At 42.6% G+C, this 60,948-nt stretch overlaps 3 protein-coding genes and 1 long non-coding RNA gene across 7 annotated transcripts in view; 3 read left to right on the forward strand and 1 right to left on the reverse strand.

Moving 5' to 3' along the window:
• The window catches only part of LOC110537343 (myelin protein zero-like protein 2), a 16,682-nt gene extending 5,002 nt beyond the window's left edge, over window positions 1-11,680 (forward strand). Inside the window, exons 2-4 of the mRNA XM_021623297.2 lie at window positions 9,059-9,228; window positions 9,421-9,631; window positions 9,735-11,680. Of these exons, the coding sequence (XP_021478972.1) occupies window positions 9,059-9,228; window positions 9,421-9,631; window positions 9,735-10,042 (689 nt within the window). The 3' untranslated portion in view covers window positions 10,043-11,680. The remainder of the gene's footprint in view (window positions 1-9,058; window positions 9,229-9,420; window positions 9,632-9,734) is intronic.
• A 9,833-nt stretch (window positions 11,681-21,513) lies between these two features.
• Window positions 21,514-48,038, forward strand: LOC110537344 (sodium channel subunit beta-4). 3 transcript variants are annotated; one of them, XR_005034937.1, is made up of 8 exons: window positions 21,514-21,779; window positions 22,149-22,480; window positions 34,859-35,022; window positions 35,288-35,510; window positions 35,711-35,840; window positions 36,029-36,137; window positions 40,387-40,502; window positions 47,448-48,038. XR_005034937.1 is itself a non-coding variant. In XM_036937320.1 (6 exons), exons 2-6 carry the CDS (start codon window positions 22,378-22,380, stop codon window positions 36,123-36,125), a joined length of 717 nt encoding a protein of 238 aa, XP_036793215.1. In that variant the 5' UTR covers window positions 21,514-21,779; window positions 22,149-22,377; the 3' UTR covers window positions 36,126-40,195. The 3 variants fall into 3 exon arrangements, 2 of the variants coding, with proteins under 2 accessions (XP_036793215.1, XP_036793216.1); XM_036937320.1 differs by lacking the exons at window positions 40,387-40,502; window positions 47,448-48,038 and having other exon boundaries at window positions 36,029-40,195; XM_036937321.1 differs by lacking the exons at window positions 40,387-40,502; window positions 47,448-48,038 and having other exon boundaries at window positions 21,549-21,779; window positions 22,137-22,480; window positions 36,029-40,195.
• On the reverse strand, window positions 40,547-41,788 carry LOC118937653. The gene is made up of 3 exons (XR_005034938.1): window positions 41,690-41,788; window positions 40,831-41,462; window positions 40,547-40,683 (listed from the first exon to the last, which is right to left on the reverse strand). It is a non-coding gene; the product is annotated as an uncharacterized LOC118937653 (long non-coding RNA).
• A 232-nt stretch (window positions 48,039-48,270) lies between the features above and the next one.
• On the forward strand, window positions 48,271-56,666 carry LOC110537345 (transmembrane protease serine 13). Of its 2 annotated transcripts, none has more exons than XM_021623299.2 (13): window positions 48,271-48,422; window positions 51,493-51,661; window positions 51,806-51,916; window positions 52,196-52,345; window positions 53,241-53,367; window positions 53,638-53,733; window positions 54,104-54,150; window positions 54,323-54,482; window positions 54,775-54,953; window positions 55,066-55,161; window positions 55,340-55,482; window positions 55,672-55,827; window positions 56,099-56,666. In XM_021623299.2, the coding sequence occupies exons 1-13, from the start codon at window positions 48,408-48,410 to the stop codon at window positions 56,111-56,113; spliced, it is 1,464 nt and encodes a 487-aa protein (XP_021478974.1). In that variant the 5' UTR covers window positions 48,271-48,407; the 3' UTR covers window positions 56,114-56,666. The 2 variants fall into 2 exon arrangements, with proteins under 2 accessions (XP_021478974.1, XP_021478975.1); XM_021623300.2 differs by having other exon boundaries at window positions 54,107-54,150.
• Window positions 56,667-60,948: the final 4,282 nt, after the last annotated feature.

Raw genomic sequence — 60,948 nt, forward strand, 5'->3', positions numbered from 1 at the left:
ATTCGTGGTGTGATTGGTGCCCAGCGTCTGACCCGCTGGGTGAATGGAGAAAAATAAGAAAGTCATTCGGTCCTGTTGTTTTTTAATAAAGAGCAAATACCTGTGTGATTGCCAATTAAATTATAGGTAGAGAGTATTGCCATAATAAATACATATGCAGCTCAAAACAATGTTGGTGATCAAGAATATTAACGGTTTACTTTGCAAGCTCATCAGCAGTGGGGCAACAAATACTAGCATAGGCCTACTGGTATTTTGGTATGTAACAATTGCTTGAAATTGATGATTTACTTATGAAGCTTTCATTTGGAATTTGTTTAAAATGAGTTATTACTGTGGAAAAGACTCAGCATAGGCGCCGCTCTCCAAACACCAGCCAATGGAGTTTTTTTTTCTCTTGTTGAAATGTTTGCTATTGCTTTCACATGTTTAAATTCATTGGCCCTGTGTGGTAAATCTATATCTAATACTAAAATAATTGCTAGTGTTTCATTCCATCCCGGTACCGTTTATTACAACATGTAGACATTTCATGTTTGATAGGCCTACAATACATTTTTATTTAGCCAACCATTTCGTTCCCTCTGAGTGGACGCAATGTTTATTGTGCACATGACCGTTGACAAGATTCATGGGGTAGAAGTTCTGTTTATTTAATTCAATATATGGTTTCCTTTTGTTCATATTTCCTGGGTTAGAGTCCCGTGCCTCTGTTATCCTCGTTGTGCGTAATAGGAGCACGCGCGCCTATGTGCGCATAGAAATAGGCTACATGGCCTGCACCCTTCGCTTTGGAGTCAGAACATGGAATAGGAGAATGTATTGTTCCATGTATGCATTGTGTTGAAACATCATTAATAATCATTAAGTTTGGTTAAGATTAATGTACCAATGTAACAATGGATGTGTAAATTGCCTTTTTGTATGAAATGGCTCTTTCACCATTGGATCACAAAGACCTATACATAAATCTTGCATGTATCGATTTTATTTTTACTTGACTTGAGTCTCGATTTGACTTGCTCATAGAATGCACGCTTGGACTTGACTCGAGTCTTGACCCGTTCTACTTGGGACTCAACTTGAGAACTCTGACCTTGTGACTCGAATAATAGTGACTTGGTTCCGCCACTGTCAGGCTCAGATGGCTACCGGTCAGGTGACCAGAACCCCAATCTAATTTCCACAATCTTGATAATAAGTAGTCTACTCTTGATTTATACTTTGTCATTATAGCTTGGACATGCAGTATATATTGACATTTCTGACATGTTTCGCAGATTGATCAGGCCAAAGCTCATAGTGATCATAAGTTATTGTCCTCCTGGATAATTGTTAGATGGATATGGAAGGCCAGGTATTGATGTATGAATATGAAAGTCTATACTGTGTACCTATCCGATGTGTATAATACGCCCTATAGCTCTGTCTGATATCAGGAAGCAGGGGAGTGTCTTCAGTGCTGCAGATTGTATTTATTCTTTGGATCTGATTCTGACAAGCTCTGCCTTGAGGCAACTCAGCCAAGAGTTAGTGGATCACACCCAGTGTTTTATATGAAAGCATCCGGTCTGTAAATGTCTCTGTTTTGTTTGTGTGGGTTATACTTTCAAGGCCATGGGAGGACTATCTCTCCTCCCTGTACTCAAAGTACTAATGTGCTGCTGCTCTAGTCTGAATAATACAACACATCGGTCATCACATGAATTCCATCCAATCAGGGAGCGCAGAGAGGGGCCTTTCTGAAGTCTGTCTGGGAAGTGAAGCTCAGCCATCGGGTTGATTGATTTTTAGTGCTGTCATGTCTACTCTAGGGTAGTGAATGTCGTTTGTTACAATACAGTGATTCGCCAGGATGGTTCCCTCAGCTCAGATACTTTCTACAGTGTTTTTTACTGATCTTTTGCTTGTCTGCCCATGGACATGACAGGGTGGATAGGATTTAGAGTGACTGGCTGTTTTAATCCATAACACAGGACTTTCAGGGCAATGAGGCAGAGCACGAAGGAAAAAGGAATGCACATGGCTGGTATTAATCCCTTTTTGTCTCGAGCCCCTACCCTGCCGAACTCCTGAAGGAGATAAATCTAATCGACATGGGTACAGATGGAAGATTTCATGTTTGCCAGAACACTTGATGTTTTTTAAATATTTTTTTTACCTTTATCAGAATCCTTTTATACTTCCTGGCTGGTTCAGGCTCTCATACGTGGACCTCTGGACTGAAGACCTACAATCATTAACCATCCACCTGCCGGTATCATTAACCAGACAGTGACACACACACACACAGACTGCCAAATATAAACACAATGGAATGCTAAGTAGAGGTCTTCACGGGTCCAAAAGTTGGACCTGTCCGTGGGTTTCCCACCTGACCCTATTTCTATAAAAAACAAATTAAACGGAGGTTTGTTGCGAGTGGACCCGAGGACAGTCAGACCCGTTCCGAAAAGGCACGTGGGGAAAAAAAGACCCAAACAGACCAGTGCTGGTTTGGGACTGAATGAGTAGAGAGAGAGAGAAAGACACCTCTGACTGGGTGCTGTCAGTGCCATAAATAAATGAGCGATAGGCCTATTGGCCAAATGATCCACAGTTACGTGCCCTTAAAATCTGCCTGAAACCAATTACACAAATAGTATTGGTTGTGTTTTGATGTGTAGCATATTAAAAAAGGCACCGTTCAGCTGTCGGCGATCAGGCCTTTATGGTAGAGTGGCCAGATGGAATCCACTCCTCAGTAAAAGCCACATGACAGCCAGTTTTCAAAAAGGCACCTTAAGACTCTCGGCCCATGAGAAACAAGATTCTCTGAAACCAAGATTGAACTCTTTGACCTGAATGCCAAGCGTCACATCTGGAGGAAACCTGGCATTATCCCTACGGTGAAGCATGGTGGTGGCAGCATCGTGCTGTAGGGATGTTTTTAAGTGGCAGGGACTGGGAGAATCTAGCAAAGTACAGTGAGATCCTTGATGAAAACCTGGTCCAGAGCGCTTAGGACCTTAGACTGGGGTGAAGGTTCACCTTTCAATAGGACAATGACCCAAAGCACACAGCCAAGACAACGCAGGAGTGGCTTCGGGACAAGTCTCTGAATGTCCTTGAGAGACCTGAGAATAGTTGTGCATCGACGCTCTCCATCCAACCTGACAGAGCTTGAGAGGATCTGCAGAGAAGAATGGGAGAAACTCCCCAAATACAGCTGTGCCAAGCGTGTAGTGTCATACCCAAGAAGACTGTTTTAATTAGTTCTCCGCATCCAGTGCAGGCGGGAGGGATTGATAATTGCGCTACCGAACTGCCCCTAATCAAAACGGCCCAAACCCAGCCGTCAGAAAACACCGAAAATGTAACTTTTTTTCAATGTGTCAATCACTCTCGAGTCATCTGGGACCCACGAGCTAAGCCCAAGGGACTACTAGGGGGGCACTTGAACATTCGTAGTGTCATTCCAAAAAGTGATCAAATTCAACATCTACTCACAGATTCCAACCTTGACTTCCTCTGCCTCTCAGAGACACGGCTCCATTAAAAACTCTCCATATGCTGCTTTGATTGTGATTGGCTACAATGTCTTCAGGAGAGACAGGATTGAAGGAAGAGGAGGGGGTGAGATGATTTACATTAAAGAACATGTCTGATGTAAACAAATTGAGTGGTCATGTGATAATGAACTAGAATGTATTGGCCTGAATGTTACACTGTCTCCCCAAATGTCTTTTACCCTTATTGGAATGTATAGGCCACCATCCACCAAAAGTGTGTTTTTTGATCAGTTTAATAACATGCTTAGGGAATGTGACTTTGAAAGAGGTCATCTTAATGGGAGATTTTAATATGAATTATGAAGACAAGTTTTGTAGGAAAACCCTCAAATGGGTCACTAATACCTTTGACCTTACACAGCTAGTTAAAGGACCAACCAGGGTGACTTGTTGCTCTAAAACTCAGATTGATTTGGTGTTCAATAATAAACCAGAGAGAGTGACTAAATCATTCAATATGGTTACTGGGCTATCTGAACATAATCTGACACTTATAGCCAGAAAGCTATCTATAAGAGCAGGTTTAACCTCTCTACTGTTAGAAAGCCGGATCAACTAAGAATACCTAAGAGTGAATTAAGCTATTTTGAAAACACAATTCAGGGAATTAACTGGAATGATATCTTGTCCTATACAGATGTGGAAGCTGATAGTCAGGTTTTTCTATCCACAATCCAGACTACAATAAATGGTTTCCTAAAGAAAATCAAATCCAAACCTGGCCAAAAGAGCACTCTTCCTTGGCTAAATGGAGAAATCTGGAAATTGTTGAAAGAACGAGATTATTCTCTAAAAAGATCAAAATTAGAGCATGACAGACGTAGGTTTACCAGAACCCCTCCTCTGGTTTCTTGGGCTCAGTGCTAGTAAATGATGCTCAACCTGTCTTCACTAAAGAACTCTAAAGCCAAAGATGTGTTTGGGCTGGACTCTACCTTTTCTTAAAAACTACAGAGTCACTCATTGGCCCCATTACTAAGGTCACCAACACATCTATTGGTCTCTGGGTGTTTCCAATGGTATGGAAGTCGGCCATAATAATGGCCGTCTTTAAATCAGGCGACCCTGCTAACGTGAGTAACTACAGGCCCATTAGTATACCACCTGTGGTGTCAAAGGTTGTTGAAAAGTGTGTAGCAGGACAACTGATTGCCCACCTCAACAACAGACCCTTCACATTACACTCCATGCAGTTTGGCTTCAGAGTGAAACACTCCACAGAAACGGCCAACTGCTTTCTTCTGGAAAATGTGAAGTCCAAGATGGACAAAGGGGGCGTTGTTGGGGCTGTGTTTCTGGACCTAAGGAAGGCTTTTGATACTGTTAACCATGAGATTCTCATCACAAAATTGTCCAAGTTCAACTTTTCCCCTGATGCCTTGAGATGGATGAAATCATACCTTGAAGGCAGAAGTCAGTGTGTCAGAGTGAGCAATGAGCTGTCGCCCACTCTTAGCTATGATGTGGGCGTGTAATTTTTTTGCATCTCACTCCCTCTTTGGTTTTACATTTTTATGGTTTGAGTGCTAGTAGCCCTATATTGCGCCAAACACAACATTACAGTTGGAACTTAATTTGGCCAAAGAAAATGGCTCAAAACAAAGTAAAAGTGCAATATGTGCCATGTAAAAAAGCTAACCTTTAAGTTCCTTGCTCAGAACATGAGAACATATGAAAGCTGGTGATTCCTTTTAACACGAGTCTTCAATATTCCCAGTTTAGAAATGTTAGGTTGTAGTTATTATAGAAATGTATAGGACTATTTCTCTCTATACCATTTGTATTTCATATACCTTTGACTATTGGATGTTCTTATAGGCACTATAGTATTGCCAGCCTAATCTCGGGAGTTGATAGGCTTGAAGTCATAAACAGCGCTGTGCTTCAAGCATTGCGAAGAGCTGCTGGCAAACACAGGAAAGTGCTGTTTGAGTGAATGATTACGAGCCTGCTGCTGCCTACCACCGCTCAGTCAGACTGCTCTTTTCAAATATCAAATCATAGACTTAATTATAATCTAATAAACACACAGAAATACTAGCCTTGGGTCATTAATATGGTCAAATCCGGAAACTATCATTTTGAAAACAAAACGTTTATTCTTTCAGTGAAATACGGAACCGTTCCATATTTTATCGAACGGGTGGCATCCACAAGTCTCTAAATATTGGTGTTACATTGCGCAACCTTCAATGTTATGTCATAATTCTGTAAAATTCTGGCAAATGAATTACGGTTTTGGAAGAAATGGTCTTCACACAGTTCGCAACGAGTCAGGCTGCCCAAACTGCTGCATATACCCTGACTCTGCTTCACAGAAGGCAAGAGAAGTGACACAATTTCTCTAGTTAATATTGCCTGCTAACATTAATTTCTTTTAACTAAATATGCAGGTTTAAAAATATATACTTGTGTATTGATTTTAAGAAAGGCATTGATGTTCATGGTTAGGTACACCATCACCCGTTTGGCGAAGTAGGCTGTGATTCAATGGTAAATTAACAGGCACCACCAATGTTTTTATAACATTTTTACAATGTCAATTGCCTTTTAATCCGCCTGTATGCATTTCAAGACCTGGCATATGAGGGTGAAGTGAGATACCCGATGGGTTGGACAATACTTAACTCGTCAATCATCTTAAAAACAACATATATACTTAACTGGAAATCAACCAATCCTCCATCATTCACACAATGGAAAAGTCAAATGCTTTATCTAAAAATTGAAAGTGTGTGGGCTACGGAGAGAAACAACAAAATGGTACAGTTTGAGACCAGTGATGCGGAAGCTGGAGATGGGGGGTGCTAGTGGGTCTGGGCAGGTGTGATGTAGTTGATATTTGTATGATGTCATGTGTACAGTCGTGGCCAAAGGTTTTGAGAATGACACAAATATTAATTTTCACAAAGTCTGCTGCCTCAGTATGTATGATGGCAATTTGCATATACTCCAGAATGTTATGAAGAGTGATCAGATGAATTGCAATTAATTGCAAAGTCCCTCTTTGCCATGCAAATGAACTGAATCCCCCAAAAACATTTCCACTGCATTTCAGCCCTGCCGCAAAAGGACCAGCTGTCAGTGATTCCATCATGTCAGTGATTCTCTTGTTAACACAGGTGTGAGTGTTGACGAGGACAAGCCTGGAGATCACTCTGTCATGGTGATTGAGTTTGAATAACAGACTGGAAGCTTCAAAAGGAGGGTGGTGCTTGGAATCATTGTTCTTCCTCTGTCATCCATGGTTACCTGCAAGGAAACAGGTGTCGTCATCATTGCTTTGCAAAAAAGGGCTTCACAGGCAAGGATATTGCTGCCAGTAAGAATGCACCCAAATCAACAATTTATCGGATCATTAAGAACTTCATGGAGAGTAGTTCAATTGTTGTGAAGAAGGCTTCAGGATGCCCAAGAAAGTCCAGCAAGCGCCAGGACCGTCTCCTAAGGTTGATTCAGCTGCGGGATCTGGGCACCAACAGTACAGAGCTTGCTCAGGAATGGCAGCAGGCAGGTGTGAGTGCATCTGCATGCACAGTGAGGTGAAGACTTTTGGAGGATGGCCTGGTGTCAAGAAGGGCAGCAAAGAAGCCAGTTCTCTCCAGAAAAAACATCAGGGACAGACTGATATTCTGCAAAAGGTACAGGGATTGGACTGCTGAGGACTGGGGTAAAGTCATTTTCTCTGATAAATCCCCTTTCTGATTGTTTGGGGCATCCGGAAAAAAGCTTGTCCGGAGAAGACAAGGTGAACGCTACCATCAGTCCTGTGTCATGCCAACAGTAAAGCATCCTGAGACCATTCATGTGTGGGGTTGCTTCTCAGCCAAGGGAGTGGGCTCACTCACAATTTTGCCTAAGAACACAGCCATGAATAAAGAATGGTACCAACACGTCCTCCGAGAGTCACTTCTCTCAACCATCCAGGAACAGTTTGGTGACGAACAATGCCTTTTCCAGCATGATGGAGCACCTTGCCATAAGGCAAAAGTGATAACTAAGTGGCTCTGGGAACAAAGCATCGATATTTTGGGTCCATGGCCAGGAAACTCCCCAGACCTTAATCCGATTGAGAACTTGTGGTCAATCCTCAAGAGGCGGGTTTCACAAACAAAACCCCACAAATTCGGACAAATTCCAAGCATTGATTATGCAAGAATGGGCTGCCATCAATCAGGATGTGGCCCAGAAGTTAGTTGACAGCATGCCAGGGTGTATTGCAGAGGTCTTGAAAAAGAAGGGTCAACACTGCAAATATTGACTCTTTGCATCAAATTCATGTAATTGTCAGTAAAACCTTTGACACTTATGAAATGCTTGTAAATATACTTCAGTATTCCATAGTAACATCTGACAAAAATATCTAAAGACACTGAAGCAGCAAGCCTTGTGAAAATTAATATTTGTGTCATTCTCAAAAGTTTTGGCCACGACTGTATGTTTTGTATTGTTTATAAAATATCAAATTAAGTATAACATTTTTAAAAAACCAATACAAATAAAACTTGTCTCTGGGTTTTCTTTTCACTATACTCTTTCTCCTCTTACTTTTGTTTTAATTAAATGAAAAATGCTGCCATATTCTCAATCAACAGTAGCCAAGGCTCCTTTCACTCGCTCTCTCTCCCTCCTCGGCAGCAGGCACATGTGAGGTGAGCAGCCGGAACCAGTTTCAGCTGGACATAAGCTATACGTTTTATTGAGTTGCAAATGGCTGACACGGATAACAAGCTTGCGCAGTTCTCATCACCTCACACACATTCCATTAACTGAGGATGAGTCCAATCGGGTCCAGTAGGCAATTTTAATTGCAAATTAAGACCCATGGAAATTATATTTGACCCGACCCAGATCAGAGACAGAAGTCTGAAATTAGGACCCGGACCCAACCCGGGCCGAATCTCAGAATTTCGGGTCTGTGAAGACCCATGCTGAATCAATGGAGGGCCAAACCACCTGCTTTCTAATTTGATATTTTTTTTTATAGTTTATATGTTCATTCAGATTGTGTTTGACTCGGGTGTGATTTATAACTCTAGCTCAGCTCATTATGGTGATTGTGCGGTCCAGTGTGAACCAAAGTACTGTAGGCGAGATAACACGCTTGAAGGGTTTGACTGAGTACAGGTTGAAGCGTTTGAGGGAGGGTACACATATTACTGAGCTACGCTACAGCTCCAGGGATTTGAAAAGTGTAGTCAACGAACAACTTCACTTTTTGGAAGTCGAGGCTGTGTTAACTGAAGAGAGCGGACCAAGTTTAGAATGAAGATGTGTAAACAGACATGGTTGTTGCGGAAACCACTATCAACCTTCTCATGGTCATCATGTGTACACATGAGTCTGCAAAATTAATTTTTCTGTGTTTAATAGTGTGCTCTCAAAGTTCTGTGAGGACTTTGATAAGGTGCTTGCTCATGCTACTCTCAGGGTTATTGTGTATATCATGTAGTGTTAACACAGTAAGCTGTGCTTACGTGTCTCATTGGGTCCACTCTGTGTGTCAGGTGTGCTGCGAGTCGTTGGGATGGAGATTTTCACATCCAAGGAGGTGGAGGCGTTGAACGGGACAGAAGTGAGATTGAAGTGCACCTTTAAGTCCAAACACCCAGTGTCCCACTCCTCTGTGGCTGTCTCCTGGAACTTCCGTCCCCTGAACCAGGGAGCTGAGGAGTCGGTAGGTGTCCTTTCCACACTGGAAGCAGAAATAACAGTTGTCAAACAAGGAAGCTGTCTGAATTAGGAGGGAGACTGGATTAGCCTCGTAAACCAGCTTGACTACTGGATAGACATGGAGGTTTTTTTTTAGCAGAGGATTACCTAAAACATCAACATTTTAGAGCAGTGCATAATTGTGTGTGTGTGTCAGGTGTTTTACTACCAGGAGACGGCATACCCCCCTACAGAGGGGCGGTTTAAGGGCCATGCAGTGTGGTCAGGGGACATCCTGAGACAGGATGCCTCCATCAGTCTGCATGAAGTCCCCTTCACCTTCAACGGCACCTACACCTGCCAGGTCCGCAACCTGCCCGACGTCCACGGCATCAATGGAGAGGTCACCCTCAGGGTTGTCCACAAAGGTCAGTCAGTCAGTCAGTCACTCACACTGGTGTGTTGCATAGAAACCTTAGCATGGACTAATGTATTGTTGTGTGTGTGTGCTGGCTGTGCTGCTCCTTCCAGTCTCCATCTCTGATATAGGCATCCTGGCTGCAGCCATCGGGGGAACCATCGCCATAGTCCTGGTGCTGCTGGGTCTCTTCATGGTGTTCAAGTACCGCAACCGCCATGCCAACACAGACATGGAGCTGCAGGGGAGGAAACTGCAGGAAACCAGAGAGTTGCAGGAGAGAGAGTTGCAGGCCAACATCCTACAGGAGAGAGAGCTACAGGCCAGGGTTCTACAGGAGAGAGAGTTGCAGGCCAACATCCTACAGGAGAAAAAGCTGAAGGCCAGTGAGAAGGAGCGTAAGGACCCTACAGTGTGGTGATGGGTCAGGGGTCAGGGGCGTGTCTCCCTCTCTACCTCTGCTGACTGGTGTGGGGAGGCGTTCTGTCAGGACGGACTGGTCTCTGACTGGAGGGGCAGGCCAGTCCAGGACCACTATTTGGGAGGGACTGATGCATTTTTTTGGTCGGTGTCCTTCTTTCTTCTACCCTCCACTCATCTCTCCCTCAATATGAGTATTAGGGATCTCTGTACATTCCACTAGTTTTAATGTCAGGGACTGTTTTATGAACTTAATGTTTTTTACAGACAACTATGTGATTGGGTTGACTGTGCCATCCCAGGATATACAGTATTTTTTTTTCAAATGTAACCCCCCCCCAAAAAAACATCACTTATCAGAATGCTAACAAAATGCAAAAAGTACTAAGGAATCCCCATAGCGGATGCTAGGTAAATGCTAACGAACGCTTGGGAACATTTTACTATTAACAACCCAGCTCCTAAAGTTATGCAAGTATCTCGAAATGCAGCATGCACAAAATATATATTAGACAGCAGGGATCTTATTTCAGGACGGGATCGTGTCTGCTGCTGTTACCAAGAAGCTTGATCTTGCAAGCTAAGTGTAGCCACTTAGCTGGCATTAGTAAAGTAGCAGGACCCAGCTGGAAATAATTTATTTGGTACATCTTAGATAGTTAAATTAGTAGTTATAAGATGCATAGCTGGCAAACAGCTGTAACTTGATCACTTCACTTAAGTTGTGCTGTAGGGGTGACTCACCTCATGAAGCTCCCATTTTGCTCATCGTCTATCGTTGTAAACAAACAAACTTGACTTGCTCAAACAGCTGTTTTGGGAACTAGTACTGGTAAGCTTCATAATGGTTAACACGTTCTGCTTTATCTATTACCTAGTGCACAAGTTGAATGCACGTATTTATTTAAAAAGTACTAATATTAAAATGTATAAAAACAAAAAACATTATTGACAGTATTGTAAAATCATACTGATGTTGTTTCGAAATACCCCGGGATACGGTATATACGGCGTACCGCCAAATCCTACTATGTGATTGTATTTTGACTATGTAGTATGGTGACTACTCTTATTAGATATGGCTGAATTGACACCAGCGGCAGTCTCTTGATGTGGTGGCATCTGTTTCATTACATTTGGTTTGGTAGCCATTTGTTCTAAATTCATTTACAGAATTATTTTAACACTTGATTAATCTTGATTAAATTTGGGAATAATGTATTTGGCAGCAGATTTGTGAGTGTGTTCTATGGTTATGATTAAGGTCCCGTTGTGAATTTAGTCAGTGAAACCATTTTTTTTATTTTTTAAAACCTGTTCTATCTGGGGTAGGCTACAGTAAGGGCTAGTGCTGGTGGAAGCCCTGTATCTAGGGGTGGCTAAGGGCTAAGCTCAAGGTAAATAGGGCTGGTGGAAGCTTTCCTGGGCCAGGAGCTTTCAGTGACTAACACACTCCTGCTTCCTGCAACAATGACAGCATAAATTACTGCCTATTACTGCTGGACATAAAACGTAACTGTCAATCACCTTTGAATGCAGAAGAAGAACCCCACAATTCCAAGAAGCCTGTTTTCCATGTGTTATGTAGTTTTTGTGATCTGATGTGCCCAACGTGTCCATTGAAGGAAGCCTTTCCATCTGTCTCTTTCTGGGTCCATGCTGAGGATCATGGGTGTTGTGGTCTCAAAGGTTTCCCCCCCTTTCTTACTCTGCCTATGGAAATCTGGTACATCAATGCAGGGCCCTCGCTGCTGTCCAAATCCATACATGATCGTGTGTGTGTGTGTGTGTGTGTGTGTGTGTGTGTGTGTAGAGGATGACTAAGCCAGGTACAGATAGGGCTGGAAAAGCCTCGAGCAAAGAGGGTAGAATGTTAGCAGTAAAGCTTTTATTGGCCACAATTAGACCAAATATCAATATTGGCAGGATCAATGAGTGTATAGTACTCAATCCTTTTATTTTCATCATAATGACGTAGCTATTGATTTTGGTGGTTAAATTGATAATGCGTCTTCACCTACTGATGAGACTGGAAGAGCTATGTGATTCTGAATGTCACTGGAGGTCAAGGCTGTATTATGTTTGAATCTTCCTCATCTGATGCACATAGACATGGATTGTGACTGTGATGGCCATGTTGTATCCCACTGTGCTGAGAGAGAGAGAACGAACACTCCTAACAGTGTTTGAGAGATGGTCATATGGTCCTACCCGGTGGATCCTGCCGCTCATTCCTACAGTACACAAGTATGGCTTTCAGTTTAGGAGAAACATGAAGATGTCACTGGCCCAAACATGAAGACATCATCAGTCCATTCTAGCTGGAGACGAGGTGCTGGTTCAGGTCTCCTGCCTTTTGGCTCTACAGTTATCTGATGTCTGTCCTATCTGATCAAATCCTGCCTCCAGCCAGCCCCATAACACCCTATGGTGTTGACTGGAAACTGCGTTCTCCTGATCAAATCACATGTTATTTTTCACATGTTTAGTAAACAACAGGTGTAGACTAACAGTGAAATGCTTACTTATGGGTCCTTCCCAACAATGCAGAGAGAAAAATAATAGAAAGATAACACGAAGGATAAATACACAATTAGTGATGATAACTATATAGACGGGGTACTAGTACAGAGTCGATGTTCAGGGGTTCGAGGTAGATGCTGTATGTACATATGGATAGGGGTAAAGTAACGACTGCGTTGGTGTGTGTGTGGACCATGTTAATTCTTAGTGATCTGGACATCGAGAAACTTCAAGCTCTTGACCCGCTCCACTACAGCCCCATCGATGTGGATAGAGGCGTGCTCGTGCTTCGTTTCCTCTAGTCCACGATCAGCTCCTTTGTCTTGCTGATGTTGAGGGAAAGGTTGTTGTCCTGGCACCACACTGCTAGGTCACTCCTTATAGGCTGTCTAATCATCATTGGTGATCAGGCCTATAGACGTATATCATACATGTACTTGTAAACACATTTTATCGCATGTCTTATAAGGTAGAGATTTATTTTATTTACTCATTTTCAATAATGGATGTTTTTAATTTGATTATTTGCACCAAATATAAATGCAACATGCAACAATTTCATAGATTTTACGGAGTTACAGTTCATATGAGGAAATTGGTCAATTGAAATCAATTAATTTGGCCCTAATCTATGGATTTCACATGACTGGGAATACAGATATGCATTTGTTGGTCACAAAAAATGGGCCTCACATTGGGCCTCAGGATCTCATCACGGTATTTTTGTGAATTCTAATTGCCATCGATAAAATGCAATTGGTTCGTTGTCCGTAGCTTATGCCTGCCCATACCAAAACCCCACCGCCACCATGGGGCACTCTGTTCAGAAAACCGCTCGCCCACACGACTCCATACACGCCATCCCTGTTTGTGAGGCCAGTTGGACATACTGCCAAATTCTCTAAAATGACGTTGGAGGCGGCTTATAGTAAGGAAATTAACATTAAATTCTCTGGCAACAGCTCTGGTGGACATTCCTGCAGTCAGCATGCCAATTGCACACTCCCTCAAAACATGAGATATCTGTAGCATTGTGTTGTGTGACAAAACTTCACAATTTTAGAGTGGCCCTTTATTGTCCCCAACACAAGATGCACCTGTGTAATAATCATGCTGTTTAATCAGCTTCTTGATATGCAACACGTGTCAGGTGGATAGATTATCTTGGCAAAGGAGAAATGCTCACAAACAGGAATGTGAACAAATTTACGCACACAATTTGAGAGAAATAAGCCTTTTGTGTGTATTGAAAAGTTTGTGTTTTTTTTATTTCAGCTCATGAAACATAGGACCAACACTTCACATGTGCTTTATATTTTTGTTCAGTGTAAATACACATTGTAAATCAGACTTGCCTGTAAGACTATGAAGTACAATTAAGCACAGGCTTAACTGAATGACAACAGAGACAGAATACCATATGGAATTTTATGGAATAGTTTGGGGTAGGCCTCGTCTCCGAGAAGTGCACCTCAGAGCCAGATGCTGATGACTGGTTGCCTCCCCCACTGGGAGAACGGGAATCTGTTTACGGGCCTTCAGTTGGTGGAGGTGGAAGGTCGTTGGAAGATTGTTGCTCAAAACAAGTGGGAGACTCAAGGTTTGAGTTGACATATACCCCCCTAGATTTATGCCCATTGGTTGAAAGAAAGGAAAGTGTTTATTGCATGAGTGAGCCCATAGGTTAATCAGCAAGAGTGGTGAAGTTGCCTTAGCGTGCCATGCTTATAGGCTGAAGTTAATAGGTGTGTGACAGTCAGCACATTTCCTAATAATAAAGGTGTGATGATATGCGAATGATAACATGACACTATCAATAAATACCTGCTATACTGTTATAAACATTACGATAGATACCTTCAATGCTAAAGGGGTAATACTATAAATGCTACCAAATAACTACCTGCTATGCTAATGAGGTTACATTATGAACACTACCCTATAAATACCGGCTAAGCTGATGAGGTAACTTTAAGGACACTCCCTTATAAATACCTGCTATGCTGATGAGATAGGAAGCAATGTGAATTATTATTCTTACTAGTGACAAGCCATTCAGACCAGCCTTTTTCATTGAACTTTCGTAACCTACATTTGTTTTAACAAGATAGATACAGTATAGAGATTGGGGCATTAAAGACATTAAAGGGAGAGATGACAGTGATACAAAGGGAGTATGATTCATGGTTTATCCTATCACTTCAGAACATTGGCTGCCTATCATTCCCCCACACCTTGTCACCGTCCACCCACAGAATCCTGCCTGACTGTGTGTCACTCATTCACTCAGATCTAACTTTCTAAACCAGAAAACACAAGAATGAATGGCAACAATGACACGCTACACTACTGTTAACCTTGGAGACGGATTGAGCAATGTCACTTCCTGTAGTATGGTGCAGGATTATAAGGCATATAAACATTCAAGGCAGTGGGTGTGTTAATGTAGTGATGGAGACCCATACGTACACTGTCGATAATGATCAGTTTTCTGAAAGAGGGCGCCCCCTTGTGTCATGTTGCGTGCCATTTTAAACACCACCAGAAGTATAATTTGTACTTTTTATTGTACACATCTTTCATGTGTGTAGCTTTCATGTTGTAGAGACAACCGCATCAACAAACTGGGTTCAAGCCAGGCTTGGTTGTGTCAGCAAGCAGGTGTTGTGTAATAGCGAAGAATATGGAGAAAAGCTGATTTAGTGTGTCTTTGACTAGCCCAGTGACGTGAGGACCTGCTACTGGCTCTGTGACTGCAGGGCTTTGTTGAGCTGAAATAAAAGCTGCTGCCAATTGATACTCACTCTGATTCAGTAGACACTTCACACACTGGGGGTGGAATAGAAGACTCTATTCACACAACACCATAAACCAGGGATCATCAACTAGATTTTGTTCTTGGGTTGATGGTCGGGGGGCCGGAACATAATTACATCAGAATTACTAATAGACTGCAAATTGACCGCAAGAACCCTAAACAAATATATTTGTCTAAAATATAATCATTTCAAACCTTGCTTACATTTGCATACGATCACTTGCATCTCTAACATGCGTGGGAATACTTGAGAACAGATTTCCAAAATAATAATCACTTGGAGCTGATTTCCTGGTGTTTTTACAGTCTTATGTCCAACAATGAAAATTCAAAAAAACAAACACTATAAATGCTACCAAATAAATACCTGCTATGCTAATGAGGTTACATTATGAACAGTACCCTATAAATACCGACTAAGCTGTTAAGGTAACTTTAAGAACACTCCCTTATAAGATCGAATCCCCGAGCTAGGTAAAAATCTGTTGTTTTGCCCGTGAGCAAGGCAGATAACCCACTGTTCCTAGGCTGTCATTGAAAATAAAAAATTGTTCTTAACTGACTTGCCTAGTTAAATAAAGGTTTAAATGCTCTTTATGACCAGACATTATCAGATAGAAGGTCTTAACATACAGAGACAGAGGGGCACTGTTTCGCTCACCTGGATGCTTTCTCCAGTCAGAAACAATCAGCCTCTGACAAATGAGGCTGATTGTGACAAATGATTTTATATGTTTTTTGTTCTTCTTGGTACATTTTTTTGAGGGAAACCTGGCTTCCTTTGGCATCCATGAATACATGCCACAAGCAAATAAAACCAACCGCGTGCCAAAATAATCTCGCGGGCTGCCTGTTGGTGAACTCTGCCATAAACTTTGATTTACCTTTTACATACAGTACACAGTCAGAAATACATTTATACATCATTATAAATACATTACACAGGAAGCCATCAAGATACAGTATTTTAATCAGTCTACACTGAATATACTTTTTAAAGATCTTATGTGCTTTATATACTGTGAAATTGAGTTACACTAAGTGTAGGTTCTTGTGTTTTTTTGTTGAGAACTGAATCATTTATAAAGTCGAAGCAAATGAGACACAATTCTTTGAATATTTATTCTAGTCAGTGACCTTGACCTTGAGTAAAAGGCAAAGAGAGGAAGAGGGAGCGAGAGACAGAGAGAGGAAAAGTGTGAGGAAGGAGGGAATCAGTGATCTGTTGCAACACTTTAGGTCATGCATTCATCTTGTGAGTGTCTTGAATCATACTTGTCACAGTCTGTTAATGGCTTACCCTTACTTTAATGTTAACGTTGCAGGTACTTAGCTAGTAATGCTAACGTTGTCGGTACTTATGCTAAAGTCTATGCGTGTGCAGCTGTGCATGTGTGTGTCCTCAAGATGGAATGCCTGGTTTGCAGTTGCATGTCATAAGCCCAAAGTGATATACTTCGTATTTGTAAGTAGGCATCTAGAATGTGCTTATAATAGTGCGTGTGTATACGTGAGGGTGTGTGTGTATGTGAGTGTATACGTGTTTGTGCGTGCTCTTTGGCTGCAGTAAATCGGTGTGTGCTCATCTCCTCCCTCTGGAGCAGACGCCGTGCTGCAGTAACGTCAGAGGACACCTACTCATCCAAGGATGTGTGTGTTTTAGACTGGGGGTGCCTCTTGAGGCTGCATGGTTGTGAATATAAGTATATTGAATGTATACGGTATGAGGGATAAATGTGGTGCATGTGAGTGTGTGCATGCGTGCATATCTGATGACTGTAGACCCAGGCTGATATCTGCAGCACCCTTCTCTTTCTGCAGTAAAATAGTTTGTTTTTTTCCCCCCTCAGGTCTGGAAGCGTTCCCAGCACTGCTGCAGTTATTCTCTGGGGAGGAGACCGGACAGCAGAACACACACACACACACACACACACACACACACACACACACACACACACACACATACATACACACACACACACACACACACACACACACACACACACACACACACACACACACACTTACTTTAATTCCCTCCACTTCCTATTGCATTGATCTGGCTTTTAACTGGGATGAAGTTAATGTTAAAGTACACCTCTCTCTGCTCTATCCACTGCATCTTAGACCACATCTACTTGTCCCAGTCCCAACACACTGATAAGTGTCCCAGTACTTCTTGAAAACTTCCCTATTTCAACAGATTTTCAGAACATACACTTAGCAGAAGTTTTAGACCAAAAGCAGAAAGTACTTAACTGACAGATGAAAGGCAAAAAAAACATATACCTACAGTACCTCGTGTGTCTAATATATTTTATCCGAAATAGAAATGTGTAGATGGTTAATGAAAAGTTCCCCACGCCCCCTCCTAAAGACTTTCCATAAATAGTTCATGACGCAGGAAATAACAGTCCTAATGAATAATAGATCACAATGCAACTAAATTGCAACAGAAGCAGAAATATGCTTTACTGGCCATTACCTGCAGCTGCCTACTTTTGAATGCCCAGTCATTATTTTCAAAGTAAGGTCAGTCAGGTACCCAACCGGTTAGCTAATAATTACAATAATAAAGGTCCAATTGAGCCGAGCAGCTGAAGTAGAAGAGTAGAGACCTGTAGGTCCACTCCTGATTCCTGACATGAGCTGTGAGGTCCAGACTTGTACTGACTCCCCACACTGCAATCCCAAAGTACAGGAACATAATGGGAGAGAGAGAGGGCAGGCAAAGGAATGATAGAAAAAAGACAGAGTACGGATGTGTATACTGATCTTTAGCTGTGCTCTTCTCCTGTAACTGTAGACCGGCTCAGGTGGTTTTAGTTTTTTGCTTCATCATCTAATTTCTCCTCGCTGTTGTAAGAATGCCTCTCTCTCTCTCTCTCTCTCTATCTCTCTACATCTCAATATCAATACCATTCCATAAAGGGCTATTCTCAGGTTTTAATCATTTAGAATAGATTATCTTATTGCTTAATTTTTAGTTTGCCACAAATGAACAAGACCTGACAGTCTAATAGCACATAATGTGGGGTGTCTGAAAGCTGTAATTGTATTCTGTAATATGTTTATGAAAATAATGTAGTGATCCCTCTGCTTTTACAAGTTGCTGACTAATCACTGATAAAAGGAAGGATCAAATCGGAAAATGCAGTGGCAAGCAGTTTTCTAGAGTATAATGACTCCCAAAAATGACTCCCAAGTACTCCCATAATGAATCCCAAGTACATACAGTGGGGCAAAAAAGTATTTAGTCAGCCACCAATTGTGCACGTTCTCCCACTTAAAAAGATGAGAGAGGCCTGCAATTTTCATCATAGGTATACTTCAACTATGACAGAAAAAAAAATACAGAAAATCACATTGTAGGATTTTTAATTAATTTATTTGCAAATTATGGTGGAAAATAAGTATTTGGTCAATAACAAAAGTTTATCTCAATACTTATATACCCTTTGTTGGCAATGACAGAGGTCAAATGTTTTCTGTAAGTCTTCACAAGGTTTTCACACAATGTTGCTGGTATTTTGGCCCATTCCTCCATGCAGATCTCCTCTAGAGCAGTGATGTTTTGGGGCTGTTGCTGGGCAACATGGACTTTCAACTCAATCCAAAGATTTTCTGTGGGGTTGAGATCTGGAGACTGGCTAGGCCACTCCAGGACCTTGAAATAATTCTTACGAAGCCACTCCTTCGTTGCCCGGGCGGTGTATTTGGGATCATTGTCATGCTGAAAGACCCAGCCACGTTTCATCTTCAATGCCCGTGCTGATAGGAGGTTTTCACTCAAAATCTCACGATACATGGCCCCATTCATTCTTTCCTTTACACGGATCAGTCGTCCTGGTCCCTTTGCAGAAAAACAGCCCCAAAGCATGATGTTTCCACCCCCATTCTTCACAGTAGGTATGGTGTTCTTTGGATGCAACTCAGCATTCTTTGTCCTCCAAACACGACGAGTTGAGTTTTTACCAAAAAGTAATATTTTGGTTTCATCTGACCATATGACATTCTCCCAATCTTCTTCTGGATCATCCAAATGCTCTCTAGCAAACTTTAGACGGGCCTGGACATGTACTGGCTTAAGCAGGGGGACACGTCTGGCACTGCAGGATTTGAGTCCCTGGCGGCGTAGTGTGTTATTGATGGTAGGCTTTGTTACTTTGGTCCCAGCTCTCTGCAGGTCATTCACTAGGTCCCCCCGTGTGGTTCTGGGATTTTTGCTCACCGTTCTTGTGATCATTTTGACCCCACGGGGTGAGATCTTGCATGGAGCCCCAGATCGAGGGAGATTATCAGTGGTCTTGTATGTCTTCCATTTCCTAATAATTGCTCCCACAGTTGATTTCTTCAAACCAAGCTGCTTACCTATTGCAGATTCAGTCTTCCCAGCCTGGTGCAGGTCTACAATTTTGTTTCTGGTGTCCTTTGACAGCTCTTTGGTCTTGGCCATAGTGGAGTTTGGAGTGTGACTGTTTGAGGTTGTGGACAGGTGTTTTTATACTGATAACAAGTTCAAACAGGTGCCATTAATACAGGTAAAGAGTGGAGGACAGAGGAGCCTCTTAAAGAAGAAGTTACAGGTCTGAGAGCCAGAAATCTTGCTTGTTTGTAGGTGACCAAATACTTATTTTCCACCACAATTTGCAAATAAATTCATTAAAAATCCTACAATGTGATTTTCTGGATTTTTCTTCTCAATTTGTCTGTCATAGTTGAAGTGTACCTATGATGAAAATTACAGGCCTCTCTCATCTTTTTAAGTGGGAGAACTTGCACAATTGGTGGCTGACTAAATACTTTTTGCCCCACTGTACATCAGCCAGGCTCTAGTGGTCCTCTCTCATTGACATGTGTTGGGTACATCTATCATAGGATGTTAGGGGTGTCAACATGAGAGGATTATTGGGAAGGGGGTGGGGGGGGTCACCATGTTTTTTCATACTGACTCATCTTTGCACTGCCAGCCACATTACGTTAGCATAACGTTCTCATGACTCTGCAGTGACACTATGTTCACTGGTTTGACCTTCTGAGGCACACATCCCATCCCTCACACATACTCCCTGGCTCCTTGATTGCCAGATGGTGTACTCATGGTCATAGATGCTAATTATCCTGATGTACGGGAATATGATACTGTCGTTAGAACTGGTTTGGCCAGGCAGGGCTGGGAACAGCATCTTATCCAGACACCAACACCATATCCATATCATCATGTGAAAACCTGGGAAGGAGAGAGATGGGAGGGAAGAGGAAGGGAGAGAAATGCAGTCAGAGGAAACTCAACTCTGTCATAGTGTAAGGATGAGTACAGACAGAGATTGGGAGGGAGGAGAGAGCGGGAGAGCTCTCAAAGTCACATTCACATTGCAGATAAACACACACCCTCATTTATTCAGGTGTAGACGTCAGATATAACAGGAGTGAAATATGTTCACATTTAACAGCAAACATCCTCACTCTAAATTCTGTGATTTGAAGCTATGCAGTGTAACTCAAGGGAGTGGTTGATGAACGTGTAGTTTTTTTTATTACCAGGACATTGTCACATACCGTAGATCAATGTTAGAACATGTCATATCTATTTCTACATCCAGGATGTTTCTAAATACAAGGTAGTGCGTAGAGGCTGGCGTGTCCCTGGCGCTCTGTTTCAGAACCCCCTCCAACCTGCACTGCAGAACTTTGTCTGATCTCCACAAGCACTATGGCAAAAGTGCCTGCGTCTGCATTCACAGTCAGGAGAGGGGAGGGGGGAGAGAGAGAGGGAGGCAGACGGGGAGGGGGGTAAAGAGGAGGAGAAGGCTACGAAAGAGAGAGAGAGTGTGGGGGAGGGAGAGAGAGAAAGAGAGAGAGAGGGACAGGCAGGCACTGAGCCAAGAGAGAGAGAGTGCAGGGGAAAGTTGAGAGCGAGCCAGAGGGGCAGGCTTGCAGGCAAAGGGAAGAAGAAACTGGGGCTCTGCTATCCAGGAAGAAGAGAAAGGACCGTCCGAACCAGCAGCCACCAGCCACCAGGGTTACTGCAGCAGCACTCCTCCTGTCCATTCTCTACCTTGTTCTCTCTTCGCTCTCTTCTCTCACTCTCTCCCCTCCTCTTTCTCTCTCTCTTTTTCTCTTCTCTCTCGCTCTCTCTCTTCTCCCTCTCCTTTCTCTTCTCTCTCTTCTCCCCCCCCCCCCCCCCCCCCTCTCTCTCTCTGACTGGGACTGCATCGTGCCTTTCTCTGCAGAGGAATCGCTGGCTGGTGGAATCTCCTTGACTGCACCCTGACTGGCTGTGCGCAGTGATTCTCCCCTGGCTCAGCTCCGCTGCTCTGCCGTGTGTTCTGACTCAGCTGTGCTGTGTAGTCAGGCTGCTGGTCCGGCTTCTCAGGGAATACAGCCACAGGAAGAGGTACGGTGCAGTACTGTCTCACGCTGCGCACACATCCCCTTTACTCTCTCTCTTTTTCTTTCTCCTCTCTCTCCTCTCTTCCTCTCTCTCTCTCCCTCTCTCTCTCTCTCTCTCTCTCTCTCTCTCTCTCTCGTGTCTCTCTCGTGTCTCTCTCTCTATCTCGTGTCTCATCTCTATCTCTTAAATCCTCATTATTTCTGCTCGTCTTTCTCTGTTTAGGAGTGCTCTCTTACTGAAAGATTATAGCTGATTGACTTAGTTCGCCTTGAGTTTGTTTTTAAGTCTGTACCCTCTTCCCTTACCCACCCACATGCTTCCTCTTTCTCCCCTCCTGTTCGCCCTCTGTCTAACCTACAGTCTTCATGACAGGAGTGTCGGGGTTGGCAGGCAGACGCACCGCTACCAGGACTGGATAACAACACAGTGGGACGTGGTGCCTCGGTTGTGACCAGATCAGTCGCCCAGGCACAACAAACAACCAGACCAGGGCGATTCAGGTTTACACAGACCTGACCAGTTTCTGAGGGGAGAACTCCAGCCCAACGGACCCTGGGCTGGATCCCACAGCAGGGGTTGTTTTGGACGGGATCGGAGTGCCATGGAGGTTCAGGAGAGTGGGCCTGAGGAGCCCAGGTCCAAGTATCTGTTGTCCTCACACACCACCTGGCCCCGGACCAGCCTGATCATCACTTTGCTGCTCAGTAAGATGTTCTGTCTCAGTCATATATCACTTCTCTTTCATCCAATCCCTCTCTCTCTGCACCTCTCCCAGGTTGTCCTCTCTCTCTTTCTGTTGAGTAAAGTTTTAGTAATTTCCCCAATTCTGCAACCCCAACTGCCCTGTAGTGTGCTATGAAACATTTACTGCATTGGTGAAATTGGTGAAATTGTATCAGTTTCATTTGTGTGGTGGCTAGAAACTGCTGTCAGTTTGCATGCTGAAGTATGTTTGATGGATACCTAAGCATACGTCACCAGATAGAATGGTGATTTTATAATTTCAGTGTACATAAGACCCCTCTGTTTCACAGCCTGAATCAGAGTTCAGAGGTTTGTCACTAAATACGTCATCCAGAATATTATTATTCAGGACCTATCAGTGGCAGTCATTTGGACAAGCATTTTATCAAAGCAATAAGCAATAGTATTCATAAGAATTAAAAGGACTAAAATAATATATAGTGCATTTGTGAAGTGTTCAGACCCCTTGACTTTTTCCACATTTTGTAACGATACAGCCTTATTCTGAAATGGGTTAAATGAAGAAAATGCTTCATCCATCTACACACAATAACCCATAATGACAAAGGGGAAACATGTTTTTTTTGTGTGTGCAAATGTATTACAAATAAACAGAAATACCTTATTTACATAAGTATTCAGACCCTTTGCAATGAGACTCGAAATTGAGCTCCGGTGCATTCTGTTTCATTGATCATCCTTGAGATGTTTCTACAACTTGATTGGAGTCCACCTGTGGTAAATTAAATGGATTGGACATTATTTGGAAAGGCACACACCTGTCTATATAAGGTCCCACAGTTGACAATGCATGTCAGAGCAAAAACCAAGCCATGAGGTCGAAGGAATTGTCCGTAGAGCTCCACGACAGGATTGTGTTCGACACCATCCCTACTGTGAAGCATGGTGGTGGCAGCATCGTGTTGTGAGGATGTTTTTCAGGGACTGGAATCGAGGAACAAAATGAACAGAGCAAAGTACAGAGATCCTTGATGAAAACCTGCTCCAGAGCACTCACGACCTCAGACTGGGGCGAAGGTTCACCTTCCAACAGGACAACGACCCTAAGCACAAAGCCAAGACAACACAGGAGTGGCTTCGGGACAAGTCTCTGAATGTCCTTGAGTGGCCCAACCAGAGCCCGGACTTGAACCTGATCGAACATCTCTGGAGGTACTTGAAAATAGTTGTGCAGCAAAGCTCCCTATCCAACCTGACAGAGCTTGAGAGGATCTGCAAAGAAGAATGGGAGAAACTCCCCAAATACAGGTGTGGCAAGCTTGTAGCTTCATACCCAAGAAGACTCGAGGCTGTAATCGCTGCCAAAGGTGCTTCAACAAAGTACTGAGTAAAGGGTCTGAATACTTATGTAAATGTAATGTCTCAGTTTTTTATTTCTTATACGTTTGTATAACATTCTAAGAAACCGTTTTTGCTTTGTCATTATGGGATATTGGGTGTAGGTAGATGAGGGGGGGAAACAATTTAAATCATTTTAGATTAAGGCCGAAAGGGTAACAAAATGTGGAAAAAGTCAAGGGGTCTGAATACTTTGTGAATGCACTAAGTATTTTATTGATATCAGACATTACCATTTTAACACGTTTTATTTTGCCTTTACAGTAAACACAAAATCAATAGCTTTTGTGTAACATTGAGTTACTGTATTGATTTTTCTTTAGCTTTTAACTCGGAGTCAATTTTATCCCGGGTAACAACATTTCAGTGTGATGAGAAGCTCCTCTGTAGGCCCAGGTTAATAGAGTAATAATGCAGTTGGCTGGTATCAGTGGAAGTGCAGTGGGGTAATGGGGACTGGTCTGAGATGAAGTCAAGACAGCAGCATTTACTATGTGAAATATCATAGTCATATTATTAACAGCTAGACAGACCAGGAGCAGTCAGCCAGGCTCCGTCAGGCTCAGGTTCAGGCTCTGAGGGTCTCACGCTCTGAGGTTCTCACGCTCTGAGTCAACAGGACTGCAAGACAAGTCCACCCTGTCCCTTCCCTCCAGCCAAATTATGCCTCGGTGTCTGCAATTCAACTATTTAATATCCACACGATTGCTGGGTCATTTAGGAAACACTGTAGGCTCATAGTTTAGAGGAGTTTCTTAGTCTATCAACATTTTTGTCTAAAATGTTGATAGTGTTCATGATGTGTGCTCAGTTCTGGTTCTATGGATGGTATAGTTGTACAGGTAGGTCTATGAGGTTTCATGATAGAATTGTTCTTGAAAGAGACACATGTAGGTTAGAAAGTAGAGCATCACTGTTCCAGTTAGAGGCTTAGCACAAGGGAGAGCCTCACAAAGGACAGTTTGGAAACAAAGTCATTACATAAGCAACCCAGTGGAGACGGCTTCTGACAGAATCCATAGGAGGGTCTAGGGTCAGGGTGCCTTTATTTTTCTGGGACAATCACCATGTGAAGTGTCCTGGGGTATGATGTCCTGGTTTGGCTCTGATTGGGATTTGGTATGAGGCTAAGTCTTTGTTGGATTATCTCAACATCACTGGATTTCTCTCTTGCCTTTTATTTTTCCACTAAAGTTAATGGCCATATCCTGTAGGAGCTGCACTATCTTCAGTTACAACTATATATCAATGGTCACCAAACAGCCGAGAAAATATATAGACACAGATGCAGGGTTGTCACTAGTTTCCACAGCCACAAAGTCATAATTATGACTAAACTCCTTCTACAATTTATCTTCTTAAAATCTGATTTTCAACCTTACCATAACCTTATATTAAGACCAAAAAGCACATTTTTGTAGCCGATTTTGACTAAGCTGTGGAATCTGATTTTGTGGCTGTGGTGTCTAGTTGAAAACCAGATGCAAAGTTACAGAGAAAGACAACAAGTGAGGAAAAAGGAGAGCGGACCAAATAACAGTGTAAGAAATGAAAAGTGGAGAGAGAGAGGGAGGTGCATCTGCCCTGTGGGTCGTTCCATTTCATTTCAGCAAGTCATGACACCCACTATCTCTGATTATTCTGAAATCATTTCTGTATTTAGAAACTAATAAGATTAGCATTCCTGCAACATTATTTTAATGAAAAATAATTTGAACTCTGAGAATTTAAGCTAATTGATTGCATCCAAATTGGCCATTTAAATTTATAGGATTCATAAAATATTCAATAAATATAGTACCTAACATTACTCTAACAATGAGTAAAACATGAGGAATCCAAAGATATTGTCAAAAGCCAGCCACGGACACCCCACACCAATCCCACCCTAACAATGAGTATACAGTAATAATTTCTCTGTCTGACAAGTAGTATGCTGCTGCAGCTCTGAGTATTGTTTCTTCATCCTAGGCAATGTGTTCTCAGTGAATTTGTTGCCCCCCCCCCCCTTCAGAGAAATTAGTCATTGAAGTTACAGTAGATTTATGTTCCAACCTGCACTACTGTTGAAAAGTTTGGGGTCACTTAGAAATGTTCTTGTTTTTGAAAGAAAAGCACGTTTTTTTTAAATAACATAACATTTATCAGATACAGTGTAGACATTGTTAATGTTGTAAATGACTATTGTAGCTGGAAACAACAGATTTTTTAATATCTACATAGGCGTACAGAGGCCTATTATCAGCAACCATCACTCCTGTGTTCCAATGGCGCTTTGTGTTAGCTACTCCAAGTTTATAATTTTAAAAGGCTAATTGGTCATTAGAAAACCCTTTTGCAATTATGTTTGCTGAAAACTGCTGATTTTAAAGAAGCAATAAAACTGGCCTTCTTTAGACTAGTTGACTATCTGGAGCATCAGCATTTGTGGGTTCGATTACAGGCTCAATATGGCCAGAAACAAAGATCTTTCTTCTGAAACTCGTCAGTCTATTCTTGTTCTGAGAAAAAAAAAGATTAAGATGGGCATAAGAACACAGACACTGGACAGAGGAACTCTGCCTAGAAGGCCAGCATCCCAGAGTCGCCTCTCCGCTGTTGACGTTGAGACTGGTGTTTTGTTGATACTATTTAATGAAGCTGCCAGCCGTTTCCAGCTACAATAGTAATTTACAAGATTAAAAATGTCTACTGTATTTCTGCTCAATTTTCTGTTATTTTAATAGACAAAAAATGTGCCTTTTCAAAAACAAGGACATTTCTAAGTGACCCCAAGCTTTTGAATGGTAATATCAGGTTCTAACCACTAGATGGTGCTGTTCCCACCCACCCTCAATGTTAAATGGATAGTTCACCCAAATTACACAATTACATATTAGTTTCCTTATCCTGTAAAGGCGTCAGCATGCTTCAGTTATATATTTATATGTTTTATGTACCTGCACTGTTGGAGCCCGGAGCATCTGCGTCCCTGTACATGTCACGACTAAACAAACTCTGTTATTATTATTTTTGTATTTTAACTGCTTTTTCTCCCCAATTGCGATCTTGTCTAATCACTGCAACTCCCCGACGCGCTCGGGAAAGGCAATTGTTGAATCATGCGTCCTCCGAAACATGATCCGCTAAACCTCGCTTCTTAACACCCGCCCCCTTCACCTGGAAGCCAGCCACACAAATGTTTCGGAGGAAACACTGTTAAACTGATGATCGAAGTCAGCCTGCAACTCCTGCCACACAAGGGGTTTCTAGAGTGTGATGAGCCAAGTAAAGCCCACCCGGCCAAATCCCCCCCCTAACCAGGATGAAGCTGGGCCAATTGTGCGCCGCCCTATGGAACTCCCGGTCACGGCCGGTTGACATAACCTGGGATCGAATTTGGGTCTGTAGTGATGCCTCAAGCACTACGATGCAGTGCCTTAGACCGCTGCGCCACTCGGGAGGCAAACAAAATCTAATCTAAACCTAGTAATATCAGGATGTAGTATGGAACGTAAACCTAACAGCTTCAAATACATCAAATTAATTGGGAATAGATTACAGAGGATGAAGAAACAATTCTCAATACTTCAGCGTCATACTACTTGTCAGACATAGAGAACTGATACTATATAATTTTTGTTTGGGTGAGATTGGTGTGGGTTGTGGGAGGTAGCTTTTGGCCATTTCTTTGGATTCCTTATGTCAACAAAACAATGTTGCAAAAATGCAAATCTAACAGAAACAATTTCAGAACAATCTGAGATGTGTGAGAGTTTCTGCTGCATCACTGTGCTGCATTGGGACTGTGTGTGTGTGTGTGTGTGTGTGTGTGTGTGTGAGCGAAAGAGAAAAAGAGGGAAGGAATCTGAGTGAAGGAGTCATTTTGCTCCCTGTGCAGCCCTCCCTGGAGTTTACAGCCATGTATTATCCCAAACTGCTTGTCTAAACCTGACCTTGAGTCGGTTATTGACGATGTGTCACACAGCTGAGGTGTGATGTAAAAACAGAGGGAGAAAAAATATTTAGGAATGGGGGCTGCAGAGGGACAAACAGAGCAAGAGAAAATGGGATAGCCAGGACAGTTAATACTATTGTTTAGTGAATTTGAGGAGAGAACAGACTGGGCAGAGGAGGAAAGTATGTGAGCAGCATTACTGTATTGTCCCAGTGATGGCATGTAACCAGACTAACCATCCATCATCTTTAGGTCCACTTGAGAAGTGTTGGTGTCGGCATTATCTGGATCGTGTTAGAGGTGGTGGGACCTGCGTTATTTGGATTCCCTTAAAGGGGAGATGAGCCCAAACTAATTAGCTAATTACTGAGTTTAATGAGCCTGCATTGAGTTAAATGGCCTCACAACATCCCGAACACTGTAATAAAATACTACACACACAACTGTACATACAGATGTAGGATCTTAATTTGAGCGAGTTTGTTACAGCAGAAAAATAATCCTGCATCAACAGGAAATGTAAATGTGGATAATAATTCATGTTAATGGACATTTTTGTTATTTCAAAGGGGAAATTACACACTTTGTACGTCTTTTTCAAACCTCACAAGTTAAACATTTCCTGCTTGTTATTTTTAGTATTACATTGTTGCGTTTTGCAAGAAAGTCATTTCACTGTAACATTGAAACTTGAGTTCTCCTGCAACAGGGTGATCAAATGAAGATCCTACATCTGTAATATGTAGGAATAGCGCTTTTTTCCCCCTGTCCCATCCTTCTTTCTCCCTCTCACTACCTCTAGACTGGGGGTCTGTGCCATAAGATTACTGCAGACTTAAGTGCGTGTGGTCTGTGAATTGTGTGTGCCAGCGTGCGTGCATGCAAATGAAGGTACGGAAGTGTATATCCTTGTCCTGTCTTATTGCAATATGCACATTCTCTGTACAATAGTTAAGCGTGCAGTTTTTTTCAATTGCTAAGAAGCGTTGGTCAATACTGAAGCTACTTCAAAACTCTACAGTCTGCATTACCAACATGAATCTTGGCCAAACAGTTAATCTCACCTCCAAAACTCAAAACACTTCAATACTGTACATGTCTCAAAATAAGCTTGTTCGACCATAGCTGCCATCAATTCTCACTCAGAACACACTGACCTTAAAAACACTAACAGGGAGCATTACATAAATTAACTTCTCTCTTTGAATGATTTCACAAAAATCAATATTTCATTATAGAATAAGAATAACACCTTTTCACTTTGGCTGTACTAAAATATACGTAACAAGAATGAATCAGAAATGCCACAATTTGCGTCAATAGCCTTTATTTTTTTTCTATATCTTAGTAATTTACTTAAATAAGTTTAAAAAAACATTCCTGAAATTCCAGGGCTGCAATAATAATAAAAACATGTCTAGTATAATCACTCATTGTACAGTACTGTGAGGGTTCTAGTTCTCATCAACATGTCTAGTATAATCACTCATTGTACAGTACTGTGAGGGTTCTAGGTCTCATCAACATGTCTAGTATAATCACTCATTGTACAGTACTGTGAGGGTTCTAGTTCTCATCAACATGTCTAGTATAATCACTCATTGTACAGTACTGTGAGGGTTCTAGTTCTCATCAACATGTCTAGTATAATCACTCATTGTACAGTACTGTGAGGGTTCTAGTTCTCATCAACATGTCTAGTATAATCACTCATTGTACAGTACTGTGAGGGTTCTAGTTCTCATCAACATGTCTAGTATAATCACTCATTGTACAGTACTGTGAGGGTTCTAGTTCTCATCAACATGTCTAGTATAATCACTCATTGTACAGTACTGTGAGGGTTCTAGTTCTCATCAACATGTCTAGTATAATCACTCATTGTACAGTACTGTGAGGGTTCTAGTTCTCCCTCTCTCCTGCATCACATCTTATATCTTCTCTGGCGATGCATCTTGTAAAGTGTCTTCTGGAATGTCTAATCCAACCCTGGCAGTCTTCAGGAGAAGTGTCTCCACACCCTGGCAGTCTTCAGGAGAAGTGTCTCCACACCCTGGCAGTCTTCAGGAGAAGTGTCTCCACACCCTGGCAGTCTTCAGGAGAAGTGTCTCCACACCCTGGCAGTCTTCAGGAGAAGTGTCTCCACACCCTGGCAGTCTTCAGGAGAAGTGTCTCCACACCCTGGCAGTCTTCAGGAGAAGTGTCTCCACACCCTGGCAGTCTTCAGGAGAAGTGTCTCCACACCCTGGCAGTCTTCAGGAGAAGTGTCTCCACACCCTGGCAGTCTTCAGGAGAAGTGTCTCCACACCCTGGCAGTCTTCAGGAGAAGTGTCTCCACACCCTGGCAGTCTTCCGGAGAAGTGTCTCCACACCCTGGCAGTCTTCAGGAGAAGTGTCTCCACACCCTGGCAGTCTTCAGGAGAAGTGTCTCCACACCCTGGCAGTCTTCAGGAGAAGTGTCTCCACACCCTGGCAGTCTTCAGGAGAAGTGTCTCCACACCCTGGCAGTCTTCAGGAGAAGTGTCTCCACACCCTGGCAGTCTTCAGGAGAAGTGTCTCCACACCCTGGCAGTCTTCCGGAGAAGTGTCTCCACACCCTGGCAGTCTTCAGGAGAAGTGTCTCCACACCCTGGCAGTTTTCAGGAGAAGTGTCTCCACACCCTGGCAGTCTTCAGGACAAGTGTCTCCACACCCCGCATTCATGGCATCCAGTAAGGACATCTAGCCATGTGGATGGTGGTCATAAACCTTCCACCTCCACGCAGAGATACTCCTCTATGGGGTTTAGGAAGGGAGAGTATGGATGCAGGAATAGTGCTGACATCCTGGGATGTGCAGCAAACCAGTCTGTGACTGCAGCAGAAGGTAGGAGTTTCTTGCCCTTCTTTCCTCCGCTGGCACGAGTCGATTATGCAGGTCATCCAGAAAAGCAATGAGCCTCTCTGTATAGTAGGGGTCAATGAGTGGTTTGTGTAACAGCAAACCATCATTAGACAGTGCTGCACACATTGTGATGTTAGCTCCTCTCTGGCCTGGGACATCCATGGTTGATCTGTCCAATCCAATTTCATTCCTCTGCAGCATGTCTTTGCCAGGTTGAATCCAGCTTCATCCACAACGAAGAACGTATGTGAAGTTTGCCTGAATTCCATCTCATTTACTCTAAAATACAGTACAGCCACAGGTTTACAGTACTTTACATTATGCATAGCTGTGTATGTACCCTCTTTGGTTATTGAACATCTTACCTGGACATATTGATACCAGAGTTCTTTCAGACGTTCACCGTTTCTCTCAAAGGGTACAGTGTACAACTGCTTCATCCTTATTTTATGTTTCTCTGGGACTCTTGCAATTGTCGTTGTGCTGACCGTATTCACATTCCCAAAAGTGATATTGTCTGCCAGCACTCTGTCCCAAATTTCCTGCAGTTTTATTGCATCGTTGCCAATTACCATGTCAACAATAGCAATTTCCTGCTCATCTGATAATATTCTGCCTCTCCCTCCTGAGGGAGTCAACCTTTAGATCCTACTGAAAAACACAACAATCAGCATATTTCAAAATGTCAGTATAAGTTAAAAAAATACTGTATTGTACTGTAATATGTAGTTATGTGTAGCAAAGGTACAGGTTGGCAGGCAGGCTCAGAGTCAGGACAGGGAAGGTTCAAAACCAGGAGGGTGTGAAAAAGAGAGACTGGGAAAAACAGGAGGGCAGACTGTGATGGCGCCGACAGAGATGGTCGCCTCACTTTGCATTCTTAGGAAACTATGCAGTATTGTTTTTTTTCATGTATTATTTCTTACATTGTTACCCCATGAAATCTTAAGTCATATTACATACAGCCGAGAGGAACTATTGGATATAAGAGAAACTTCAACTTACCAACATTACGACCAGGAATATGACTTTCCCGAAGCGGATCCTCTGGTTGGACCACCACCAAGGACAATGGATCGGATCCCAGTAGGTGACCCAAAATAATGGCGCAGACTGAGTGGTCTTCTGGTCAGGCTCCGTAGATGTGCACATCGCCCACCGCTCCCGAGTATACTACTCGCCAATGTCCAGTCTCTTGACAACAAGGTAGATGGAATTAGAACAAGGGTTGCCTCCCAGAGAGACATCAGAGATTGTAACATTCTCTGTTTCACGGAAACATGGCTCACTCAGGATACGTTAGTCGGTACAGCCACCTGGTTTCTTCACGCATCGCGCCGACAGAAACAAACATCTCTCTGGTAAGAAGAAGGGCGGAGGTGTATGCCTTATGATTAATGAGTCGGGGTGGGACCATAACAACATACAGGAACTCAAGTCCTTTTGTTCACCTGACCTAGAATTCCTTACAATCAAATGTTGACCGCATTATCTACCAAAAGATTCGGTGAGCGAGTTTAATAGCAAATGCATCGGTGATGTTGTACCCACTTTGACTATTAAAACCTTCCCCAACCAGAAACCGTGGATTGATGGCAGCATTCGCACAAAACTGAAAGCTCGAACCACCGCTTTTAATCATGACTGAATACAAACAGTTTAGCTATTCCCTCCGCAAGGCAATCAAACAAGTTAAGCATCAGTATAGAGACAAAGTAAAATCGCAATTCAACGGCTCAGACAGGAGAAGTATGTGGCAGGGTCTACAGTCAATCACGGATTACAAAAAGAAAATCAGCCCCGTCGCAGACACCGATGTCTTGCTCCCAGACAAACTAAACAACTTCTTTGCTCGCTTTGAGGACAATACAGTGCCACTGACACGGCCCGATACCAAAACCTGCAGGCTCTCCTTCACCACAGCCAACGTGAGTAAAACATTTAAACGTGTTAACCATCGCAAGGCTGCCGGCTCAGATGGCATCCCTAGCCACGTCCTCAGAGCATGTGCAGACCAGTTGGCTGGTGTGTTTACAGACATATTCAATCCATCCCTATCCCAGTCCGCTGTTCCCACATGCTTCAAGAGGGCCACCATTGTTCCTGTTCCCAAGAAAGCTAAGGTAACGTCATCATGAAGTGCTTTGAGAGACTAGTTAAGGATCATATCACCTCCACTCTACCTGACACCCTAGACCCACTCCAATTTGCTTACCACCTCAATAGGTCCACAGACAACGCAATCACACTGCCCTAACCCATCGGGACAAGAGGAATACCTATGTACGAATGCTGTTCATCGATTACAGCTCAGCATTTAACACCATAGTACCCTCCAAACTCGTCAAAATCGTCACTCGTCAGACACTGGGTCTCGACCCTGCCCTGTGCAACTGGGTCTTGGACTTTCTGACGGGCCGCCCCCAGGTGGTGAAGGTAGGAAACATCTCCACCCCGCTGATCCTTAACAGTGGGGCCCCACAAGGGTGCGTTCTCAGCCCTCTCCTGTACTCCCTGTTCACCCATGACTGTGTGGCCATGCACACCTCCAACTCAATCATCAAGTTTACAGACGACACTACAGTGGTAGGCTTGATTACCAACAACGACGAGACGGCCTACAGGGAGGAGGTGAGGGACCTCGGGGAGTGGTGTCAGGAAAATAACCTCGCACTCAACGTCAAAAAATCAAGATGATCGTGGATTTCACATCGACGGGACAGTGGTGGAAAGTTTTAAGTTCCTCGGCGTACACATCACTGACAAACTGAAATGGTCCACCGACACAGACAGCGTGGTGAAGAAAGCGCAACAGCGCCTCTTCAACCTCAGGAGGCTGAAGAAATTTGTCTGCTCCGACCGTAAGGCTCTCCAAAAGGTGATGAGGTCTACACAACGCATCACCGTGGGCAAACTACCTGCCCTCCGGGACACCTACACCACCCGATGTCACAGGAAGGCCAAAAAGATCATCAAGGACAACAACCACCAAGCCACTGCCTGTTCACCCCGCTATCATCCAGAAGACGAGGTCAGTATAGGTGTATCAAAGCTGAGACCGAGAGACTGAAAAACAGCTTCTATCTCAAGGCCATCAGACTGTTAAACAGCCACCACTAACATTGACTGGCTGCTGCCAACATACTGACTCAACTCCAGCCACTTTAATAATAAAAAAATGGATGTAATAAATGTATCATTGGTCACTTTAAACAATGCCACTTTATATAATGTTTACATACTCTACATTACACATCTCATATGTACAGTGGGCAAAAAAGTATTTTGTCAACCACCAATTGTGCAAGTTCTCCCACTTAAAAAGATGAGAGAGGCCTGTAATTTTCATCAGAGGTACACTTCAACTATGACAGACAAAATCACATTGTAGGATTTTTAATGAATTTATTTGCAAATTATGGTGGAAAATAAGTATTTGGTCAATAACAAAAGTTTATCTCAATACTTGTTATATACTATTTGTTGGCAATGACAGAGGTCAAACGTTTTCTGTAAGTCTTCACAAGGTTTTCACACACTGTTGCTGGTATTTTGGCTGGTATTTTGGCCCACCACTCTTCTCTTCTCTTTTTCTCCTTTGTCCTCCACGCATTCTCCCTCTCCCTGCCACTCTTCTTTCCCCACCAACCTGTCTACCTTGATTCATGTTTCCAACCTAAATCATTCCGAAGCCTTCCTCTTTTGTCTGTTTTGGTAACGAGACTAAAAACAGGACACTTGGGTAGACTTTTAGCTGAAATTGCAATCAGCTGTGTTTGGAATGATTAAATATTCTGCTGAGATGTTCTACATGTTTCTGTCTGGTTACTGCAGAAATGCACGACATTTGCCATCATTCTGTTTTGAATGTGTAAATTTACTTTTACATTTCCTTCAGCGATACAGGTTGAATAGAGCCCGTAGTTTTCAAATCCCTGAAAGTTTGCAGGATCAGTTAAGAAGGGATAGGGGTAGAGGGGATTACAATAGACATCAGTCAATAATTATTTGACAGCTCTACAGTATGTCAATGGATGAGCTATAGTAACCTGGGAATGGGCCATTTCTCACTCAGGTGTGTGTTGTTTTTTCCCTTTCTGTATTTCTTAGTAGTATTGTGTACTACCTTTTAAATTTCCCCCTGCCCCCTCCCTCCCAGGTGTGTGGTCTGCTCAGGGCCTGGAGATGTCCACAGGGAAGGTCCCGTTCCTGGAGGCGTTGAACGGCAGTACTGTGATTCTACCCTGCACCTACGCCAGCTGTATCGGCATCAAAAACCTCTACTTCAACTGGCAGTACAACGACAACGGCACTATGCAGAAGGTGGGTCAGAGCTGCCCTGGCCCACTGCAGCAACAGAAGCCGCACAACAACTACTGTCATTTGTCAGCTCAAATCTCACACAGATAGCGGCAGGGATGTTCAAAGTCAGTGTGGGGAGATCATATTTTCAAGTGTTCTAATTTGTGGTGAAGACCCAATGGTTTTCCTGCATCAGTAAGTGATATCGCTATTGTGAGTGTTTTGATTGGAGTTGTGGTCAGATATTGTGAGTGTTAGATGATTGTCGACTGCCTGGTCCTCTCAGGTGTGTGAGTCTGTGATTCCGTTAGATGGGATGGATCCCCATCCAGTGAGTATCTTCCGGGAACGGGTGGATTTTATCGGCACCGGTGATCACAACAACATCTCCATCCTGCTTTGGAACATCACCTTTGAGGACGAGGGCCAGTACACCTGCTTCGGACGCAACCCCAAAGAGAAGGGCAAGAACCACAGCGCTATCTTTACCCTTGTCGTGGTGGACGAGTGTGAGTATTAACTAGCGTTCTCTTTGCTTTATTGCAGGCAGATCATATACTGTAGGTCCTCTGGTGCTGCCAATGGGCAGGGCGAATACTATATGGACCACAAAGTCTAGATCTGTTGTGCTGTAGACGATGCACTGTAGGTAGGTACTGTTTGTCTGATCAGCCTCTACCTTCTCCTCTCCCTGGTTCCTTCTCGGCAGTACGAGTGGTGGACAACACTCTCACCATCATAATTGCTTCTGCAGTGGGCGGAGCCATCGCCCTGCTGATGACTTTCATGCTGGTGAAGAACTTCATCCTCTTCGTTCTCTTCAAAATCGAGGAGAAGAAGTGAGTAAGACAGATGGGGCCACAGAGAGTAGCCAACTGGCCATCCACACAGAGAAACACCTTCAGCTCATCTTGGTGCCTCCAAACTGTAGTAAAGCATCAATAAAGTCGGGCTACAATGTCAAATACGTAGAAAACGCAGGTGTCTCTTCTAACCCTCCTCTCTCCTCTGTTCCTCCCCTCCACAGAAAGATCGAGTGCCTTGTACAATCTTCCTCAGCAGATGAAACAAACAATGTCTCAGGATCCAAAACTTCGAAACCAACGACACCAAAGAAGAAATGAGAGTACTTGCATGTATGTACAACCATATATAAATATACAGTTATATCTATGCATATATTTATATGCACAAACATGTGTATGCACTCGTGACTCCATGGGCAGGTTTCTTGGGCAGGTTTTTTGGACTGAGAAGCACGTCCGATGGAGATTCTTCATTGAAAGTGTTTGTTAGTCCAATAAGCTTAGGCTGTGTCTGGGAAACCACCCCCATATGTTCAAGTTGGTATATTGTTTCAAAAAAAATCTTAAACCTAGGACCGTTTTTCATATGATAATAAAAAACAAAAAAAGAGATTAATTGAATATACGCTTGAGACAGGGAATAACGCAATGTAATAATGTTGTTTAAACTGTGCTGGATCCTCCTCTCTTCACCAACCGTACTACTCTGGGCTTAACTGAAATGGTCTACAAATTAAAATATTGTGTTTTGTAGAAACACGCAGTCTAATTCAATCTCCAGTGACATTTTGCCACGTCAGATTCAGCTTATTCAGTAATGCTCTGATTCACATAGAGTTGACTTTAGTGTTGTTTAGATAGAATACAATGATATTAACTCTGCCTATCCAAAAGTGATTAATTAAGCTTATTTTATAATATTTAGAAACTAAGGTCTTTAAAAGGGTGATGCTGTGGTGAGATGTGAGAAAGGATCCAGTTCAGAACTTAATACACTTTCTTTGCTTGATATAAAGCACTGGTGCCTGTTAGCGCTTCTATCTTCCTCTGCTGATAGGAAGACTAAATACTGCAAAACCATTTACCAAACGCAGAAAAACGCAAGTGAATAATACTGCAAGCTGATGAATGAAATTATAGACAATCCCTTGAAACCAACCCACTAGAAAAAAATGAACCTCTACTAATGCTGCTTTTAAGACAAATAACCTTTTTAATGCATTTATAAGCATGTGAAACCCCAGGGCAGATTTAGAGACACAATGCTTGACAATAGACATGTACTCTCTCTTGTGTTCCTTTCTGGAATCCAAGATTTAACCACATATAATGTGGTAAGTTCTGTCTGCTTTGAACCTGGATCTAAATCTCCTCATATCATGCCAACCCCTGCTACATCCAGTGTGCCAAGGCTATGCACACTATTTGGTAAAGTGGGTCTTCTGGCATGAACATTAACCCCCCCCCCAATAGAAATATCTGCCACATTTCTTATAGTAAGTAATTTACAAATGGATCTCTCTTTGCTGTACAGAGCACATTCACACACATTCATGTTTTTACACACTGCAATAAGTACCCAGCAGAATTTATGATGGTTCATTCATGGCTCATGATTCAACACAAATTCACCATCTGCAAAAAAACATATCGATCAGCTACAGTCATTACGGAAACCTCCACTAACTACACCATAAAGAGATGCATGGAGCAGCATTTAGGTTGCAGGTAGCGTGAAAGACTGGAACCGATCTTTACTGGACAGTGTAGAATAGACACACAACTAATATCTCATATTCAGCCCATTTATTTTGCCAAACTGGGATAACCCTGAGAAACCCACGTCTGATCAGGAATGGACTGGGATAACCCTGAGAAACCCACGTCTGATCAGGAATGGACTGGGATAACCCTGAGAAACCCACGTCTGATCAGGAATGGACAGGGATAACCCTGAGAAACCCACGTCTGATCAGGAATGGACTGGGATAACCCTGAGAAACCCACGTCTGATCAGGAATGGACTGGGATAACCCTGAAAAACCCACGTCTGATCAGGAATGGACTGGGATAACCCTGAGAAACCCACGTCTGATCAGGAATGGACTGGGATAACCCTGAAAAACCCATGTCTGATCAGGAATGGACTGGGATAACCCTGAAAAACCCACGTCTGATCAGGAATGGACTGGGATAACCCTGAGAAACCCACGTCTGATCAGGAATGGACTGGGATAACCCTGAGAAACCCACGTCTGATCAGGAATGGACTGGGATAACCCTGAGAAACCCACGTCTGATCAGGAATGGACTGGGAGAAACCCATATCTGATCAGGAATGGAATGTCATTGACTAGCAATGGAAACCCATTGCTAGTGAACTACAATGTCAAGATACAATAGTTGTTTTGAAGATACTTCCAGTGTGTGACAGAATTGTGGAAAACCCATGTTCAGGGAAGAAGTTCACGTCTATGTCCATTGTCCAGGAACTTGCTGAATCTGTCATTGTATAAACATAACAAATATACCTCCCTCAATCACTTGCTGAACCTGTTTCTAATGTGGACAACCCCTGGTGTTGCTGTTCCCATAGCATAGCCCTTCAAATAAATGCACTGGCTTGTAGCAATAGCAGGAGGATATTTTGGGCACTTTACCGTAGATATGTATATTCTTCGGCTGTGCTAGACATGTGTGTAAACAGAGATGTGTTGTATCGGTGGAGCAGTGAGTGAATTAACCTAAATGTATATTTAACATGAGGGTAAAGTTGAATGAATAATCTTTGCTGTCTTAGATGAGAACAGACCGACACCATGGTTTGGCCATCGACAGTAGTACATGTACTATCTCTGGTTGGACATGGCTTTGAGCTTGTGGCACTGAATCCCTGGCTGATTCATACTCTCCTAAGATAACAGTGATACTATGCAAACACAAACACCACTACGGAGAGGAAGACATCCACGCACTGTAGGACAGGCTGCTGCAGTTCCCTCAATGGGATTTGCTTTCGCAAAGCTGCCCTGACATCACATCAACATAACTATACTGTAGCTACTGCAGGATTCCAATAAACCATTTTGAGTTCCTTTTACTGTGATAATGTAAGCAATAAAAATGACAAGAGCAACAGTAATCAAAGTGGCATATGGGATATGGAGTTGATCCAGGGTAGATGAGGAACATAGGCTTATAGTTCAAGGGTATTCAGTCCTTGAGGTCTGCAGCACTGCTCGTTTTCATTGTTTTTAAACAGAGACTGTCTGGTTCAGACCTGTGAAATCACCTGTATAGAGATTCTGGCCAATCAATTAAGTACAAAGGAGAGGTACATAGTGCAGACCTTGCTGCGCAGATTTGAATACTTATTTAGCCTGTAATGCACTGATGTATAAGCTTTCCCTTCTCACTCTGGGAAGCTAGCCTCTTTTTTCTGTTACTACAGTATGTGGCCCTTTTTGTCAATGTTTGGAAGGCACATAGTTGTGTCTTCTCTCATGTCAAGTTTAGTTCTGTTGTGATGTGTGAAAAGACCTTCAAAGGTTCCTGAATGTTAGAACCTATGGAGCTATGCAATATACAGTGTAATTTCAAGGAGCAACATGTAAGATGTAAGCCATAAATCCAATTGCATCATGTTTTTTTTTTAAAGGCGACTGCTTACAAATGCTTACAAATGACATAGTACAGCTTACCGTATCACAATCCAAAAAAGATTGTTACAAGGACGAAGAAGTTTTGTACTGCTAATGTTCTTGCTATTGTTGTCAACCTCACAAACGAGAACCAATCGTAATGCAGGAAGTTGTACACAACTAATTTGCAGCGTCACGCAGCTTTCTAAAAAGTAGATTTTATTCTTGTGATTTCTATTCCTTTGCTTCTACTGGTATGTAATTGACATTTGGCGCTAGTTGCAGGTGGAAATGTTACATGTATAACCTCTAAACAAAGCCGAACTGTGAAAGTGACTCACGCGTTCTGTTGAAATGCCCTTACACAGTTCTGGATGACCTAGTACCAACTGTCTTCCTTGTTCCCTTTATTTTGACAACTGTACTGAAAACTGGATAGGTGAAGCAAAAGTTCAATCTTTGTGGTTTGGAAATTCTGAGAACACTTTGTTGTGCCAAGTTGTAGTAGCGGAAATAGTGACCTCATCCATTATTGCACTTAAGACAACAGAATGTTTGAATCTATAATGTACCCAGACAATACTGACCCCTTAGTCCCACATTCCTCTTCCAACTAATATGAATGTACAGCCATGTTTCTCCTATTCCCTCAAATGATGCCTCCCATGTAATCTCTCCATCATGCATATCCGCTCATATGATTTATTATAAAAAGCCACAAGAATCCAATAAACTTTTGAATATAATAGTACATTGTCTTTTTTTTGCCTGTCAAAATTGGACAAATCATTAATCAACCATAAAATATTTGTAAAAAATGAAATACATAACTCAAAGTCTCTAAGATAATATAAAATAAGAACACAAATAAACTTTACAGCTCAGTATTGTGAGTCAGTGCAGTGTGTATGTCTTTTGACTGTGTGAATGTTTTCCAGAACCACTCAGCGCTCATCGAGAGAGAATACCAGTCAGTTTACAGTAGTTACCGCTGAGAGAAACTGGATTTTCAGTAGTACTTCTGAAACAAAAAAGGAGAACCAAATCATATCAGGTAAGGAATTTCAACGACACCTGTAAAAGTGGGAATGCAACACAATGAGGTATCTGTTATCCATCACATACTCTTCAGTAGACCCCAGGGTGCCCCGGCAGGCACAGCCCACCCCCCAGCTCACCACCCCCACCAGCTGCCAAAACCAGGATAGGAACACAAGGGGACCCCCACTGTCACCCTGGGAGAGAAAGAGGGAGTGAGAGCGGAAGAAATGGCATTAGAAGACAGATTAATGCAAAGTATGACTACATTACCAGTGTGATCGTCTAGCAAACTTACTAAAGGTAGACATTTTGTAGGCCTGTGTGTAATGGTGGAGCTTTACCTGACACACATCCACTTTGCCCTCCATCAACCACACTGAGCAGAGAAAGAGGATGAGTTAGAGGCAATCGGCAGTTGAAACAATAACAAAGCCAATTCCCCACCCGTTTCAGTAAAAAGCTGAGGGATGGGGCTGACCTCCATGATATCAAAATTGTATTTTGAACCACGTTAAGGCTATATGTTTGTGTAAATTTACTTTATTTAACAAAGAATAAGCTTGTTTTAAGCCAAAGTATATTATGTTCGGATGGGGTACAACAGTTAAACTCAGTTTACGAGGCATTGATAAATTACATTCTTCAAGAATCAATGGAGATATATATATCTTTCTCATTCATTTTTAAGTCCAAAAATGTATGTAGCAACTGCAGATTGCCTCTTTAAGAGAAAGTAGAGGCAGAGAGAGGTATGGTGAGATGAGAGGATGATGATAATAGAGAGAAGATAAAACAGACAGTGGAGTGGGTGCTGTTGGTTTTGCTTGGGAAGGTGGCATTGGCTGTTTGGCTGGATACAGGTGAGCTCAGCCTCTTTACTGGCACAGTCTGCTTTCCGATCACACGCCGTCGCTGTTGATGAACTTCAATGACTGGGAGCAGAAGAATAACTTTCTGTCGACAAGATGCCAGACTGCAGGAGACGAGTGGAAGATATAGAATGGAGAAGGGTAGATTGGATGAAAGGGGAAAAGAGAATCTGAAGGTGCAATTCTACAGGCGACATTACAACAGGAATATGATTGAGAAACTCCATATTTAAAATGTAGTTAAAGTTTTTGGAGACATTAGACGGAGGGGAGAAATACTGAAGTGAGCGCCCACGGCCAATATCCCCAGTGTGAACAGTACACAACATACAGTGATAGGGGTCATCTTCTTAGGCTTCTAGTTTCCTTGGTCCATAATCTGCCTCTTTTGGCATTGAGGCATGATCAGAGCCATCGGTGTGAGAGAGGTGAGGACAGTTAAAGAAGTCAGTTGTAAAAATAAAAAAATAAAAAATAAAAAAGGTTCCTCTCCTATTTGTCACTACTACTACTAAAAATAATAATAATAATCATAATACACAGGTGACAGTATGATGTGGTACTCCAGGCAATATACAGCAATCTGTTTTAACTCACCACGAGACAGATCTAAATGTGTGGGCTTGGTGCTCTTAACAGTAGTGTATGTGAATCTAAAGGGAGGGGGGTACAGGGGCTCAACAGTAGAAACAGTATCTTAACCTCTAACATCTATGAAAATCTATATTTTTCATTATATACACACTTGTAGAGTGAATCACACTATGTTCTGTTCTCATATCTTACTATGTGCCCACCAAGCAGTCCTCACTCAGCCCTCCATCAGCTTATCTCCAGAGGAGTCAGGTGGGGCTTCTGCCAAGCTCTAGAAAATAGCCTTCAAACTGACAGATGCCACAATGCCATTACTCTCACAACCACTTCATGTGATCAATCAGCAGTCAGGGCAGGACCTTAGCTGATCAGCTAATTGGTTTGGTGTAAGGAAGTGAGGTGATTAGTGGAATCAGGATTTTTTTTGTGCCCTGGCCGGGATAATACCAGAGGCAGAAGACGAAGCGAGACGTCACACTCGCTCCTTTTTTTTCTGGTTCATATACAGTCAATTAGCTAAGCAGGCCAGACCCAGCTGCTAATGAGGGGGTTTGATTAATCACACCTGTGTAGGTGTGTTTTGCATCATCTGGAAAATGATTGCATTTGATTTGGAATCGGGCTGCCTCCTGGGCGTGATCCAGGTGCCTGCTCCGTCCGACAGCAAAGTAGTCTCAAAACAAAAGTAATTAAGCAGATGTAGTGAATGTGATACATTTTGTTATAAAAACATTGTCTTAAATTCTCACATTTATTTCATGGAAAAGAGATTCTGGACGATGCAGCATGCTTGTTGACATGACCGACTAGTGCAGATTACTGTTTGATTTGAGAAGGGTACTCCTCCCTCCCCGCTTTCGCCCAATGACGTGAAGAACCTGGATTAAAAAACCAGGCCAGTGTAAAATAACTCCCTCACATTGGTGCCTACGCAAGAGCCAACCGTTAAAGAGAAACTACCCCTAATAAAACAATTTCTCAATTTCTCACAGTACGAGTCAAACATTTATTATTCTGTCAAAATGTCCTACAATGTGTAAATAGGATAATTTTGGTGATAAAGTCAGTCTTTTCCAAAACAGAGTTTTGTGGTAGTGACTGCATCACAACGTAAATGAAGGTTGGGTTTGTTTCAATCCTGCCCACAGCTGGCAGCACACAAATTAAAAACTCTGCATGGTCAATCTGACATCTGCACTGGTGGTGTAGCATTTACTGCTATGGGGCCTCCGCAGAAGTTAGAACAAACATACTTTTTGCGCATCACAAAGCTTTTGTGAAGGAAGTGAGTGTGTTTACACAGAACCTCCCACCCCCACCAAGCAATCATGTCAATGCGGAGCCCTCCACATTATTACAAGATTTGAGAGGCGCACGGCAATGCAAATGCAGTACGGAGCTTGACTTGGCTCTGCAATTGTGTCACTCTGCATACAAAGCCTCCACCACATTTTCAAATCAAACTAAAACTGGCTTTAAATCATCAATTTGGAGTGCAGCTGCACAAGACCCTATTGTAATGCCTGTGATAAATTCAGGTTGACTTTGGATCTCTATGGGGCTAGTTATGGACCATCATTAAATTACATAATGTACATGGGACAACATAAAAATCCCAATAGCTCCAAATTTCAATGACTTAAACCTCAAAGCATCTATAAATTGTAATTTACATTGTGTAAATGGACAGTTACCAACTAACCTTGGAGATGGTTAGACTTTGGATAGTCTAACCAACTCTGCCACAGCTGAAGCAAATTAGCGCAATAATTTAGCTAAAACAAGGCCAAATCAGGAACTGCGGTAGCCCTTTAAGCAGACCAGAACTGTGACCATTCAACAACAACAAAAAATAACAGCCTAAGCGGTGGGCCTCCCGAGTGGCGCAGCGTTTAAGGTACTGCATCACTACAGACCCAGGTTCTCCCAGCCGCAACCGGGAGACCAATGAGGCGGTGCACAATTGGCCCAGCGTCGTCTGGGTTAGGGGAGGGTCTGGCCAGCTGGGATGTCCTTGTCCCATTTTGCGACTCCGGTGGCAGGCCGGGTGCATGCACGCTGACACGGTCGCCAGTTGTACCACCTTCCCTCTGACACATTGGTGCCGCTGTCTTCCGGGTTAAGCGAGCAGTGTGTCAAGAAGCAGTGCGGCTTGGCAGGGTCGTGTTTCGGAGGACGCATGGCTCTCAAGCTTTGTCTCTCCCGAGTTCGTATGGGAGTTGCAGCAATGGGACAAAACTAACTACCAATTTAATCACGAAATTGGGGAGCAGAAAAGAAAAGTGGGATGTCTTCATTGAGAAACCTGAAATCTTTAATTATACTACAGCACTACAGTGTGGTTACATTCCCCAGCAAGAACCAAAAATGTCACTCAAACAGAAGGGGAAACTAACAAGTGTCGTGGAATATTCTAATAATTTAATATTGATTAACTATTGCAATAATGAAGCTGGTCGATCCCACACTCTGAAGTGTGATGCCGAGAGCTCAACGAGCAGAACTGAGCCACAGTATTTTATAGTTAAGACACATCCTCCTGAATATGTGACAAACAGAAGTCTGGAATAGGTCAAAAGGTTACGATTTGTATGTGAGAAAGGAGTATCCCCCAGCCAGATAGCATTTACTGTGAAGAATTGTATAACAAACAGGGTTTGGCCCGTAAGACAAGATTCCTCCCATCAGCCGTCCACACCAGAGACATCTCCTCCCTGGCACCTCAAAGTATACAAACACCAACTCATTCTATGGAATGCAGGCTTGAGGTTATATCACCAAGCCATCATAAAGCAATTGCTAACATCAAGCCCCAGAAGCCCAACTCAGTCCCACAGATGAGAGGGTACTCATCAAACCTAATTTGATGCATAAATAGTATTAAAACAATCTTGTAATTTTTCTACCATACAACCAAAACGCAACAGGAGGGGTTCTGAAAGACACTCATGGGGGTGTCCACTGAAAGTTGACTAGCAACTACTGAAACCTAAAAGGCGCCCACTAAAGAAGAGGCAAGCAAAATAAAAACCTGCATCAAACTTAAAGACAGTTAACAAACCAAAATGGTGGCTCAAAGAGAAAACAAAGCTCAGACAAAGGATTGTTTTTCTCAAAACATAAAATGGGTCTCTCCAACTAAAGGACAGCACAGGTGAAACACCTTCACACTAACGGGATGGCAACCAACACAAGTGTAACACATACTGACTAACGAGGTGCGCCCTACATGCTAACGTCCAACCTCGAAGTATACATTTAAAAAACAAGGCCTGTAACAACTGCTTGTCTATTTTTTTATTTTATTTGATTTCACCTTTATTTAACCAGGTAGGCTAGTTGAGAACAAGTTATCATTTACAACTGCGACCTGGCCAAGATAAAGCATAGCAGTGTGAACAGAGAACAACACAGAGTTACACATGGAGTAAACAATTAACAAGTCAATAACAGTAGAAAAAAAAAAGAAAAAAAATAGTCTATATACATTGTGTGCAAAAGGCATGAGGAGGTAGGCGAATAATTACAAATTAGCAGATTAACACTGGAGTGATAAATGATCAGGTCGTGTGCAGGTAGAGCTACTGGTGTGCAAAAGAGCAGAAAAGTAAATAAATAAAAACAGTATGGGGATGAGGTAGGTGAATTGGGTGGGCTATTTACCGATGGACTATGTACAGCTGCAGCGATTGGTTAGTTGCTCAGATAGCAGATGTTTAAAGTTGGTGAGGGAGATAGTTGTCAAAATACCTTATTGATCTCTACTGTGATGATTCTAGTATCCCATTTGAGTAGACTACTGTACATAAGGCTTATTGACTGATCTATGCGAGTACATCACCTCCCACTGTAAATGATCTGGATTTGGACATATAGACAGTACATGGTGAGGGGATGTGGTGTGCTTACTGTAAATGTACTTACTGTATAATACTGGGATGGCTCAGGTATATACCATCATTAACTACTTGACTTATGCTCTGACAGGGTTGTCAAAAGCACACTTATTTTACATCTAGGGCTGTTATTCACCTGCCAACATAGCTTTATCACACAACAGCCCAAGACAAAAAAAGAGAGAACCTTACATGTGTTCATGTGGGCTCTCGAGTGGTGCATCGGTCTAAGGCACTGCATCTTAGTGCAAGAGGTGGCACTACAGTCCCTGGTTCGAATCCAAACACATCCGGCCGTGATTGAGAGTCCCATAGGGTGGCGCACAATTGGCCCAGCGTCGTCCGGGTTTGGCCAGGGTAGGCCGTCATTGTGAATATGAATTTGTTTTTAACTAACTTGCCTAGTTAAATAAAGGTTCAATTTAAAAATAAAAAAGCATACTGTACAATACAGACTGTGGTTAACACTGTCCTTCCCCATCCCACCCATATATCCCAGTGCAGTCCTCCTGGCCCTAGAAGAGCAGAGTCAATCCCACATGTACAGTAGCCTACTGATCAACATCCTGCCTCTGTTCCACTGTAGCCCCAAACCCTCTGAATGTCTGGGCAGGTAGCAGCTCCTGTAGAAACACAGGAGAGCCTGTATCTGGTCTTACACCTGCTACCCCCAAGGGTCGAATAAAAACTATAGACCCACCTATTCAACTGCCATTTTACACCCCCCTCTCCAATGTGCTGGTCTTCTCTCAGAACAGTATCTACTTGTTAGTCCAATGAAGGCTTCCCTCCATTGCGCGGGACTGACTGAGGTCCACATTCTTATAGTAAAGCCCTGAATGACAGAATGTAGGGTGTAATGTAATTATTTGGTGAATGATGGCACAGAATATTTGTTGTTTATGTATGACATCTCTATTTTAATTCAACATTCATTTTTTATTTTCCTCGTTGGTCATTCCTGGAGTTATGGTTATTTTGTTATGTCATATGTGTAATTCTCAGCTGAAACAGCAGATGAGCCATTGAATGGTCACTGTAGGTCAGGGCTCTCCAACCTTGTTCCCGGAGAGCTACCCTCCTGTAGGTTTTCGCACCAATCCAAACCTGATTATTAGAATCAGGTGTGCTAGATTGGGGTTGGAGCGAAAACCCTGCTGTAGGTGTAGTAAAATGTGGCCACTTGGAGGTGTACAGAGAAGAGAATACTACCATTGTCTTTGTTATATGCTTTTATAATATTCAAATGTACATACAAAAATATATTTGTCTGAGCTATCCAAACACACACACACACACACACACACACACACACACACACACACACACACACACACACACACACACACGTTTGGTTTACTATACCTTTTGGGGACCAAACAATTGATTTCTATTCAAAATCCTATTTTCCCTAACCCTAAACATAAACCCTAACCCATAAACCTAACCCTAATTGTAATCCTAAACCTAAAATAGCCTTTTTCCTCATTGGGGACAGGCAAAATGTCCCTACTTGTCCGGGTTTTCCTTGTTTTACTATCCTTGTGAGGACTTCTGACCCACACTCACACACTCATAGTCATCTCTATTTGTCCACAGAAACAACCTCTGGCCAGGCACCATTGAAACTTAATACTGTCCTGCTGACCCGTTGAGAAGAAATGCCCCTCCTTTGTTGTCATTTGAAAAATAAATTCTACTCAATGTAAAATACAGAGAACAATGTCATCTGGACTCTTTGTAAGCAACTGTAGGCAACAATATACTTTTAGTTTGTTATTCTCTTTCTCTCACCAGGAGAGCTGCATGTACATTAATGGTTTTGGTAGAGCAGTGATAGTAATTGTTCTACTCTAAAAAAAAAAAATGTCCTTGTTTGTACAAATTACCCTCATACAGGACCTGTCACACTGACCAGAATGTGACAAGTGTTGAAAAAGTACATGTTTTGTCTATTTCAGATCCATGACAGCAAACATGTGACTTCATGTGGGGAGCATACTCAAATAAGTTATTTTAGTTGTGGCGTCGTTGATAGAGGTAGAAGTGGCTTTTTGTGCTTTGTGTGTTATTCTTTCTTTCTTTGTTTTTGACTGGTGTTTAACATTTTTGTAAGCTATGAATACTATTGTGCAATGCATCGGATGATTGTTTGTTCAATGTGTACATGTCTTTATCTAAATCAACTTTAAATAAAAAAGTATAATAATCTTACTAAACATTAATGGTGTGAATTTGTGTTCATCTTCATAGATAACATAAGATATTGCATTGTAATTGTATTTAGTCATTCCAATTATCTCTTTAGAAAACAACTTAAAAAAATCCAAAAAGTTAAGTGTGTCTGGCTGCTGTGCGCGTGTCACCCACTTTCCATGGTGGAACCAGTTGGGCCAGTATTGAAGAGGAAAGGAGGAGGTGGAGGGAGAGAGGATTGGATTCCAATGCCTGTGGAACAGACAGAGACTGGACAGACACTCACAAAGCTATAGGATTTCTCCTGTAGAAGTGGCCCAGACCCCAGTGAGACCACCTCAGACCACAGGCCTCCACACACAGATGGAGCATGACCAGGTAATTGGATTTACTCTCTTCTATAACTCATCGGACACGTCTATTGGATAATATTGATCTTTTTACTTTTGTTCCTACTTGGTTTGGGAACAAAACATTGCCAGATCTAGTTTTGTGCCTGGTATGGCTGATAGACCATGCATTTTTAAAAATTTAAATGTGAGATTAGTATAAGTTTGAGGCATATACATTTGTATTCATGTAATTGTATCTTGGCTTTCAATGTTTGCTAGTAAATTCAGTTGTGTTTCACTGACCAGTTATTTGCCATTCGGGGTTGGGTCCACTGAATAGACTGTTGGTTTGGATCCACTGAATAGATTGTTGGTTTGGATACACTGAATAGATTGTTGGTTTGGATCCACTGAATAGATTGTTGGTTTGGATCCACTGAATATATTGTTGGTTTGGATCCACTGAATAGATTGTTGGTTTGGATCCACTGAATAGATTGTTGGTTTGGATCCACTGAATAGATTGTTGGTTTGGATCCACTGAATAGATTGTTGGTTTGGATCCACTGAGTAGATTGTTGGTTTGGATCCACTGAATAGATTGTTGGTTTGGATCCACTGAGTAGATTGTTGGTTTGGATCCACTGAATAGATTGTTGGTTTGGATCCACTGAATAGTTTGTTGGTTTGGATCCACTGAGTAGATTGTTGGTTTGGATCCACTGAGTAGATTGTTGGTTTGGATCCACTGAATAGATTGTTGGTTTGGATCCACTGAATAGTTTGTTGGTTTGGATCCACTGAGTAGATTGTTGGTTTGGATCCACTGAGTAGATTGTTGGTTTGGATCCACTGAATAGATTGTTGGTTTGGATCCACTAAATAGATTGTTGGTTTGGATCCACTGAATAGATTGTTGGTTTGGATCCACTGAGTAGATTGTTGGTTTGGATCCACTGAGTAGATTGTTGGTTTGGATCCACTGAGTAGATTGTTGGTTTGGATCCACTGAGTAGATTGTTGGTTTGGATCCACTGAATAGATTGTTGGTTTGGATCCACTGAATAGATTGTTGGTTTGGATCCACTGAGTAGATTGTTGGTTTGGATCCACTGAGTAGATTGTTGGTTTGGATCCACTGAGTAGATTGTTGGTTTGGATCCACTGAGTAGATTGTTGGTTTGGATCCACTGAGTAGATTGTTGGTTTGGATCCACTGAGTAGATTGTTGGTTTGGATCCACTGAGTAGATTGTTGGTTTGGATCCACTGAGTAGATTGTTGGTTTGGATCCACTGAGTAGATTGTTGGTTTGGATCCACTGAGTAGATTGTTGGTTTGGATCCACTGAATAGACGTATTGGTGCAACACTTCTCAGCATTGCTCACACTACCATAACAACACTTACAACATGCTTGTGATGCTGATGGGTGTGTGTGTGTTAGAATATTGTGAAGAATATGCCATGGACTTATAAAAACACCTTCCGCATATCAGATGTTGGATCTTAACTTGATCACTCAGGAAATTGAAATGATCCTTGTGAATCCCTGAAAAATAGCATTTTGCTTTCTCTTCATGTGGGGGTAGTCGAGTCATTGGGCTCAGGGCTTGCTATCAAAATCATCATCGCTCAAATGCTGGGCCTAAGTCATATCACTGCAACATTAAAATGTTCAAAAATGTATCTGAAATGCAGCCATATATACAGTGCATTTGGAAAATATTGAGACCCCTTCACTTTTGACACATTTTGTTACGTTACAGCCTAATTCTACAATGGACTTTAAAAAAATGTCCCTCATCAATCTATACACACAATACCCCATAATGACAAAGCAAAAACAGATTTTTATAAAAATAATTATCATATTTACATGGGTATACAGACCCTTTACTCTGTACTTTTGAAGCACCTTTGGCAGCGATTGCAGCCTCAAGTCTTCTTGGGTATGACACTACAAGCGTGGCACACCTGTATTTGGGGAGTTTCTCCCATTCTTCTCTGCAGATCCTCTCAAGCTCTGTCAGGTTGGATGGGGAGCGTCGCTACACAGCTATTTTCAGGTCTCTCCCGAGATGTTCGATCAGGTTCAAGTCCGTGCTCTGGCTGGGCCATTCAAGGAAATTCTGAGAATTGTCCTAAAGCCACTCCTGCGTCGTCTTGTCTGTGTGCTTAGGGTCATTGTCTTGTTTGAAGGTGAACCTTTGTCCCAGTCTGAGGTCCTGAGCGTTCTGGACAAGTTTTCATCAAGAATCTTGTCGTGTAAAATTATTTATTAAGTGAGAGAGACTTATTAATTCTTCAAACAATCAATATTTTTTATTGATTAAGAATTGCAACGGTGATCGTTTAGAGCCCAACTACAGAGGAATCATGGTTCTTATATGGCTGACACTAAAAATGCTTAGTCATGGCTGGTTCCACCCCTCCCCAGCATCTTGGGGCATCATAAGCTATCTTGGGTTCATCTTGTGAGTTATGTGCACCACGTGTTGTTTTACCCCCCAGCTTAGTGTCTCGGATGCAAAGATGATTAGAGACAAAGAGGGGTTTGTTCTACTCCTTCAGGCTATCTCTATCTGGGGCCACACAGAGGCCAACTCATTCTATTGAACGCAGGCTGTAGGTTTTACCACCAAGCCAGCACAAATCAATTGCTAGCGCCAAGCTCCAGAGGCTTGAGTACTCATCGATGAGAGAGTACTCATCGATGCTTAAACAGTATTATAACATAATCTTGTAAATGTTCTACCATAATCTCTCTGTACTTTGTTCCGTTCATCTTCCCCTCAATCCTGACTAGTCTCCCAGTTCACTTTGCCATTATGGGGAATTGTGTGTAAATTGAGGAGGTAAAAAATTATTTCATCCATTTTAGAATAAAGCTGTAACTGTACATACAGTGCATTCAGGAAGTAAGGGGTCTGACTACTTTCCGAATGCACTGTATATTTCATTAGTTGTGTCTTTTATAGTTCAGGGTCGTGTAGGATTTTGGGCTAGAGTTAAACTTCAGATGTAATCATAGAAGTCCTGCCTGTGTTTAGAATTTGATCATGTACGTAGCCTACTAATGCCAATGAAAACCTACCTGACTCCCTTCTCTCCACAGAACAGTGACCAACCACCCCCATACTACTTAGCAGTAGTGCCCACCCAGCCTCCTCCTCAGTATGGAGAGTTGGTGGGAACAAGAGGGTGGTCTGACACCCCCTCCCAACCTTACCACATCAACCAGTCGATGCCACATGCAAATGTCATCCATGTCTCTCAGAGTGCCCGTAAGTTCCTCACATTCCCTTTAACTTCTTCAATCCTCAATATATATTCCTTCCCCTAACTATAACTACAACTCTTTCTATGAGAGGGCTCCATCTCTCTCTCTCTTTCTGAACCTAAAATGTCTCTGTTTCTCCCCCCTGCAGCCCCTCGTCGTAAGAAAAGCTTGTCGTGTGAGAACAGTTCCCACTGTTACAGAGGATCAGGAGAAGCCACCCTACTGCTTGTCTTCCTCGTTATTGCTCTCTGGCTGGGGGGTAACTGGACCAATAACTTACAGAGAACCCATACAGTACAATTATGTGGACATAATGTAACATAATTTAACACTGACATAATGTAACAATACAATATGTCAGAATTTATGACAGAAACATCTATTTCCAAAATCATAAATTCCATATTAAGGGTATGATGTGAATGTAATATACCTGGTATGATATTGCATTGTTTTGGTATACTAACATGGGGGCTTCCATGGCTCTGGATATCCTATGGCCTCTCTCTTTGACCTCTGACCTTTGACCTCTGTCCAGTATGTTACGGTCCATCCCTGGTGTCTGGTCACCTAAGCAGCAGTGAAGCCTACCAGCCCAGCGAGATGGAGAAAGACAGCTGTCCCTCCAACACTGTGGAGTGTGATGGCCGACAGGAATGCAAACTGGGCAGTGATGAGACCAATTGTTGTCAGTACTCCAATAGCTATCACCTAGTTTTTGTTGCCAGTAACAAAAACAGAAGGATCCTTTCTGGATCTGTAATGGATTTGTGATGTTCTAACTGAGTGATGCATCTGTGTGATCCAGTGATGTTCTAACTGAGTGATGCATCTGTGTGATCCAGTGATGTTCTAACTGAGTGATGCATCTGTGTGATCCAGTGATGTTCTAACTGAGTGATGCATCTGTGTGATCCAGTGATGTTCTAACTGAGTGATGCATCTGTGTGATCCAGTGATGTTCTAACTGAGTGATGCATCTGTGTGATCCAGTGATGTTCTAACTGAGTGATGCATCTGTGTGATCCAGTGATGTTCTAACTGAGTGATACATCGGTGTGATCCAGTGATGTTCTAACTGAGTGATGCATCTGTGTGATCCAGTGATGTTCTAACTGAGTGATGCATCTGTGTGATCCAGTGATGTTCTAACTGAGTGATGCATCTGTGTGATCCAGTGATGTTCTAACTGAGTGATGCATCTGTGTGATCCAGTGATGTTCTGAGTGATGCATCTGTGTGATCCAGTGATGTTCTAACTGAGTGATGCATCTGTGTGATCCAGTGATGTTCTAACTGAGTGATGCATCTGTGTGATCCAGTGATGTTCTAACTGAGTGATACATCGGTGTGATCCAGTGATGTTCTAACTGAGTGATACATCGGTGTGATCCAGTGATGTTCTAATTGAGGGATGTATCTGTGTGATCCAGTGAGGTTCTAATTGAGGGATGTATCTGTGTGATCCAGTGATGTTCTAATTGAAAGATGTATCTGTGTGATGCAGTGAGGTTCTAATTGAAGGATGTATCTGTGTGATCCAGTGATGTTCTAATTGAGTGATGTACCTGTGTATTATCCAGTAAGGTTCGGGTCGAACGGGGCTCTCCAGGTGAAGACAAACAGCGCTGGTAGTTTCCTCCCTGTATGTTACAGTGGCTGGAACAAGGGCCTGGCTGACCAGACCTGTGCACAACTAGGCTTCAGAGCGTAAGATCCTCCACTGTTTTGCTGCCCTCTTTTGGTCTAAAGATTGAACTGTGCAAACCTGTGTGACCATACCCATCAAATAAATCTAAATCAAATCCCATTTTATTCATAATGTACACAGGTTAATGAATGTATAAAAGGTGAATGAAATGCTTGTGTGCTAGTTCCCTCAATATTGCAGTACAATAACCAATAATCAATGGGTTTAGTGGTGTGAGGTAGTGATGTGAGGACGTGTATATGAACTTCTCCCTGCATCTATTTATTTAGGAGTCATAGCACTAGCAGTGTGAAAGATGGGTCCTCTACCACTCTCACTGTGACAGGGCAGACCTGCAACACCATCCAGGGAAAGGTGTCAGTAAAGTGAGTGCTCCTGGACACACTCAACAGCCCTTTGCATATGTCACACACTGAGTAATCATTTACATGCCAAGTTGTGTACATAGCTGCGGGAAGTAGGGATGCTGCAGCACCTCCTAAATAATCAGAATATATACACACACACAAACAAATATATAAATAAATAATAAATCATTGTTATTTATTTATATATATATATATATATATATATATATATATATATATATATATATATATTTTGTTGTTGTTTGTGTGTGTATATATTCAGATTATTTATCAGAGCCAAAAATGTCACCATTAGACCATTAGAAGGCAAATAAAACGTGATCTCATTGGTGATCTGATTGAACTGTGCGTTTCTGTCTGTGTTCAGTAGCTCATCTTGCCTCAACAAGGACACTGTATCCCTGCAGTGTATCAGTGAGTAACTGTCTTTACATTCTCACAATTCATACACAAAGGCAACCAGTGGTGTTTTAAGGCTGGATAGAGCTTCCTCTAGCTCTCCTGATGAACAGAGGACCAAATACAAATCCCCATACTGTATTAGGACTACAGACCGACTTACTCCCTCTCTCTGTCCCCATGGTAGACTGTGGCCGGCAGCAATCATCCAGAATCATAGGGGGCTCTGCAGCGAATCTGGGCGATTGGCCTTGGCAGGTCAGCCTCCACTTTCGGGGTTTTCACACCTGCGGAGGCACCCTGGTGGCTCCTGACTTTGTGGTGACAGCAGCCCACTGCTTCCCCAGGTCAGTACGGCAGACACCACAGCAGACAATGGACAAGGAGCTGTGCAGAGAGAATGTAAAACAGAACAGTAATGACATTATCAAACAGAACATATAGAATAGCCATGAAATGTAACAATGCTAAGACAAAATAACTGGGCTATAACAGAACAGATGCAAAGACAGAACAGATCTGGAAGTGAACAAAGCTAACCGAAGTGAGCTAGCTAAGACTGAACAGTGCTTACGATGAACATAGCTAAAACAGTTATCAGTGAAGAGGTAAATTACCTAACAACTCTTCTATCTCTAGGAAAGACTCATCGTACCTGGTGCCCAATAACTGGCGTTTGTACATGGGCATGGTTTCTCAGACGATGCTGCCTGTCCCTGAGATGGTGGAGAAGATCATTGTCCATGAGAGCTATGATGATAACACCAACAACTATGACATTGCCCTGCTTAAACTCACACATTATGTAGACTACTCCAGTGAGTTCACCTTTAACCTAACAATATTACGTGATTAATGATGCACATTACACCATACTGGGTCACTATTATTTTTGATCGTCATAATTAACATGCGTGTGTGTTGTTTCAGACAGCATCCAGCCTGTGTGCCTGCCTGCCTATGACAAGACCGTTTCCCCTGGGACAAAATGCTGGACCTCTGGATTTGGGACAACAGAGGGGACAGGTGAGAGTCACAGGGACTGGCACAGGGGGGCGACTGTTAGGTTCTGTTTGCCATTGGGGTGAACATGGAGAGGAAATAGAAATGCAGCATGATATGTGATGTAAATAAGGACTAGAAAACAATCTGGTGTGATATTCTGTATGGTGATATCTGTTTGTCTTTGTTGCTTTATGTTCAGCCCGTGGATCCACAAGTCTTATGGAGGTGACTGTGGACATCATTGACTCCAGTGTATGTAACAGAAACACAGTCTACAATGGTCAGGTCTCTCAAGACATGTTGTGTGCTGGAGATATGAAGGGAAGCAAGGACTCCTGCCAGGTGAGTGAAGAGGACACTAGGACCCATCAGAGAACCACAGACAGTAGCTACTTCCACACAGCTTCTTACATGATGTCCACAAATCTCATCCTGTGTCGCTCTATTCCCTCCTTCCCTTTTCTTCTCTCCCTCTTCCTCTCATCTCCATTTCCATCTCCCACTCCCCCTACCGCCCCCTTCCTCCACTAGAGGGACAGTGGAGGTCCTCTGGTGTGTAAGGACTCAGACCAGCGCTGGTACCTGATGGGGGTGACCAGCTGGGGGGTAGGCTGCGGCAGGAGGAACATGCCGGGGGTCTACAGTCGTGTCAGCCGCCTGCTGCCCTGGGTCTACAGTAAGATGCAGGTAGGGAAAGGAGCACCCAGGACCACTGGGAAGACACATGCTCAGACAACCTCAGCACTGTGGTGGAATTCTATCAATAATTCAATTCATTTTCATCTGTACTGCTTCAGAGGGCACTTATATTCATTTTGATATTTTACATATAGTATCATTAGTTCAACTTATAACTGTGAAACCTAATTATAGCTAGCTGTCAGAATAAGGATTGAGCAGGATGGTGTTATTAGTAATGTGACTCCTGAACATGTTCCTTCTACTCTCCATCTCCCAGCAAGCAAGACCGTGATATGATCACAGCTGCTCTCATCCAGGGATGCTCAGCATGTCTTTTGGACCTGACAATGAGACTGGTGTGAACCCTACAACACTGGCAGGGAATGGAAGGCTTGCAAGAAAGGTTTTTATATGTGATATCTGCTGTCATTGGACTGCTGTCAGCTTAACGTGCGTTGGATCATTGTTTCCCTGAAACAGTATTGAGCAAATCTATATTTGTGACATATTTTATGAAGAATGCCTTTTACTCACACTGCAACCTCTTATGAAGCTATAAACCTGTCTCAGGATATACTCCAGGTTCACATGGACCTTACTGATGCTACAGTGAACTACACTTGCTGTTTTCTATGGCTGAGAGTTGTGAAACGGAAGAAAATTTATCAGCAAGATTTTTCTAATCACTTTAACGTAACACTAATTACCTTTCGGCACTGATGATTCCTTGACTGTTTGTTGATTGTTTCAACTTATGTACCCTTTTTGGTGTGATGTGTGTGAATTATCGATTCTGCTTTTCCATGTCTATCACTGTGTGTCAATTGGAATTATAATTTATTTTGCCATTATTTGAGTCAGAATGTATTACTCATACTCGAAACGCCATGATTCAACTTCATGAATGATATTGAATATCATTCTTCTGCTGTTAATCAATAGCTGACTAGAGCACGAGGGTGTAATTGTCTATTGACTACAGTGGAGAGTATGGATTTAGCAGTGACCTCAGTACATGAGTGTAGTTGAGATTAATGGAAGCTGATGGTTGATGGCTGCAGGCCTGTAAGTAAGTATTCTCCCACTGGGAACACACTGGTTGAATCAACGTTGTTTCCACGCCATTTCAACACAATTACGTTGAACCAACGTGGAATAGACATTGAATTCACGTCTGTGCCCAGTGGGCTGTTAATCCTCCAACAGGCATCATTGACAAACTAGGTCCAGAAAATGTTGAGTAATCAATGTGACAGACAGGTATGTTTGTCCCTGTTTAGTTTTGTTTGCTTCCGTTTAAGAAATGTTTTCAACAGAATCAGCACAATGAATCAGACGAATTCAGATGAATCAGAATCACACCCCTGATCAGACGCAAACACAGTTTATTTTCATAGCAGCCACATACAAAGAACTCGTTGTATGTGTGTATATATATATATATATATATATACTGACCAAAAATATAAACGCAACATCCAACAATTTCAAAGATTTTACTGAGTTACAGTTCATAAAAGTATATCAGTCAATGAAAATACATTCATTAAGTCCTAATCTATGGATTTCACGACTGGGCAGGGGCGCAATCATGGGTTTGCCTGGGAGGGCATAGGTCCACCCACTGGGGAGCCATGCCCAGCCAATCAATCAATCAAATTTCAACCAATCAAATGTATTTATAAAGCCCTTTTTACACCAGCTGATGTCACAAAGTGCTGTACAGAAATCCAGCCTAAAACCCCAAACAGCAAGCAATGCAGATGTAGAAGCACGGTGGCTTGGAAAAAAATCTCTAGAAAGGCTGGAACCTAGGAAGAAACCTAGAGAGGAACCAGGCTCTGAGGGGTGGCCAGTCCTCTTCTGGCTGTGCCGGGTGGTGATTATAACAGAACATGGCCAAGATGTTCAAACGTTCATAGATGACCAGCAGGGTCAAATAATAATAATCATACTGGTTGTAGAGGGTGCAACAGGTCAGCACCTCAGGAGTAAATGTCATTTGGCTTTTCATAGCCGATCATTCAGAGTTAGAGAAAGCAGGTACGGTAGAGAGAGAGTCCAAAACAGGAGGTCCGGGACAGGTAGCACGTCCAGTGAACAGGTCAGGGTTACATAGCTGCAGGCAGAACAGTTGAAACTGGAGCAACAGCATGACCAGGTGGACTGGGTACAGCAAGTACTCATCAGGCCAGGTAGTCCTGAGGCATGGTCATAGGGCTCAGGTCCTCCGAGAGAAGAGAGAGAGAGGGAGAAAGAGAGAGGGAGAAAGAGAAAGAGAGAATTAGAGGGAGCATACTTAAAATTCACACAGGACACCGGATACTCCTGATATAACAGACTGACCCTAGCCTCCCGACACAAACTATTGCAGCATAAATACTGGAGGCTGAGACAGGAGGGTTCGGGAGACACTGTGGCCCTGTCCGACGATACGCCCGGACAGGGCCAACCAGGCAGGATATAACCCCACCCACTTTGTCAAAGCACGGCCCCCACACCACTAGAGGGATATCTTCAACCACCAACCTACTACCCTGAGACAAGGCCGAGTATAGCCCAAGAAGATCTTCCCCACGGCACGAACCCGAGGGGGGCACCAACCCGAACAGGAAGATCACGTCAGTGACTTAACCCACTCAAGTGACACACCCCTCCTAGGGATGGCATGGAAGAGCACCAGTAAGCCAGTGACTCAGCCCCCGTAATAGGGTTAGAGGCAAAGAATCTCAGTGGAGAGAGTAGAACCAGCCAGGCAGAGACAGCAAGGGTGGTTTGTCGCGCGCGCTTCTTCTTAATTTATGAATAAATTAATTTGTTCAACTATTGTCTTTGTCTCCGAGTTAAGTACTCACCACATTTTATGCACTGCAGTGCTTGATAGCTGTAGCTTATGCTTTCAGTACTAGATTCATTCGCCGATCCTTTGATTGGGTGGACAACATGTCAGTTCATGCTCCAAAGATCTAATAGGTTGAAGGACATCCTCCGGAAGTTGTTGTAATTACTGTGTAAATCTATGGAAGTGGGTGAGAACAATGATCCTACTAGGTTTTGTGTTGACGTCAATGTACCCAGAGCAGGACAGAAGTAAGCTGTCCTCCAGCTACACCATGGTGCTACCCTACAGAGTGCTGTTGAGGCTACTGTAGACCTGTTTTTATCAATAATTTGGTGATGTGATTATATTTAGTATAGTTTTATTTTAAAAAACAAACACTTATTTCACTTTTTATTATCATGAAATTCACTGAGGAAGATGTTCCTCCCCTTCCTCCTCTGAGGAGCCTCCACTGGTGCAGGAGCGTGTGTCACATGAGTGCGTGTGTGTGAACTTAGTGTGTGTGTTTGCGTGAAAGAACACAGACAATAAACTTGTATTTCTCCATGACCAAACATCCAAACGGGTCTCTCATTCCTAGAGAGTTGTTTTTCAGCTCGGTGCCCTAAGTCCTCTTCACTAATCTCAGAGGATATGGATGTGTTTGCACTGCCTTTACTCTGTCCTTCAAGGCTCAACCTCTGGTCTCTGGCTCTAGTATGTTGAGCATTCTGCCTGATACATTAAATAGTACAAAGTCCCATTTTATCTTATCCACACTCGTAAAACCAGTAACTTTCCATGGAGGAAAGTGTCTAATCTAGAGCTGTTTGTCAGGGTGACATTAAGACAGAGAATGTGTCTCACCTTATCATAGATGACCCGAGCACAGATTGCCTATTACTTCATAGTTATCATTGTGGGCTTAAATGTTTAACTAACAGAGTTTTACTGTGTATTATGCATTTTTAATGATTCAGTCAGTATTAGAAGTCAACTTTAACACTGGTGTTTGACCCTAGCTACAGATTAAAATGTAACTATTCACTCACCCAGAGCTACACTGCCTTGCAGCAGTGGATAATGTGAGGTACAGTATTGATCCACTACCTGGCTAAGGGAGTTACACTGTCTTGTGAAGGTATTCACCCCCCTTGGCATTTTTCCTATTTTGTTGCCTTACAACCTGGAAATAAAATAGATTTTTATTTGGATTTCATGTAATGGACATACACAAAAGAGTCCAAATTGGTGAAGTGAAATGAAAAAAATATATATACTTGTTTCAAAAAATGCAAAGAAATGTAAAACTGAAAAGTGGTGGCTGCATGTGTTCAACCCCTTTACTATGAAGCCCCTAAATAAGATCTGGTGCAACCAATTACCTTCAAACGTCACATAATTAGTTAAATAAAGTCCACCTGTGTGCAATATAATTGTCACATGATCTGTCACATGATCTCACTATATATACACCTGTTCTGAAAGGCCCCAGTGTCTGCAACACTACTAAGCAAGGGGCACTATGAAGACCAAGGAGCTTGCCAAACAGGTCAGGGACAAAGTTGTGGAGGAGTACAGATCAGGGTTGGGTTGTAAAAAAAAGATCTGAAACTTTGAACATCCCACGGAGCACCATTAAATCCAATATAAAAAAATGGAAAGAATATGGCACGACAACAAACCTGCCAAGAGAGGGCCGCCCACCAAAACTCACGGACCAGGCAAGGAGGACATTAATCAGAGAGGCAACCAAAGGAATAAAAAAAGAATAAGCAAACACATTTGGTGTTCTCCAAAAGGCATGTGGGTGACTCCCCAAACATATGGAAGAAGGTACTCCGGTCAGATGAGACAAAAAATTTGCTTTTTGGCCATCAAGGAAAACACTGTCTGGTGCAAACCCAACACCTCGAACACCATCCCCACAGTGAAGCATGGTGGAGGCAGCATCATGCTATGGAGATGTTTTCATCAGCAGGGAGTGGGAAACTGGTCATAATTGAAGGAATGATGTATGGTGCTAAATACAGGGAAATTAGTTTGTCTTCCAGAGATTTAAAAAATATATTTTAACTTTATTTAACTAGGCAAGTTAATTAAGAACAATTTCTTATTTTCAATGACGGCCTAGGAATAGTGGGTTAACTGCCTTGTTCAGGGGCAGAATGACAGATTTTCACCTTGTCAGCTCAGGGATTCGATCTTGCAACCTTTCGGTTACCAGTCCAACGCTCTAACCACTAGGCTACCTACCGCCCCAATTGTCACATGATTTGTCACATGATCTCAGTATATATACACCT

This window comes from Oncorhynchus mykiss, chromosome 12, assembly GCF_013265735.2.
Source record: "Oncorhynchus mykiss isolate Arlee chromosome 12, USDA_OmykA_1.1, whole genome shotgun sequence".
Taxonomy (NCBI): domain Eukaryota; kingdom Metazoa; phylum Chordata; class Actinopteri; order Salmoniformes; family Salmonidae; genus Oncorhynchus; species Oncorhynchus mykiss.

Excerpts from the sequence above, each read along its gene's own strand:
- LOC110537344 (XM_036937320.1), top strand. The coding sequence starts at position 22,378 with ATGGAGGTTCAGGAGAGTGGGCCTGAGGAGCCCAGGTCCAAGTATCTG. Across the intron at positions 35,511-35,710 it reads CCTTGTCGTGGTGGACGAGT|TACGAGTGGTGGACAACACT; the intron begins GTGAGTATTAAC and ends CCTTCTCGGCAG. Across the intron at positions 35,841-36,028 it reads TTCAAAATCGAGGAGAAGAA|AAAGATCGAGTGCCTTGTAC; the intron begins GTGAGTAAGACA and ends TCCCCTCCACAG.
- LOC110537345 (XM_021623299.2), top strand. Across the intron at positions 51,917-52,195 it reads TATTGCTCTCTGGCTGGGGG|TATGTTACGGTCCATCCCTG; the intron begins GTAACTGGACCA and ends ACCTCTGTCCAG. Across the intron at positions 55,162-55,339 it reads TGGGACAACAGAGGGGACAG|CCCGTGGATCCACAAGTCTT; the intron begins GTGAGAGTCACA and ends CTTTATGTTCAG.